This window comes from Salvia splendens, chromosome 17 (genome assembly GCF_004379255.2).
Source record: "Salvia splendens isolate huo1 chromosome 17, SspV2, whole genome shotgun sequence".
NCBI classification, from domain to species: Eukaryota; Viridiplantae; Streptophyta; class Magnoliopsida; order Lamiales; family Lamiaceae; genus Salvia; species Salvia splendens.
The window spans coordinates 10,040,739-10,111,067 of record NC_056048.1 but is presented as its reverse complement, the minus strand read 5'-3'; the positions used below and the strand labels follow the sequence as shown (position 1 = coordinate 10,111,067).

The following is a 70,329-nucleotide window of genomic DNA, read 5'->3' as shown; positions in this document are numbered from 1 at the left end:
TCCGTTAGTTGTTGCGTAACACCTTCCTCACGTGGGGCGAAGATACAATTTACTGTTTTAATTTCATTTTGCTGCTGTGAAATTCATCGAGCTTCGCTGTTCGAAGCTCGGCTCTATTTTCCGTCGAACTATCGTGATCTATGCAATTCCTGTTTTATGCTTTGATGCTGTTGATTTCGAGTATGGATGGTATTGTTTTGAGTTTGTCGTTGTTTACTGATCTGGATGCTTTTCGCGCTGATCTGTAGAGTCGGAGTAGAGCAGTGGTTAGTTGTTGTGATCGAAACAGATTAGTCAAATCGGAGTTTATTGAGTTGATTTTGTTTGTGGTTGGGTTCGGATTGCTTGGATCCGGAGTGGATTAAGCATCCGGCAGGTGGATCTGAAACATAGTTGATTGTAGTGATGTCTCGTTTCTGTGTTTTTGTTTCCCTTCGTCTAGTATATGTAGATCTGTTTTATTTCCGGCTAATCGCAAGTTTCCGACGTCCGAACTTTTACATTCTGTTTGAATCTGAATATTTACTATGTTTGCTTGATGTTCGCGTTTAAATCAGGTAATGAGATGTACGTCGTTGTTAGTTAAATCCTTAGTTTGTTATCTGCAACTTTATTTCCGTACTTGCAGTTTCTGGAAAATGGTCCCCACTGCACGTTGCTTTCTGTTTAGCTAAATTAGGTAGCCGTTTACTAGGTGAAGGAAGTTCGTTTGAGTTATTGCTATTTAAATGATAATCCGTGTCTGCATGATGTTTTTAATTTCCTAGGTCTAGTGTTAGATTTTATCCCTAGGTCTAGTAATAGTTGCCTCAACCCAAATTTGCGTGGCAGGAGCCATTCACCTTTCCAGTGTCTTTTGAATGCATTCTTACACGTCCATCTTTGTGGGATCGATCCCTACTTCCCTGTACTAATTCATAGTATAGCGGGTTGAGGGTTTTTGAACGCGGAATTAGTGTGTCCGACGACCGAGACTTCCAGAATCCTCTGAGTTCCTAGACCTTATGATGTAGCGGATTCTCTGGATTTGAGAGCTTGACCTAGCACAAAAGCACACACTGTTTGCAGGCAAGTTTCACACCACTACTAGTTCTCCACAACCGCTCAACACTACACCACGAATATTTCATCATATTTCAATTATTTTTAATCTCCGAATCTATTCGCTTGTTTTTTGATGGAAAAGCTTATTCTATTCAACAGAGATGACCCATTAGTTTGGTTTCAAAATTCAACGATATTTCATGGTATTTTAGTTATTTTTTAATTCCGAATCTTTTCGTTTGTCTTTGGTGGAAAAACTTATTGAATATCCGGCGTCAAATTAGTTTAATTATTATCGACAAAATAATGTTGTTGGTGGCTCATGGGGGATTTCTTGGTGGTCGTCCATCACCATTTTGCCCTTGAATTAGATACAAAGATTTTACAAGCAGACGATCAAAAGCAACTAGGTGGGAGTCCATCGTGCGATGCTTTTCTCAGCAACATTGTTGTCCACAATGATTATAAGGTTTATATTGATGCACAAGAGACACTAACGTAGGATTCTTCAATTATAGAGTTTGATGGGAGTCTGGATAATAACTCCAACATGGCTAAATCTGTAAATGATATTGTTGGGCTTGTTTCCTTTGAATCTAAGTAGCCAACCGCATCCTTTGCAATGAATGAAATAAATATGTTGATTCCTACATTTGCGTTGACAGTTCCAAGCAATGTTTTAAAAACCGGACAGACAAGCGAACCGGCGAAGCTACTGGTTTATAGTTCAACCGGTCGAACATTGAACTGTTTTACTATTGCAAATATATATAATTAAATATATATAATAAAAAATATTATATTAAATTTAGTAAATGATAAAATACAATTAATAATATATCACAAAACATTAAACCTTATAGATATAAAAATATTAAAATTCAGTAAATATAATCAAATATATAAATTATTAGTTAGTGTAGATAAAAAATCTAATATTTCAAATATTAAAATAGATAGAGTTCATATTAATTCAAAAACATTTTTGTGGTAAAATAATATAACAATTAAATATGAATCATTAATTAGTTTAGATAAGCATAATCATTAATAGTAGTAGTTAGGGTATATAAATTAAATATATACTATAAAAATATTTATTTATAGTAAAGAATGAACCTTATATGAAAATAATAATATTAGTGACAAGTATCATTAAAATTTAGAGGATAATAGTTAAATATATATTATAATTAACAAGTATTAAAGAATATAAAATTAAAATAAATTATTAGTGTATGTAGATAAGAAAATTTAATGTTTAATGTATAAGAATATTTAATGTTCAAATTGTTCAATGAGGCCCTTGTGGTAGAGTGGTAGAGATGCTTGCTTTTATGAGGTCGGTCGAGCGGAGCTTTTCAGTGTGGATTACTTTTTCAACAAATGCTTGTTATACATGTCCGGGAAGGATGTTTGCTTTTATGAGGTCAGTCGAGCGGAACCCCTAGTTAAGCCAGAACAGGATGTTGTCGAAGCTGTTGCCAGTGTTGAGTACAAGGAGATGAAAAAGGAAGTTGGCGTGATGCAAACGGAGCTCAGTGACGTCCGGAAGGAGATGACCGAGATGAGGAAATAACTCGGCGGTGTCAGGGAGGAGATACAGGCCCTCAAAGGGCGCATCACTGTTTTGGTGGGGAAGTCATCTACACAGAACGATCGCATGGAGGAGGCCGTCAACTTCATGATGATGATGACAAAGTGGCTGAAGGAAAAATTTCCCGAGCCCCAAATGAAATTTCCCGCTGGACCCATTGGTGTGTCCAAGCCGCAAGGGCAAGGAAGTTCTTCCATCCAGCAGCCCCCACCAGCGTCCAAGCCCTTGACAACCCCGTCTGCATCGAAGCCCGTGTCAATTTAGAAGCCAGTGTCTAGACCGAGTGAGAAGGAGGAGGATAAGCCGGAGTCGCCGGCCAGGAAGAAAGCAAAAGTGACCCGACCCTACGTACCACCCCAGTTTGGCTCCCGAGGGGGCCATACCCCGAATTGAAACCCCCCCCTTGACCAAGTAACTTTACTTTCGATTTTCTTTTATCTTCTTTTAGTTTTATTATTATGTTTGTTTGCTTGCTGTTTGTGTTATGCGTTTGATTTTTCCTGCATGCGGCGTGTTGTATATTTTTGTCTGCGCCTATATGTGTCTTCTCCCACTTAGCCTAATTTTTGGTCTAAGTGTGAGAAGTTTGAATTTCTTTTGATCATGTTGTGGTTTTTGTTCTGTTGTCTTTTCTCCCACTTAGCACGTTGCCCGGTCTAAGTGTGAGAAGTTTGTATCGTTTGTGCGTGTTTGTTGTTATGTGTTTTGTTGTGTTCTGTTTGTACTTCCCTGTTTCCCCCTTCACTAGGATAGCTTGGGGACAAGCCTGAGTGAAGTGGGAGGGGGAGGGAGTAGTACAGTTGTGTTTAATGTGAATAGGTGTCCTTAGGTCTAGGATTTTGTTTTTGTGTGTCGCATGAGCTAGTGAATACAATACGACAAGATTCCCTTAGTAAGAGTAATTGAAGATAGGATGCATGTCAACTTCGAGGCCTTTTTCCTTAATAAGTTGAAGTCGGTTTGAATGAAGTAAGGACGATAGATGATGCCTTAGATGACCTAGTTGTGAAGCCCCACTATAAATGTGAATTATAAGCCTATACACTTTGAGCTAACTTATATAAAAAGGGGCCACCACTTGATGCTTAGGGAGTAGAGTCACAAGGAGAAAAGAATAAAAAATGGTTTCTGGAGGAATAAGCTGGACGAAGTCCAGGAAATAGAGGTATAAGCTGGACGAAGTCCAAAAAAAAAAAACTCAGAGGTATAAGCTGGACGAAGTCCAGTGAAAATATAAAAAGGGAGAAGAAATAGCAAACTTTCAAGTGCTAGAGGCAATAGTTACCTGACCCAGGAAATAAGAAGGGTCTGTAGGAAGGAGAAACTCTCATAACCCGACGCATCAGTGGTATAACATTGACTGAAGAGTGATTCGATCCTAACATCCCTGGTGAGGAATGAGTGATCGAGTGAATCCAACAATTAGGAAGTCAATTGGTTATCTTGACGAACTGACAGACTGATTAGGTAGAAGAGGGAAAAGGGAGGATTTGGAGACTGTAGACGAATCAGATTGACCTTAAGCTTGTGGGGACGACTTCTTAAAAGTTGAAGCTAGTTCATGCCTTTGTGTTTTCTTTGTGTTTTTCTTTAAGTGTTGTTTTCTCTTTGTGAGTCTGTGTTATGTCTAGGTCTAGGAGTTTATGTTTCGTTTCTGTCTGTGGAGTCGGTCAAGGATAACCATGAATTGAAATTCGCCTTATTTCTATTTTTCTTGTCTTCATACTTGAGGACAAGTATGGTTTAAGTGTGAGCAGTTTGATAAGACTAATTTTAGCATTGGTTAAAGGGTTAAATTTGTGCATTTACGGGGTCTAACACATCTTTTTAAGCCAGCTGTGTAGAGAGTTCGCCAGGTCCAGGAAAAAGAGAAGGACGTTTGCATGGCGCAAGGAAATGGCGATAAAAATGAGCATTGTGGAAAAATGACCAGACGGAGGAGATCAAGAAGCTGAAGGGCAGAACGGAGATTTCTGCAAAAGCTTCTAGAAGATCAAACCCGCACCTATATAAGGAAGAGAGCATGCATTTTAAAAAAAAACCTTTTTTTGGAGGCTGGGGGAGTTCTCGTCTCCCGGCACTTTTGGCTCTCTCAGCTCAATCGCACACTCTACACACTTGTTTCATCGGGAACTTGAGGGGGTTTCGGGTTTCAATTGCTGTTACGTAGTTGGGTAAGACCGTCCTTGAAGGGGGCGAAGATACAATTTATTACTTTCATTTTAGTTTGTCATCTTGAATTTCACCGAGCTTCGCTGTTCGAAGCTCGGCTCTGTTTTCACTCGAATTCTCATTTTCTATGCAAATTTCTGTTTCCGAATTTACTTTGCTGATGTTGATTTCGATCATGGATGCATTTGATTTTGAGTTTGCCGTAGTTACTTTGATTTTTGCATTGGTTTACTGAGTTTGCGCAGAATTGTTGAAAGCTTGTGTTAATCGGGATAGATCGGTTGAATCAGAAGTTATGGAGTTGATTTTGTTGGTTGTTGGGTTCGAAATGCTTGGATCCGGAGTGGATTTAGCATCCGACGTTTGGATCTAAAATAGAGTGATCGGAGTTGATGCCTAGTTTTCATATTTTCATTTCATTCCGTCTAGTACATGTAGATCTGTTTTATTTCCGGCTAATTGCAAGTTTCCGACGTCCGAACTTTACATTCTGTTTGAATATGGAAATATGCTTTGTTTTCTTCATGTTCGTGTGTGATTCAGGTAATGAAATGCAGATAGTTGTTAGTTAAATCCTTATTTTGTTATTTGCAGCTTTTATTCCTTACTTGCTGTTTTTGGAAAATGGTCTCCGCTGTTTACTCACTTTCTGTCTAGCTATATTAGGAAGTTGTTTGCTCGGTCTAAGAAGTTAGTTTAATATCTCGCAGTTATGAGGAAGTTCGATGTCAGCATGATGTTTTCAGTTTCCTAGGTCTAGTGTTTAATTCGTTCCTAGGTCTAGCAGTAGTTATACCTCAACCCAAAATTGCGTGGCAGCAGTCATTCACCATTTCCAAGGTCTTCTAAATGCTTTCTTACGCGTCCATCTTCATGGGATCGATCCCTGCTTCCCTGTACTAATTCATAGTATAGCGGGTTGAGTGTTTTGAACGCGAAATCAGTTTGTCCAACGACTGAGATTTCTGATATCCTCTGAGTTCCTAGACCTCGTGATCTAGCAGATTCTATGGATCTGAGAAGTTTGACCTAGCATTAAAAGCACACACGTTTCCAAAGCGAGCTTCAAATGGCGCCGTTGTCGGGGATGGATGGCGTAGTTTGCGTTTGTGTTTAGAGATTTTGGCGTATATAGTTTGATTTGTTTTTCTTTCTCTTTATTTGCAGTTTATGAGCAGAGGCTCACGGTTTGGACACTGGGATAACTCATCTGGGTGGAGAAACGATCGGTTTACTTGGCAGGTCAAGGACACAGCATCTACGGTCTCCACCAGATCGGGGTTATTTACGGGAGATCCATTTCTGTTTGGTTCAGAAAGTGAAGAGGATTGGAGTTCGTCAGGAAGGGAGGATCCCAAATCATCTTCAGAAACAGATACAGAGGAGGCAGAGATCAGAGACATGGCACACGTAGTCGATCCAGATACGAGGATCGATTCGCTCACTTCCCATCTAGATGGTGAGCCAGCCCAAGCTATAGTGATGAATCCGCGTCAGAGAGCCATAGATATCAAAACAAATGTGTTAGGCATTTTACCAATATTCTCTAGACGGAGGAACGAGTGTCCGTATGAGTTCTTAAATGAGTTCAGCAAGTTGTGCAGTATTCAGAAAAGTCCTAACGACACAACAGAGGAGAATTACCGCCTACGTGCGATTCCGTTTGCTTTGAAGGGAGAGGCTAACAAATGGCTACTGAGGCTACCTCTGGATTCGATTCGTACATGGAGAGACTTCAAGTTGGAATTTCTGGAATACTTTTTCCCTTCAAACAAGACCAACGCTCTCAAAAAGGAAATCGTGGAGTGTAAGCAGAAGTATGATGAGTCTCTGAGTCAATATTGGTCACGATTCAAGGGGTTGCTGGACGCTTGCCTGAATCACAGAATGATCGAGGCAGAGATATACTATCTGTTCTATGAAGGAGCAAACCCCGAGTCAAAGGATTTGATGAATTCCTCGAGCGGGGGAAATTTTACGAAGAAGAGGGGTAGCGAAGCAAGAGAAATTCTTGAAAAGTTGATAGAAGCCAAAAAAACATACGACAGCCCGAGGTATGTTATGAGGAGAGGATCTGTAAACACACTAAGAGAGCAAGAAGACGAAAGGGTCGAGGCAAGAATAAGGCTTGAGAAAGCACTGTTGAATGCAATCGAGAAAACTAACTCACCAGCCTCACAAGAAAAAGAAAAGTCACCGGGTCCAGGAGAAATTTCACCTCAACAATATTACGGTCCTCACAAAGGTGATTACCAGGCCCAGGTGAATGCGATGGGTAGTTGGAATCCAGATGGGAGTTGAAACCCCGGGAGACAGATGGATGCACCGTGGAGAAACCATCCCAATTTTAGATAGTCTGACAACGATCCGAACCAGCCACCCCCACAACAGAACACTCAGTTGACATCTCAACTGGAAAGACAGACTAACTGGTCTGGGAAAAATCAAGAGGGGCAGAACAACTAGGGCAACCGGAATCAGGGAGATCATTCGAATTGGGGAAACAGGAATCAAAACCATCAGGGGAACTCTTATGTACCGCCACACCAAAGGAACTACACCGGAAATTATCAAAATCCCCAACCTACTTACCAGGGGAACCAAGGGCAAGGAAACCAGTACAACAGCTCAGGAGGTCAGGGAAACTTTCGCCAGAATCAAGAGAGCGGATCACATCAGGGTCCAGGATCAAGTGTCGGCCAGTCTAATTCTAAACCACCAAGGAATATTGATGATTTGGTACATGACCTAGTCAGTTCTCAACAGCATATACAAAACAACCTGCAGTCCAACAATGACGTGGTGCATAAGCTCCAGAATGCTCAATTGGAACAGAAGGCAGCAATGGACATGTTGGCGAAGCAAATGTCCCAGATCGCAATCTCCTTGAGCGAGATGCGAGGAAACGAAGGGAAGATTCCTGCCTCAGTAAGGCCGCCAGACAGAGCTAACATCAGTCAAATCAGTTTGAGATCTGGGCGTGGCTATGAAGGTCCAGTGATGAGAAAGAATGAAGAGGCACCGCTCACAGAAGGCAAGGAAGGGAGGAACTCAGCTCCCGAACTTGGAAACTCGAAGGGGGGCAAAGCCGTAAGAAGAGATGAACTTTGGGAAGGAGATCTGGAGAAACTGTTACCTAGTGAAGCCGAACCATTTTTCCTAGACCCGGAGCCAGGAGTAGAGAATGAATTAGCAATGGAGGAAACAGGTAAACTTTCAGCTGGAGATTCTACGGGTACAGCGAAACAAGTGAAACTGTTCCCGCACCGAGGAGAGGCTAAGAAGAAGAAGGAAGAGCCGGTGGATTTCCTGGACATCTTTGGGAAATGGGAGATCAGCCTAACATTTTTGCAAGCTTTGAAATTGCCGGTATTCAGTAAGTTCATCAAGGAATTCATAGCTGGGAAGACCAGACCCAGTGGGAAGATTCTGATTGGCGAGAACGTGTCAGCACTGATTCAGAAACGCAGGATGCCTTCAAAATGCACTGACCCAGGTATGTTCACCTTGCCCATTTCAATTGGCGATGTCAGAATTGAGCATGCTATGTGTGATCTAGGGGCATCGATAAATGTTTTACCGCTTTCCATTTACAACAAACTGGTAGGAGTAGGGATGGTAGATACAAAGGTGGTAATCCAACTGGCGGATAGGTCGTGCATTTGTCCAGAAGGAGTTTTAAAAAATGTTATCGTCAAAGTGCATGATTTTCTATATCCGGCCGATTTCCATGTTATTAAAATGAGTGATAATGAATCTGCTGAGTCTAGTGGTGTGCTCCTAGGAAGACCTTTCCTCTGTACCGCTAAGACCATAATTGATGTTTTTGATGGGACCATATGTCGGGACTATAATGGGGAGAAATATACGTTTAGCATAGATGAGGCAATGAAGAAACCACTAGATGTTGAAAATTTGCATGCTATCGATGTTATTAACCCCCTGGTCCAGGAATATCTTGAGACTGAGTTGATGCATGAGCATGTGGTTAATTCAGAACTAAATCACTCTATTGACAGAGAGGTAGTTGGATGGTGCGAAGCAATGCACACAAGGGAATTATCGGATGAAGAGCTGGCCGAAGCTATTTCAGAGTTCTGCACGAATCTGGAGTCTGCTAGGTCAAGAGGATCAGCTCATGTGGCTAGTATGGAAAATTCTCCCAGGTCTGGGAAGGGAATGAAAACTGATGAAGAAAATAATCCCTTGCCCCAGGAGACAAGCACCCCCAAGAAGGAATTGAAAACACTTCCACCATGACTCAAATATGCTTATCTAGAAGAAAATGAGACTTTCCCGGTCATCATCAACAGCAACTTGACCAAGGAACAGGAAAGAGATCTACTTGAGGTAATCAGAAGGAATAAAAAGGCGATAGGATGGACTCTCTCAGACCTAGTTGGAATCAGTCCTGATCTTTGCATGCACCACATTAGGCTGGAGGAAGGTGCAAAGGCCTGTAGAGACCCCTAACGTAAGCAGAATCCGAACATGAGAAAGGAAGTTCTGAAGGAAGTTTTGAAACTGCTTTCGCTGGGTATCATTTACTCTATCCCAGATAGTGAATGGGTCAGCCCGGTTCATATGGTACCTAAAAAGTCAGGGATACAGGTAGTTAAGAATGATAAGAATGAATTGGTGCCCACTCGACTTGTCACTGGGTGGAGGATGTGCATCGATTATAGGAAACTGAACCATTACCTTTCATTGATCAGATGCTAGAGAGGTTGGCTCGAAAATAATATTTTTGTTTCCTTGACGGATATAGTGGATACTTCCAGATCTATGTAGATCCCGAAGATCAAGAGAAGACTTCATTTACTTGCCCTTTTGGCACGTACGCTTATAGAAGGATGTCGTTTGGGCTGTGCAATGACCCAGGCACTTTTCTACGCTGCATGATGAGCATTTTCTTGGATCTGCTGGAGGATTGTATCGAGATTTTCATGGATGATTTCACCGTATATGGGAACTCTTTCGATTCCTGTTTAGCAAGTCTGGACGTAGTATTGAGGAGATGTCGGGAAAAGAATTTAGTCCTTAACTTCGAAAAATGTCACTTCATGGTACCCAAGGGAATCGTCCTAGGGTATGTAGTCTCAGAAAAGGGCATACAGGTGGACCCAGCAAAGGTCGATGTGATTTCGAAATTGCCATACCCTACGAATCAGAAGGAAGTTAGGGGATTCCTAGGGCATGCAGGGTTTTATAGAAGATTCTAAAAGGATTTCGCAAAGATTGCTCAGCCGCTCACCCATCTGTTGCATAATGATGTTGATTTCGTTTTTGGCGAAGAGTGTAAGAAGGCTTTTCAACTATTGAAAGATAAATTATTATCTGCCCCTATTATCAGAGCACCTGACTGGAGTCTGCCGTTTGAAATAATGTGTGATGCAAGCGACTACGCAGTAGGGGCGGTGCTAGGTCAAAAAGTTGATGGAAAAAGTTACGTGATATTCTATGCCTCAAAGACACTCAATCAAGCTCAGAAAAACTATGACACCACGGAAAAAGAAATGCTGGCAGTCGTATACTCATTTGAGAAGTTTCGCCCATACATGCTGGGGTCGAGAGTGATAGTCTTCACCGACCACGCGGCTATCAAGTACTTATTAGCGAAGAAAGAATTCAAGCCAAGGTTAATTCGTTGGGTGTTACTTTTGCAGGAATTTGATTGGGAAGTCAGAGACAAAAAAAGGGACATAAAATAAAGTGGCCGATCATCTGAGTAGGATTTTCTAGGGGGAAACAGACGAAGCTATACCTGATGCATTCCATGAGGAGCATCTGTACTACATAGGGAAATTTCCTAGGCCTATCAGCTGGGAAGCGATAATGGCGATAACAGGTCCAAGATATACTGAGAGAGGAAAATATCAATTGAACGTTGAACCATGGTTCGCGGACCTGGCAAATTACTTGGTCACAGGAGAGGTGCCCAGTTCACAAGAAATCTCCCGGCCGAGAAGATGAAGCTCAAGAGCGAGGCCAAGTATTACTACTGGGACGACCCTTACTTGTGGAGAATGGGAGCTGATCAGGTAATTCGGAGATGTATCCCCGAATGGGAACAGAGAGACTTGCTTAATCATTGCCATGCAGTGGCGTGTGGAGGTCATTTTGGACCGAGGAAGACTGCGAGGAAAGTCCTAGACAGTGGATTTTATTGGCCTACGCTGCACAAGGATGCTTTTGAGTTCTGTCAGAATTGTGAGAGATGCCAGCACACGGGGGGAATTTCGAGGCGAGATGAGATGCCGCACGTCCCTGTGATCGTCTGTGAAATTTTTGATGTCTGGGGGATGGATTTCATGGGTCCATTTCCATCTTCATATGGGAATACATACATACTTGTGGCAGTTGACTATGTTTCAAAATGGATAGAAGCCAAGGCTACCACATCTTGTGAAGCCAAGGAGGTGGCCAAGTTTCTTAGGGCTAGCATTTTTAACAAATACGGAGTGCCGCGTGCGATTATTTCTGACCAAGGGACGCACTTCCGTAACAAAATAATAGAAGCTCTGATGAGGAAATATGGGGTCCACCATAGGCTTTCTACCCCGTATCATCCTCAGTCTAATGGACAGGCCGAGATCTCCAACAGAGAGATAAAGGCGATATTGGAGAAGACGGTGAATCCGTCAAAGAAGGACTGGAGTAAGAGACTTGGAGATGCATTGTGGGCCTACCGGACATCATACAAAACTCCTATTGGAATGTCACCCTACAGGTTGGTTTTTGGCAAGATGTGTCATCTGCCCGTAGGAGTGGAGCACAGAGCATACTGGGCGGTCAAGGAGATTAATATGAGACCCTAGTCTTGAGAGGAAGAGAGAAAATTGCAACTTCAAAAGCTGGAAGAGTTGAGACTGGAGTCATATGAGTCCGCGATGTGGTGCAAAGAGAAGACAAGGCTCTGGCACGATAAAAACATCCGGGTCAAGGAACTCCAAGTAGGTCAGAGGGTGCTCTTTTTCCAATCCAGGCTCAAGCTGATGCCTGGGAAGCTAAAGTCTAAATGGATCGGGCCATACACAATTGTTGGCCTTCGAGCAAACGGAGCTGTGGAAATTCAGGGCAGTTCCTCAAACTCTACTCCTTTCCTTGTTAATGGACATCGGGTAAAGGTTTTTAGGGATAATTATGAGTTGTGCGTAGTGGAGGAAGTGCCACTACGCGCACTCCCTGTTGTCGCCTAATCGGTCTAATGAGTAAGTGCTTTCGACGAATTCCTGGGTCAGGTAAATGGAAATGCATTTTCAACCTATAACTGACCCAGGGGATCTCGAGAGCACTCATTTGAAAGTGTAAATAGTTTAATTGCTTTCTTAAATAAAATAAAAAAATGACAAACAAAGAAAAAATTCTAATCTTTCAAAAAAATATTTTCGAAACACCAGACTTCTGAGGGAAATTGTTGTGTCGCATTTTGAATCCTTGACCTGGGAGTCTGGCGCTTCATTTTTGTTGTTTTTATCTAAGTATGGTATTGGCGAGAAGAGCGTTTACATGGGGCAGAGAGTTTTAGTTTGGGAGGGAAGTGGTTAAGTTTCGAATTTTAAATTTCACTTTATGGGAAGGCGTACGGATTGCTGACCTCATGCCTGCAACCGCCTGCTGCAACTGTTCCCATTCCTATCTAAAAAACCTATTTTCCCTCCTTATTCTTTATTTCTTAAACCAAATTCTCTCTCACTCTAAAAAATCCCCAAAACTCTCTCTTGCAATACCCACCTTTCTTTAACCCTAATTGGAATTTTTCTTCCAAGTTCTTTGTGTAATTTTCAGATTTAAATCATGGAGAACACACCAAATGCAGGGAATCCCACCGCATCGACCGATTCAAGTGCAACAACATTCATGTCAGAATTAATGCAGAAATTCGGCAGTCCAGAAGAGACGATGAAAGCCTTCGCTATGTTCACGACGATAAGGAAAGCAACACCTACCGCGTCGACAACCACTGCACAACCACCACCGGAAGATTCGACCGTCCAACTCGCTGCTGTACATATAGTAGCCGAACCGTCCACCAGTGCTTCCGAGAAAGACGCCACAGTAGGCGAAGAACAGAGAAAGGAGGCGGATCTGGTTGCGGGGTTGGAACAAATGGCGGTTGGTGATCAAAGGTTAGCACCTGTCGGGGAAACCCCTGTTATTTCTGCAAGTGTTTGTGAGGGGGAAGCCCCTGTTATTTCTGTAAGTATGGGTGAGGGGAAACCCCTGTTTCTATTGATGGTGTGATCGAGGGGGACAACCCTGCTGTTTCTGATGGTGTTTCGGAGGGGGAAATCCCTGTTATTTCTGAGAAGGTTGTTGAGGGGGAAACCCCTGAAAGGTTAGTGGGCGGTGAAGCCCTAATTTCTGACAGTTTGGTTATTGAGGGGGAAACCCCTGTTTACATTGAGGGGGCGACCCCTAGTTTGTGTGAGGGGGTACAGACCCCTGTTCTTAATGAAGTTTCGGAGCCTAAGGAGAGCAGGCTCGAGTTGGTGATCGATCTGGAATAAAATCCGGTGGGCGCAGACTCACCGGTGGATAAGAGAGAGGCCAGGCGTAAAGCCCGACGAAACTTGCGGGACGAAATCGAGGATCTCACTATACCCGCGGAGGGGGAAGCCTAGCCCCGCGAACTAAGGGCGTGCAAGCAAAGGATACCCCTAGGTCTGGAGGGGAAGAAGACGAAGCAGAGGAGCGTCGCCTGGTAGCAGAGCGAAAAAGGAAGGGCAAACATTCTGCTACTTCCCGGGTCAAGAAGTCCAAGCGGACTAAGGAAGACAAAGCTGTGGAAGCTCAACTCCCAGCCCCTACTAAAGGGCCATTCGCCAAGGAACCAGTCGTGCATCCTTCGTCTAGTGAATCCGAGGAGGAAAAAGTGGATGAGCCTGAGGAAGAGTTGAACTTTGAGCCAGCGGAAGTCTGGATAACGAAAGGGTTGTTGGAAGCCATTGGAAGGTTTGAGGATCCCAAGAGAACGGTGACTTATAAGGAACGACGTAGTTCGGGAAAGCTAGCAAAGTCCGGAAAACGGTATGTTCGGGAGGAATTGGTGGAGATAGACTCCGACAAGAAGTTTCGTCAGTACATCGGCGCGATAGGGTTTGAGTGGCTGTTAAAGCATAGCGATGCGGAGGTGCCAACAGTCCTTGCCCGGGAGTTTTTCTCCAATTTCCGCTTGAAGCCCACCACTGATTTGGATGCGAATGCTATCACTTTTCGCCTTTTTACAGAAGAACATGAAATGAGTATCCGAGAATGGTCCCTCAGGTTGGGCCTGTTTACCCGCGCCGAAGACGACAATGGAATTTGGAATGATCGCGTGGTGGGACCACTGAAGTACATGCCCGGATTCAAGCCGCAATCTGCTTGGGAGTTTGTTACGCATCCGAAAGTGGGACAGTTCAAGACTAGCTACTCGAAAGCCTTCCATATCGACAACCGAATCCTACGCTTTGCTCAGACGTTCATTAGCTACAACTTGATGGGGACCGCCAATTCTGCTTTGACTACAGCCGACCTATACTTCACATGGTGCATGAACAAGGGCGTGAAAGTGCATCTGGGTTATTGGTTAGCCCAGGCCTGCCATCAGATGGCAGCAAATCCCTCCCGTCACATGTACACATGTCACCTTCTAGGTGCCTACCTCCAGCGCAACTCGATTATGAAGATTGCCAAGTCTGCGCCTGAGGTAGTGATGTGCGAGCCTCCGAGCTTTTCAGTGTGGATTACTTTTTCAACAAAGGCTTGTTATACATGTCCGGGAAGGATGTTTGCTTTTATGAGGTCAGTCGAGCGGAACCCCTAGTTAAGCCAGAACAGGATGTTGTCGAAGTTGTTGCCAGTGTTGAGTACGAGGAGATGAAAAAAGGAAGTGGGTGTGATGCAAACGGAGCTCAGTGACGTCCGGAAGGAAATGACCGAGATGAGGAAAGAACTCGGCGGTGTCAGGGAGGAGATGCAGGCCCTCAAAGGGCGCATCACTGTTTTGGTGGGGAAGTCATCTACACAGAACGATCGTATGGCGGAGGCCGTCAACTTGATGATGATGATGACAAAGTGGCTGAAGGAGAAATTTCCCGAGCCCCAAATGAAATTTCCCGCTGGACCCATTGGTGTATCCAAGCCGCAAGGGCAAGGAAGTTCTTCCATCCAGCAGCCCCCACCAGCGTCCAAGCCCTTGACAACCCCGTCTGCATCGAAGCCCATGTCAGTTAAGAAGCCAGTGTCTAGACCGAGTGAGAAGGAGGAGGATAAGCCGGAGTCGCCGGCCAGGAAGAAAGCAAAAGTGACCCGACCCTATGTACCACCCCAGTTTGGCTCCCAAGGGGGCCATACCCCGAATTGAAACCCCTCCCCTTGACCAAGTAACTTTACTTTCGGTTTTCTTTTATCTTCTTTCAGTTTTATTATTATGTTTGTTTGCTTGCTATTTGTGTTATGCGTTTGTTTTTTCCAGCATGCGGCGTGTTGTATATATTTGTCTGCGCCTATATGTGTCTTCTCCCACTTAGCCCAATTTTTGGTCTAAGTGTGAGAAGTTTGAATTTCTTTTGGGTATGTTGTGGTTTTTGTTCTGTTGTCTTTTCTCCCACTTAGCCCGTTGCTCGGTCTAAGTGTGAGAAGTTTGTATCGTTTGTGTGTGTTTGTTGTTATGTGTTTTGTTGTGTTCTGTTTGTACTTCCCTGTTTTCCCCCTTCACTAGGATAGCTTGGGGACAAGCCTGAGTGAAGTGGGAGGGGGAGAGAGTAGTACAGTTGTGTTTAATGTGAATAGGTGTCCTTAGGTCTAGGATTTTGTTTTTGTGTGTCACATGAGCTAGTGAATACAATACGGCAAGATTCCCTTAGTAAGAGCAATTGAAGATAGGATGCATGTCAACTTTGAGGCCTTTTTCCTTAATAAGTTGAAGTCTGTTTGAATGAAGTAAGAACGATAGAGGATGCCTTAGATGACCTAGTTGTGAAGCCCCACTATAAATGTGATTTATAAGACTATACACTTTGAGCTAACTTGTATAAAAATGGGCCACCACTTGATGCTTAGGGAGTAGAGTCAGAAGGAGAAAAGAATAAAAAATGGGTTCTGGAGGTATAAGCTGGACGAAGTCCAGGAAATGGAGGTATAAGCTGGATGAAGTCCAAAAAAAAAAAAACTCGGAGGTATAAGCTGGACGAAGTCCATGGAAAATATAAAAAGGGAGAAGAAATAGCAAACTTCCAAGTGCGGGAGGCAATAGTTACCTGACCCAGGAAATAAAAAGGGCCTGTAGGAAAGAGAAACTCTCATAACCCGACGCATCAGTGGTATAACATTGACTGAAGAGTGATTCGATCCTAACATCCCTGGTGAAGAATGAGTGATCGAGTGAATTCAACAATTAGGAAGTCAATAGGCTATCTTGACGAACTGACAGACCGATTAGGTAGAAGAGGGAAAAGGGAGGATTTGGAGGGGACGACTACTTAAAAGTTGAAGCTAGTTCATGCCTTTGTGTTTTCTTTGTGTTTTTCTTTAAGTGTTGTTTTCTCTTTGTGAGTTTGTTTTATGTCTAGGTCTAGGAGTTTATGTTTCGTTTGTGTCTGTGGAGTCGGTCAAGGATAACCATGCATTGAAATTCGCCTTATTTCTATTTTTCTTGTCTTCATACTTGAGGACAAGTATGGTTTAAGTGTGAGCAGTTTGATAAGGTTAATTTCATGCATTGGTTAAAGGGTTAAATTTGTGCAGTTACGGGGTCTAACACATCTTTTTAAGCCAGATGTGTAGAGAGTTCGCCAGGTCCAGGAAAAAGAGAAGGACGTTTGCATGGCGCAAGGAAATGACGATAAAAGTGAGCATTGTGGAAAACTGACCAGACGGAGGAGATCAAGAAGCTGAAGGGCAGAACGGAGATTTCTGCGAAAGCTTCTAGAAGATCAAACCCGCACCTATATAAGGAAGAGAGCATGCATTTAAAAAAAACCTTTTTTTGGAGGCTGGGGGAGTTCTCGTCTCTCGGCACTTTTGGCTCTCTTAGCTCACTCGCACACTCTACACACTTGTTTCATCGGGAACTTGAGGGGGTTTCGGGTTTCAATTGCTGTTACGTAGTTGGGCAACACCGTCCTTGAAGAGGGCGAAGATACAATTTATTGCTTTCGTTTTAGTTTGTCATCGTGAATTTCACCGAGCTTCGCTGTTCGAAGCTCGGCTCTGTTTTCTGTCAAATTCTCATTTTCTATGCAAATTTCTGTTTCCGAATTTACTTTACTGATGTTGATTTCGATCATGGATGCATTTGGTTTTGAGTTTACCGTAGTTACTGTGATTTTTGTGTTGGTTTACTGAGTTTGCGCAGAATTGTTGAAAGCTTGTGTTGATCGGGATAGATCGGTTGAATCAGAAGTTATGGAGTTGATTTTGTTGGTTGTTGGGTTCAGAATGCTTGGATCCGGAGTGGATTAAGCATCCGACGTTTGGATCTGAAACAGAGTGATCGGAGTTGATGCCTACTTTTCGTGTTTTCGTTTCATTCCGTCTAGTACATGTAGATTTGTTTTATTTCCGGCTAATTGCAAGTTTTCGACATCCAAACTTTTACATTCTGTTTGAATCTGGAAATATGCTCTGTTTTCTTCATGTTCGTGTGTGATTCAGGTAATGAAATGCAGATAGTTGTTAGTTAAATCCTTAGTTTGTTATTTGCAGCTTTTATTCCGTACTTGTTGTTTCTGGAAAATGGTCCCCGTTGTTTACTCACTTTCTGTCTAGCTATATTAGGAAGTTGTTTGCTCGGTCTAAGAAGTTAGTTTAATATCTCGCAGTTATGAGGAAGTTCGATGTCAGCATGATGTTTTCAGTTTCCTAGGTCTAGTGTTTAATTCGTTCCTAGGTCTAGCTGTAGTTATACCTCAACCCAAAATTGTGTGGCAGCAGCCATTCACCATATCCAAGGTCTTCTAAATGCTTTCTTACGCGTCCATCTTTGTGGGATCGATCCCTGCTTCTCTGTACAAATTCATAGTATAGCGGGTTGAGGGTTTTGAACGCAGAATCAGTGTGTCCAACGACTGAGATTTCTGATATCCTCTGAGTTCCAAGACCTCGTGATCTAGCGGATTCTCTAGATCTGAGAAGCTTGACCTAGCATTAAAAGCACACACGTTTCCAAAGCGAGCTTCACAACTCCCAAATTGCGAAGAGGGCAATGGTAGTTTGATGTATAAGGCACTTCATAGTCAATGGATTTCAGGTGATACAGAAACGCTCCTCGATCTATACGGTGATGCTCGCACTATCCTCCACGCAATGCATTTCCCATTATGGGCATTTCGAGATTGAATTTAATAGAGTTCATCTAGAACTCTCTCGGATTCAACACATGTGAATAGCTAGTTATAGATGGGTTCGACTGTCATCCCCAACTTCTCCAGCAAGACCAACTTTTGTTTTTTTGATCCGTTAATGGATCAAGTTTTAAAAAAAACAGGGCATCCTTAAGAAGGGATATACTCCAAAATTGATAATATTTTTAATGCGGGGTTTAAGCGAGTAGTCGAAGAGTAACAATGACTATTCTACCCAAGCTTCATTGCTTCATATGTGCACTAGTTATCATGGCTTTTGCTGAGAAGATTGCTTGATTACTTCCATTGTTTCTCTTCAAACATCTCTTTGTGTATTAATTTTTACTCCACCATTACCTGCGTCAGATTTGAGAAACTGACCGTGGACCTACTAGGGAAGTGCTTGACGACAAGGTGTTTTTCATCCGTGAGGAAGTTGATAGGAGCCTCGAGCTAGCAAATTTCATCCAAGATCGCATCACAATACTCTCCAACATATCTTCTTAATTTAATTTGATTTAGCATATCTTTTATTTTAGTTAGCTATATCAAATATTTATATCTATTGCGAATACCAAATTTATATTTAATAGTAAAAAAGGGTAGAAAGAAATTAAGGGCATAAAATACCAAATTTGAAGTCGGAATTGCGAATTTGACAAGAGTGAAGTCAGAGGTCAACCAGAATGGTCGATGGAGGACATGTCAGATCCAATGGTCCGCTGTATTGGTTTTGTCCCGAAAATGCAAATTTTACCAAATTTATTTTCTTTTATAGAGTTGTATATCTCCCGGCTAAAAATATACTCCTAAGGATCAATTCAGTTATATTCATACCATTCCATAGCATCTAAGACCCATCCATTCACTCTTTTAACACCCACTACACAACATATATCTTATTTCGCTATTGTCTTTTTAAGCAGTACAAAAGAGTATAATCCTAAGGCTCAATTCAATTATATTCATACCATCCAAGACCATTCATTCACTTCTTTTATCATCCATTACAACATGGAGTATATTTTATTCACAATTTGTGAGCTTTGAGATTTTGACTCTTCTATTATTTTGCACAAGCTATACCTGCAAATATGCATGGCTAATGTAGCCTAATGGCAAGCGAAGAATATTGTATCCACAAGAACTAGTCTACTACACTTGAGCACCGCTAATCCATTTCAATTACTATTTAGAAAATCTACATTGGTGTCATTTCATCACTTCTAAGACTAATTACCATAAAAAAATTTAAAAATAAGATTAAATTTTTTTTATACAAACATAACAGTAGATTCTCTATGGATTAATAAACTACACACACATCAATCTCTTAGAGCTCTACTTCTCTTTTTTTGATACATTAAGCAGTCATCTATAGAATGTGGCTGTCTTAACTGTTGCCTAGTCCAAGGAAAATGCACCATTGCAGTACCTGCAAATTTATGGTGGATAATTCAAATATCAACAACTTCTTTTTTGATCTGACGTGAACAGAAATATATTCTCTCTCTATATCAAACTTGATTTTTCAGAAAGCAATCGTAGGTAGAAATTAGAATTGTTGAATATCAGCAAAAATGTTACCTTTCACTGAACTTCTCAGTAGCATCAGCAGCAAACAGAAGGGTCTCACTCCCTTTCTCCAGAACCATATAAAGTTCCTTTCCTCTAACGAGTCGGGCAATGAGCCAAGAATTGTTTTTGGCTCTAATGCATATCTCTATATCCTTTTCACGACCTGAGTTGTCCCATTTAGCTCTAGCTTTCTCTAAGTCGACCTCTTCACGGAGCTTACTTAGTGCAACTAATGATTCCTATCCATTATGACAAAGATAACTAATGAGATATGACCAATATAAGATCACAAATATCACGGTTTGGAAAACGTGTCTCTCCTATATGCAAATCAGCATGAAAACACATCCAACAGTACTCCGAGCACAAGGGAAAAATTTGTTATACAACTTTATCATTAATGTGCCACCATTGTAGTGGCACGCAAATATTCTCTACAGAACTAACTTTAACAGAATTCAAATTTTCTGCAGCGAGACAAAATAGTTCAATATGGGAAATTAAACTCAAAGCAACTAAAAACATGCACCTAATAGCCTTTGAAAGTATATCTATGTAAGACCCAGATGAAATCAGAATCACTGATAGGAATCATACTAAAGGAGCAGCCTAACCTTTGTCAAAGTTGTTACTTTTCCAGGTGGAGACGCCCTAGATACATATCTATCACCATCCACCAACAGATAACGATACCCACTCACATGATATGCATTCTCACCACCCCATCCTCTTGATAGCTTCTCTTCAACCTTCAGCATCTTCAGTGATGCCTAGTATTAGCAGAAAATAGCATATTATCTTAGCCAATGAATAATAACACCAACATCCCAATATCAATTTCATACTATAAGGAGCAGTAAACATCTCCAACGAATATATCTTGAATGTAACCAACAAAATCATTAATCATGCTGATGTAACCATCCAAGATAAGCACACATCCAAGACAGAAGAATCTCTTCAAGCAAAAAAAAAAACAATTCGTAGAACATTAGAGGAACAAGCTCTTACATTTTCAATAATTTGCTGCTTCAGCATAGATATTCCTTGATCTCCACTGACAGATGAAACTGGAACCAGAAGTATAACGGTGAGGCCTCTATGTTGATAAGCTAATAAAAACATTTTCTCCTCCGTTAGATGAAGCCAAATTGTTGGGCACATAGGCAGTAAACTATTTACTTCTGTTCCCCAAATATCAGTGGTAAGAAAACCATCCTTCCCCTTAGACCACTTGGAATGCTGCAAAGGCCTCACTAAAGGGTAATTGTGCCTTCTTAGAGAGGGTGGATCATGGGAATTGTAATATTGGTCTATGGCAGAGATAGAAGTAACTTGTAAAGCTCCAGCATAAGTACTGCATGCAGTGTCTGTTTTACGCAAAGAGGACCATGCACTTGCTCCACGGAATAGAGCAATAGGAGTTAGCCTTAGGACAGCATAAGTAAATAGGTTCAGAGTGTCGATCTGAAAAAGAAAAAGGAATGAACATAACAGATCGAAATGAAATTAGATGCTCCAAAAGGGGAACATTAAGATAACAAACAAGAATTAAAACAAGTATACAAAGATCAAACCATACAGGTGAAAGATTTGTGGAGACAAGTAGATCCTGGAACATGGTCATTGAGTAGCATTGTTTGTTCCCCACACAAGATTCCAACAATGTCACGAGAGACTGAAAGAAACCGAATGTAAGGGAACACAATTTACAAAAATAGACTGCTATTAGCACCAAAATTAGGGAAATTATAAGACATACATTGAAATTATTATATTGAACAAGTAAAAGATGGATAGCTAGCTGGTCGACCTTTGCATACCCATGGTCATCCCCCATACAATAAAAGCATTATTTGATGTGTTAGTTAATATTATTTATTTAGTTGTTAGAGATAAGTTCAAATCTAGTTTGATTTGATTTATGATTCTAGTATTATCTTTTAGAGTTTTATTCAAGTTGGAGTCTTTTACAAAGTCTTATAAGTAGGCTTTGCTCCCTACTTTTACAGTGTACAAATATAAAGTTTAGTTCCACTATTTTGTTGTGGCCTTTCTGGAGGATGGCCTATTAGTCATAGAATTGAGTATTTATCTTTTATTTTATGTATTTTTGTTTATTTCCTATCTCAGTTTTCTTCATTGTTATTTTGTCAATTCTGCAATATGCTCTCTATGATGATATATTAGTGAATGCTTATGGTATGCCCACCTATCACTCCATATCATTATATGCCTTTTATTATCAAGGTTAATCGTCAAATAACGCATGACATTTTGAGTTGTAAGAATTAAGACCCTTAATTATCTCCCATGATTTAGGACTTCCCCTTTTTCCCCGGTATTTTTTTTGTCCGTTTTTAGTTTAAGACAGACTGGGTTCTGAACTGGTTGCGGGTCTTATACCAAGTATGCTAAATTCGTTGACTGACAAGAGTACCATTCACCAATTATATACATTGAACAATATTCCGCATAAACATCCTTCCTCATCAATGAGGAATTACTCTAGCTACACATTAGAAAAAAGGCATAGAATACCTAGAAACTAACCTGAACTTCTATAGCAGCCTCACGCCCCACAGTTAACATCTGCAACGTTCCCTGCTCTTTTAGAGAGTCACGAAAATTTGGCAATTGAAGTTTCTTCCCGATGGAAAAATCTGACCCAAAGAGAAAATGCAAGGTGTGAAAATGTCAACTTCAGATTGCTCCATGTGCACAAATGAAACGTGAATCATTTGATACAGCAACTGCAGCATTACCCCAGCAGCAATATTCCAATGGATATCGGTTTTCAAATGCTGGAAATTAGTAACTTAAGTTGAAATAATAGCAAATGAGAGAAAAACATCATATAGTTTATCTACAAGGAGCTTAGCATATAAGTAACACTCACCACTTAAAAAGTCCATGATAAAATAGTACAAATGGCTTCTAACAAGTCCTCCACTCGGTTCTTTATCAACCAGTGCCCTAATATATCCATGAAACATCACAAAAAGAGAATGGATTTCTTTAAGAACACTCCGTAAAGCATCAACCCGCCAAATGGATTCTGGATTCTCTTTTTCTACTACCTACTCAAGGAGGAGAGAATTAAGTCAGGAACTGCAAATATTGAATTAGACGGTCAATATATAGAATATAAGTATTTTGCAGATAACATTATAGTGCTTCAATTGTACTACTTCATAAGCCTCTTAAATCACTTCAATAGGATTTAAAATGTATAGGTTTTATAGTAAGTTGTATGATGTGAGTCATGTTAATCTGATCAAAAGAGATAGGTAAGATGCACTTCTTAAACTGAAAGGTAAACGATCGCTGAACTGCTTGAAAATCAATTCATGCAAGGCAAACAAAATAAACAAACATCTTCTGGTCTCATTAGTACATTAGCGGAACTAAAGGAACAAAAAACACTATAATCTCCTGACATTGTTCCTATATTAGCCAATACGAAATGCTTTTCAATAAACGAGAAATAAGAAAACATTATCATACCATCACCATCCATATATCGGCCTCTACTTCATAGAAAACATGACAATGCTTCTCAGCTTCAATAACCTCACATGGAGCATCTGGAGAGAAAATCCTACAGGAAACAAAAAGTAAGGCGCCTAATAACCAACCAGCAAAGAAATCAAAGGTGAGTCAATAATTAATTAACTAGTTGCTCCATTTCAAACTGAAAATGAATCATTCATTACTTGTAAAAACATAACAAGAAAAGGCAAGCATTTAAAAGGCTATATACTTTCTGATACCAAATTAAACAGGTAATGATAGATAAATTGGCAAAGATCAACCTGGTAAAAGTAATCAATCCTTCGCTGAGGCCAATAACCGAGAGTTGATTCGTAATAGGCAAATCAGCAGGATAAAAGAAGAGAATCTTATCCAACTCCTGCCCTTCCGTTTGGCCCCTCCTCAAATCAAACATACATAATTTCATTGCTTCCTTCGCATCACTCTCAGATGTTAGTCCCATTAACACCCTTTCCCCTCAAAATTCTCCTACCAATACACATCATATCAGTACATTAGCACAAAGAGTAATAACCAACATAAACCAGATTCGCAGTTCAAAACGTGTATGCTTCTATCATGACGGCAATCGATTGACATGTGCAAATGAAATTTCTAATTCATAGTGACAATAATAATATCATCTCCACCAATCAGTATAATGATAGTCCATATTTGACCAAATCAGAGATTTATTCGTAGAAGTGATTAATACCTAATCCACCATAACTGGCGGTGTAGATTGATCAGCACAGGGGAAACTGAAAACAAAATGAAAATGAAAAACTTACCGGACAGAGGTGGTCGCGATGCAGCCGATCGGAGGCGGCGCGGCCGGGAATCCGTCAAAATGACGATGCAAATAAGTAGCTCGGGCGGTAGCTGGGCTTGGAGATTAACGGCTGTTACACTAAAAGTATATCAAAAATATTTTTAAAATTTTGATTTATTGTGTTCAAGTTCAAATCAATTTATATTATTAAAATAGAAAAAGGAAAGTATTTTGATTTATTGCGTTCAAATTAAAATCAATTTATATTATTAAAATAAAAAAAGGAAAGGAAGAGAAAGTAAAATAAATACAGAAAAACTTGAGGAAAAAGAGCTGCGGTGTGAAAGAAGAAGCACACGTAGGAGTAATAACCTAATTTAATTCTACTAGTAATATTTAAATACTCCCTCTATCCCTAAATATAAAACATATAGTGGTCTAAAATTTTTCACGTATAATTTTCATTTTTATTAATTAAATCGAAAAAGATAAAAAAAAACTATTAAATTAGGGTTTGGGATGAAAATGTCAATATAACATTTTGAAAATATCAACACAATGCTTTGAGAATGTCAATACATTGCTTTAAGAATGACATTCTACATGTATTATATTGACATATTTTATATATTATGTTGACATTTGTTGTTGTACGAACAAAGTGAAATTGTTTGAATTTTTTTTTCAAATTTTGACATTGGAACAAATGCAAGTGAGATCTTGTTAGAATCTTTATGAAATTATCTTTAATTTGATATATGTTGTGCGAAAAATTAATTTAAATCAAGAAAGTTATATGCGTTTTAAAGTTATGAGATATTTTTCAAAAGTTAGTTACAACTAATTTGTTCATAAATTGACCTTAATATCCCTTATTGACGTTTATTGTTGATCGTATTAACATTTCGTGGCTGATGATCTAGGCTCTTGATTTGAATATCTAATGACTATTATTTAATTGTAGTTAGTAATTAAGCATTGAGTTAGCAATATAACACTCCCTTAATGAAGAGAGAGTAAAGTAAGTGGAAGGAAAAAAAGTAGATATAGAGATAATGTTCATTTATTTTTAATGGGACAATTTAAAAAGAAAAATATTTCTTTTCTAATGGAACAGAGGAAGAGGAAGTAGTTTTTAATTAATGGGCCCATATTAATATAATAGTATTAAAAATTATTAGTTAAATTAATATTAATAATATTAATAACAATACACACATAATTGACAAAAAGTTAGTAAATTAAGTAGTAGTACTGTACTACTCTACTACTACACGTACATAATTATTCTTAACTAGTATGCCCGTGATCGCACGACATATTGTATTTCATTTCAATGTATATAATATCAAATTATTATGTATTAAAAGAAATTTATAAAATCAATCATTAACGAAGTCTTCTAACAATTTTCAATATAATGCAAAAAATTACACAAAAATTTTAGTAGGTAAAAATAGAATGAAATGATTGCAACATACATACTTTCATACATTTTTACAATAATATAAGTAAATAGGTTAAATTTTTGCATTTTTAGATGATTATCACAAAGTTAAATAACAATAACAATAACAATAACAATAATAATAATAATAATAATAATAATAATAATAATAATAATAATAATAATAATCATCAAAGCATATTAACAATAGTTTGTCGTAGGAGTCTGAACTCTATTTCTCACAAAAAAAAAGCAAATAGAAACGATTGATCATTCTTAATTTGATCACTTAACTTCTTTTGTAAAATGCAGGGAATGTTCCTTGAATCCTATTTTCCTACATAATTTTTTTAATAATTAATAGTTTAGATAAATAACTAAAAAATGTACTAAGATACGAAACTAACACTTCTACCGTACAACCATGGAAAACACATTCCAAGGAAATTACATTAGGCTCCACGTTTAGTCATCTCAAAAACATGCACATATTGGACTTTGATGACTGGTTAAGTATTGTTAGGCTTAAGATCACTGAAGAATGTTAACACAAAAGAGTGCTTAAAATAGATGAATATTAATATACTGAAAATAAAGTCTTCTTTGGTAGAAAATTCGTGATGCAACGGAGGAAATATAAGTTAGCAAATACGTATAAAGAATATCAAATCATTATTATATGGAGTAATTAATTTGGCAATTTAAACACGTATATCGCACGACATGGACAACCTATTCATATTCACTAAATTGCGAAGTCTTAGAGAAATTAATAGTATAATCAAATACATTTTTTCAGTACATGACCTAATTATTAGTTATAACAAATACATTTTTTCAGTTATCTATTAGTTTTGGAAAAATTTACAAGATTGCTATTTAATTTAAAAAATTATATTAAATAAAAAATGCATAATTAAAGGGTAACTAAAATCGTGTGAACTATGAATGCCTAAGTGGAGTGAGTGGGAGGTTTTACAATGAAGGTGTAAACGTGGGAATCAAAATTAAGTTGAGATCCTTTGTCAATTGTCATATTTAATGAAAATATTTTAAAATGACTGTTCTACAGATTTCCATGAATGAAGCTGCGAAAAGTTGGGGATTACAATGCCTTCGTTATGAAATAAGTGGGTAGATTTTATCAGAAGAAATATTTGTGTTTGCATTTGAAAAAAATGATTAAAGTTTCTGCTCCATCTAATGTGTTTTGTGGGGTACTTCTTTTACCAAATCAGGGGATAGTTAAGGCCGCCATGGAGATGCAAGCTGAAGCAAGCTCAAGTTTTAGAATCTGAAGGTAATAATTTTTCTTAAACTTAAGCCAGCTCTTGTCTTACAATTAATTCTTCTGTCTGCGAAAGCATCTTGCATCCACAAGTTTCATCAATATGACTCACAGAAATATGAATTAATTGATTTGCAATTTTTCTTGAGCATAGGCTAAATTCATTTATTCCAAAAAAAATATTTGTCGAAAAGTGAAGGTATGTATTAACTCTTAATAATGAAAAAATTACTACATGCTGCTTGTGGTGTTAGCATGTAAAATAGTATAAGATGATGCATATTTATGCTTCTTTTCATTCACGAAATTAATTGTCTGACCTTAAAACAGGAGGCAAATATTAATATCGCAGATGGAAAGAAAACCTGTGTGATCCTTCAATCTGAAGCTGCGAAGATGGACGAGGTCAACACAGCTTTAGGTCAGTTATCTCATTTGTATTTATTGTTTCATGCTGGTGATACAATTTCCAATGGTTAATTCATATTTTATGCCTAAAAAGTTTAAGTTGGGAGTAAGCTTGGTTGACCTTTTGTATTCCTTAAAAAGGATTTTAGCGGTTAAGTTTTTTATTTTTGTATCAAAAATTGGGTTCTCCAATTATGCTTATCCCTTAATTTTTTGCTATATCAGGAGAAGGAGAAGCAGAAGCAGAAGCAGAAGCTATCCGTGCTAGAGTACAAGCAACTGCAGAAGGGATAGCTGTGGTATCAAAAGCCCTCAAGGAACATGGTGGTGTTGATGTGAATCTCTTTTCTTTATTCATTACTATTTATCTACTGCAGAAGGGATAGCTATGTAAGTTTGAGACACTCACATACACACATCATCTGGATCGCAAAGTATTGTGTAATGCACTAAGTATGCAGACAGCAAGTTTAAGAGTTGTCGAGCAATATATTCAGGCCTTCACTCATCTTGCAAAGAAGGTAAAACTCAAAATGTCTAGCTTAGTGTCACCATTTTCTTTCTTTTTTCTTTTTAATAATTATAATATTTTTTCAATACTGATGATTACATTTTTAGTCCATCTGACTATGTTACTTTATAGTTGATCCATGTTAAAAAATCTATGTTGAAATTATAATTGGCTAATTTTTTTTATACACATATCTATAAGTAGGTTTAATCATATGAAAGGATTATTTTGTTGGTAAATTTAATGTATAATTTAATTTGTCTTTAATTCTATAGAAAACTATACAAATTGTTAGACAAAAGTAGCTATACATATTTATTATTGATTTCGTGCATTGCAAATTGATTTTGTTCCTTATTTTATTGTAGTTTTAGGTGAGGCGGGTGGCTTTAAAGATGCCAAACGAGTTATTTTACCTATGAGCTCTGTTGAAGAGTAATTATCCATTGTTTTTAATTCTTTATTGTGATAGATTTTTATCTTCCTACTCCATGATTTAATGCTTAAACATTATATTATGTGACTTGTTTCAAATTTATTATGCTTCAATGTTGATTTGTATAGATTTTTGATTCTCATATAACTAAAATTGTTACTCATATTGTTCATTGTTAATATTGATTCTAATTTTATTTAATTAATTTAAAATTGAAAATTAATATTTTAAAAATATATTAATTTGTGCATAGCATAGGCGTGATACTAGTTGCATTAAAAGTTGACACACAAATTAAATAAATAATTGCATCCAAATTTTATAAATATTCAACATCCTGCTCAAAACTTATAAATATTTAAATTCATACCCAAAATTCAATAATATTCAAATTAAGGTCAAAACTCGCCTTTTATATATGTATAGATACTATTACAAATACATAATTTTCATTTTTCAATAATTGTTATTAGTTTAAAAATTGGCATAATCTTAATTTAAAAAAAAAATCTTATTACACTATATTATTTAATTTAATTTAATTTAAATTATTGACAAAGGGTCATGGGTTAGTGTGTAATTTAGATCAATTTATAGGTGTGATTGAAAAGTATAAAAAATAAATGAATGATGAATATTCTCTTGAATTTGAGTTTAATGTAAATGGTTGGAGTAAAATCAATATTTAGTGTGACATTTACACTAAAACGGGTTTGAGTTTAGTATAATGGTTGGAGATGCTCTTAGATTGCGATAACGGTAAATTATACACGGGCTAGTGGGTCAAACGATCCGAACCGGAGGGTATTATCCGGGTTTGCCTTTGTTTCACAAAAATACTTTATTTTTGTTATTTTGATACACTCGACAAGAATTGATTTTTTACATTTAATGACACTACTTCATAATATATTATTATTAATATATATTTATTTTTATTATATGCATCAAACACTTTCTTTACTATTAATACATTCATTACTCATTAATATGACTATCAACAATGGATAAAAGAAGACGCACAAACCATCGTAGAGGGTAGGCACACTTCATCGCGTATTATTTTACACGGCACATTTATTTATTTATTTAAAAAAAAAAAAACTCCTACATTTAGTGGCGACAAATCTTGCAGATTGAGTCGTTATCGAGTCAACCTGATAATGATCAATTCAATAAGGTCTAACCCGAACCCGATATATTAAGAAAACTATCAACCCGTATACAAACCCAATCTGCTACTTTCAAATCTGAACACGACCTGCACCCGACACGAACCCGTTAACGACATGATATAATATGGGTTGACACGATACAATAACAACATGATAACGACCCAAACCTGACATGACATGATTAAAACCTGATATTACATGATTTAACCTAATTTTAAACCCGATTTACACAATAAAAATTCGTTTTGCATGATTTAAACCTGATTAACATGAAATTAAAGAATTAAAATATAGCATTATTTTTAAAAAAAAATTGATATTAATTTCTTAATGGGTTATCCGTATCCAATTAGAACATAATCCAAAATTATTGGATTCTTAACTGGTCAACCCGATAAAGATCCTTACAAATCCAATAAGACTTCACCCAAATCAATTGCCAACCATAAACACACTTCATCCCTATTGCAAGTATTAAATAATTTATTAAATTTGTTAATAATGCATATAGGCTTGTACTTTCTCATTATTTTCATGATTGTTTTTCAAAAATTACAATTTATGAACTAAAATATTAAAATATACGCTTTTTGTTTCATAAAAATAGTACTCTTTGTCATGACACGTTGTAACGTGCAGTTTATAAAGTAAGAGAGAAATAAAAAATGTAGTGTTAGCTGATTATAAAGTTTATACTATAGAGCATCCACAATAGCACAGACTAGCCAATAGGCTAGCATTAGGACTAGCCAAAAACACCTCATGCCACATCATCAAGGACTTCCCACATTTTTTCACATCATCAGGACTTCCCACAGCTCAGTAATAGGTTAGCAATAGGCTAGCCGACGCCTTAGCCCTCCCGAGAAAAAATAACACCAAAAATAACAACAACGAAATGAATTGAAAAAAAAACATAGAAAAAAAATGAAATGAGATTAGGATATTTTAGAAAAATAAAATAAAAAATCGGCTAGCCGCTCTTGTTCGCGCCCTAGCTCTAGGGCGTTGGTTTTTCATCCGTCGGGCTAGCCTAACGCAATAGCGGACTAGTCGAACGCCCTAGCCGCACGCCGGTGGCTAGAGCGTCAGCTAGTCCGCTATTGTGGATGCTCTTAAGTAGTGTTAAGTAAAAGTTTTCTTATGTAGAACTAGTCTAAGTTTAAGGAATAACAAAAAATTATAAAGTTAGTCTATTTTAATGGAACAGAGAGAATATTATAAATATTATAAATGGTCGAAGCCTGTTCTACATGAACCCAAATCCCTAGTCTATAATATCTAATCCCATTCCTTCAAACAAAGAACCGAAGCACTATCCCAATCCCTCAAAACACAATTCTCTTTCCTTTATCTTCTTTTCTAGATTTGTACCTTCGATTTTATTTTTTTATTGAAAAGGATTTCTTTGGCTTTGGGAACAAAAGTGAATGAGGCGAGAGTCTGATTCTTGTTGTTTTTTATTTAAAAAATTAGAGTTGGAATTTAATGGTATTTTGTTTCTTATTGGTAGAATTATTTTCTTAACCAAGAATTATTTTCTTAACCAACAACCAGTGTCAATATATGCTCAATTTTGTTGTAGAGATTTTGTTGGCTTATTTATCTCCAGCCAAGAAAAAAAAATAGATTTTTCCCTTTTATCATATTTTTTATGGAGGGGTAAAGATACATCTTAAAGTGAGAAAAAGTATAACACTCTCATTTACCTCTTTCCTTAGAAATTAATTTCCATCTAAAAAGTAAATTTAGCCGTTATCATATTTTACCTCTCTATTTACCTCTCCTCTTGGAGATACTTTAACAGCATGGGCAGTGGACACTTCCCTTCATGTTATTACTCCCTTATTTCATGCATAGGCCTCAACACTTACATTAGACATTTCTCGCCACACCCCTTCCCACACTTCTCACATAAATATACATTACTATTTACTACTCCTCATTCCAGCACAAGTGATGAATTTCTTTTGGGTACAAGATTTAAAGAAATGGTATTTATTAAGTTAAAATGAAGTGAATAAAATATGAGAGAGAAAAAGTCGGAGAGATAAAGAGAGAATAAAATAAGAAAGATGAAATAAAGTAAAGGAGATAGAATAAAGTAAAAGAAGGAAAATATTTAGATTTTTTGCTTTAAGAGGAGATCAATTGTAGCATCCCGGAAAATTTTGACTTTTTATTATTATTATTATTATTATTATTATTATTTTTATTTGATGGCTTATTTTTTTTAATTAATGTGGATGTTGAATGAGAATTTCTTTTGTGGAAATTGAATCTCTATGTGTTTGAGTTAATTATGTGAAATTTGAGTTAATGTGATTAAGCTTCCAATGTGTGAATTAACTTAAATGAGATAATGCATAATCATTCTAGCCATTTTATTTGAAATTTTCGGCCCTCCTATTTATTGGAAATAATACTTTCTTTCTTGGATTTAATTAATTGCTTTGGGATATTTATCCAAATTAAATCCAAACCAAATTATCCCTATGCTATTCTAAATGATTTTCGACCCCTTGGCCATCCCTTGAGATTTTTGAAATCTCCTATTAATTAGGAGAGAGAATTATTTTTGTAGATTTAATTGGTATCTTGTTTATCTCTTTTCTTGAATTAAAGTCCAATTAAATCTTACAACATCTTGCCAAATCTCTCCATATCCTATTTTAATTAGGATTTGATTCTTTTTTTTCTCTAAAACCTCATAATTTTCGCACATACGCCTTTCAATTATTTGTGAGATTATTTTATTTGTTACCTATTTTGTGGGAGTCTTTTCCTACAAGAAATTACCAAATTTAAATCCTATTCCTATTTGATTTGAGGATTTAAGTATTTTTCCTTGATTTTCCCATTATACACGCCCTTTTTTAATTCCCCACTTGAAGATGCTCGAATTATTTTGTTACCTTATTTATGAGATACTCAATATATTTTTACCTATTTTGTGAGTATCTTTCTCTCCAAGTAAATACCAAATAAATATCTATGCAAATTAAATAGCAATTTTCGAAAATTACTCCCCCACATACTACACGCCTATCTTCCTTTTAATGGTGGGATTTATTCATTGACCTCTATTTTATTCTTCCACAGTTTTAATTGCTTTATTTAATTGTGGGATTTATCATAGACTATAAATTAAAAGAACTCTAACCCTAGCCCTCATATTTTCGCCTCTCTCTTCTCTCCATACCACACGTCTCTCTCTTCCTATCCTTCTCCACCAATCCTTCACCAATTCCTTGTTCTTGCATCATCGTGGAGTTGGAAATTCAAGATTCATCGAAGAATCGCATCATTCGTCATTCCTACCGATTGTTTTTCAATAGAAAGGTATACTTTGATTCATCTTTCTCCTTCTTACCATTGAATCCATGTTTCTTGATCCCCCATGCATATAGTGAGTGTAGAAATCGTAGATCTAAAAATTAATCGATTGGGAATGATGTTTGTATGAGAAAGTATGTGTATGTGCGTGTATGTATGTGTGTGTGTGAGTTTGTGAATGATTCATTGGTGAATGCTATGTGTAAATAGGAGAACATGGTTGTGATGTCGTTTTTGAAGCGGGAATATGTGTTGAAAGCATGAATATGTATGTGTGGATGAATGATAGACAAACCTTAGTTTGTAAATGTTGAGCATGAAAACTGTGGTGTTCGGACAGTAGGTTCCGACGAGTGTTTGGCTGACCAAACGATCTTATTTGGCACAAATTTTTATCTGAGTGAAATTTTAATTGTCTTCTGTGTTGTGTCAAAAATTTCAGCCTCTTTTGACGAAAGATGAATTTTTAACGAATTTTTCAATTGAACTGCGCAGTCCTGTCAGAATTTATATTCTCGTCCAGTGAGTTTCATTTTTGTTTTTGGCCGACCTAAAGATGTGATTTTGGTGTGGATTTTTAACTGGATGAACCTTGATGTGTCTACTGTGTGGTGACCAAAATTTAGCTTCAAATGATATCGGATGGATTTTTAATGATTTTTACAAAACGACTGCGCTGTTCTGCCAGATTCATATCTTGATTGAAATAGTCTTGTTGGCAGGTTTTCAATGAAATACATGATACATGTGTGAGTAAGAACTTATCCTATGATGTGATTATGCGTTGCACGTTGATGTATGCCAAAGGGTTCGTATCGTTTATGATGGTGAACGTTGGGATGGGCAATATGAGAAAACGATGAAAGGAACGATATGGCATGCATGAGTAATGTGTTGATAGAAAACTAATTGTGTTGTATTATGTGGTTATGATGTTGATAAGGGTTGTTGTGTGTACGTGGGTACAAAGAGCAAGGATTTCAATAAAGTTGTGAACCGTGTTTGTAAGCAATCGAGGTGGACTTTCTTTACTAAAACTCTTTTACGTTTCAAAATTATGATATTGGAGATATAGGGGTGGTTTAAAGTGTTATGTCATGCCATGATTGTTTTGATGTTGAGATTGTTTTGACTAGCCAGTCTACGAAAATGTTTTGTGATACTCGATGATATTCTTTTCTAAAATGTTAAAACTCGAGTTCACTATGGTATGGATGACATAACTTTTATCAAATATTTTGGCGTGTGTCCACTGAGTATGTCAAGTACTCAGCTCTGCATATGTTTTCTTTATGTGCAGGTTGAGCGGTGATGTTGCGGCGAATGTTGAGTCGAGCCTTAAGAAATTCCGGATGCGTCGTGTCTTCATACACAGGCGTCTCCCTATGACTCTCTAGACACCTTTATCCCGCTGTCTTGTTTCGAATCGTTCTTGATAAAGTCTTTCGTTTTGCTCTACACTACTTTATGACATTAATTACCTTGAGATATTAACCCGCTGCTTAATTGTTTAATCGATTAAAACTTTTCTTTTGAAACTTTGTTTAAGATGTTGTCTTTCATTGTTTTCCCCTTCTTTTTCCCCGCTCCTTAGTCCCTTCCCTAGTCACGATTTCTCCGTCTTTACTATCCTTAATAAGGGCGGTCGTGACATCAATCACTTAATAGTGTGGGACAACCCAAATAGAAAGTTGATCACTTGTAGTGGAACGGAGAGAGTATTTTAATTATAAAACTGAACTCATGTTAAGAAATACTACTATACTATTAATACTAACTAAATTCATTCATTAATTACGAAAAAAACTAAAACACCAAAACATTAGAAATTAAAAATTCTAAAAAATTAAAAACTTACTTCCTCCATCCGACAAAGTTTGTCTCATTTTACCATTTTTATTCGTCCCATAAGATTTGTCGCACTTAGAATCTTACCAAAAATAGATATTAAATACACCTCAGAATCTCCTCAATGTAAGATCCTTATTCCACTACTCACCTCCACTTAATACAAGGTCAAACAATTTCTTAAAATCCATGTCGGGTCAAACTGGGACAAACTTTGTGGGACGGAGGGAGTACTATCTTCTACTCCATCCGTTCCATAGTAGTGAATGCATTTCTTTTCGACGCACGATTTAAGAAAAACTGTGTCGAGTGAATTAAGTAAAGGAAGAATAAAGTAGAAAATAAAAAAGGTAGAGAGACGAAGAGAGAATAAAGTAAGAGAGAGTAAAGTAAGTGAAAAGAAATGTGTTGGCTTTTACTAAAAAGAGAAATGACTCTACTATGGAACATATCGAAATGCAAAAATGACTCCACTACTATAGAACGGAGGGAGTAATTTATATTCACGTTATATACAAATATCACAAATAATTTGTTTAAACTGATAATTTCACTAAAAATATACATCTTCCTAAAATTCATAATAAAATTAAGAGTGAATTACCCTAATAGTCCCTAATCTTGTTGAAAAATGCACTAATGATCCCTAAAAAAATTCTATAGCCTTTTTGGTACCTGTTCGTCTTTTATACCCCTCTGCATTTGAAAAATCCCCTAAATGTCATGAAGGGCATTTTTGGTATTTGGAAATCACAGTTTTGGTACCTCTTCAGTCTTGCAATTTTTTTGGACATATATAAAAGCACCATTTCGGACAGGAAAAATTTACATTTCTAGTACTACTTAATTTATATTTTTACAACATAAAACATTTTCTTCTGAATTATAATTCACTTAAATTTTTCAACAATTACTTGAATAACGTATAAATTGAGCTTTATAATAAAAGTCACTTGCAAGAGTTCACTTCAATTTAGGTTAGATATAATTTCACTTAAATTTTAATTATTATACTTAAAATTTTTTTTTTCAAAATACTATATTTTATTTAATGTAATTAAAATATTTATTTTTCACTTAAGTATAGTAAAATTTAAATATTTAAGTAATATTTTTAAAGCAAAAAATTACTATAGTTGACTATAATATTTTTACTTCTCAAATTTTAAAAATTTAATTAAATTTTTAATTAAAAATAAATCCCACATGCAAAAAGAATTTTTTATAATTCACTTTAATATTTTTATTAAAAAAAAGTTACTTTTAGATTTAATATTTTTTTCATAGACTGAGTTTTATAATAAATAATATTTAATTTTAAAATTAAGTAAAGTATAATTAAACTATTTTAAGGCTGTATTTATTTTTAAACATATAATGACAATAAACTATTTTAAATAACTAAAATTACAAAAATAGTATACTACTCCGTATTTGTAACATCCTTGACCCAAAATGTATATTAATGTATATCTTATATAGTAATCAATTAAAGTGATCCAAATATATGTATGAATGTAATTAGCAAATGTATAAATATTTTATTATTCACATGTTAACTTCGTTTAATTGGTAATAGAATTAAATAGTTGTAGTTCATTTACGTATGTGAATGTGTGCATGGAAGTACAACTTTGTGCATGTAAATATATGTAGTTTGATTGAAATAATTTAATATAATTATATAGGTTATATGCTCTTAGTATATTATATTTGTGTATGCACGTGTATTTGCATGGAGTAGATTAGTCACCAATTTCTATAGAGGTTGTATAATATAATTATACGTGTACATTACATAATGACTATGTGTACACAATGTTGGCTATTTCATGTAAATCATGTAAAATGTATTAAGCCAACAAATCGGTTAAATATATATTGTATATAATTATGTCTCAGAGATGGCAAGAGGAAGGAGAGAGAAGTGTCATACGAGAGTACGATTAGCTATCAATTGCGGATCCAAAAATTTTGATTTCGGGATACGATATTTAACAATAGAGACATAGGGCTTTAAAGTTTAAAATCGATAAGTTTTCTTCTACTACTAATTTTAAATATTTTATACCAATAGTTTGTGAGTTGTAACCCGGATGGCTCACCTAACATTAGAGGTCGGATACCACTGCACCAATTCGGTGTTAGTATGAAACATGTCTACCTATATAATTAAATAGAAAATATTTGGTCACGACCGCCCTTACTAAGGATAGTGATTAGTGAAGACGGGGAAAACGTGACTAGGGGGACTAAGGAGCGGGGAAGAAAAGGGGGACGCAATGAAAGACAACAATAAAGGACGAGATTGAATATGAAAACCCAATTAACTTCAAAAAGAAATATTTTGGTCTATCGAATAGTTAAACAACGGATTAATGTCTCAAGGTAAATAATGTCATAACGTAGTGTGGGAAAAAATGAAAGACTTTATCATGAACGATTCGAAACAAGGCAGCGGAAAAACAAGCATCAAAGGAGAGTCATAGGATGACGCCCATGTATGAAGACACGACGCATCCGGGAATTTCTAAAGCTCACTCAACATCCATCGCAACATCCCGCTCAACCTGTAAAATTTTAAAAAGATGTGCAGGGCTGAGTACTTGTTGTACTCAATGGGCTCATGCCGAAAACATTTTATAACAGTTATGTCATCCATACCAGTGAACTCGAGTTTTACATGTAGTTAAGAAATATCATCGAGAACACAAAAATATTTTCATAGTCTGGCCAGACAAAACAATCTCCCCACTTTCTCGTCAATCAATTAATCACATCCTCTTACCATAGTGCGATGAAAGTGTGGCCACACTATTCGCCCACGAGACCGGCCGACTAGCAAGGACGGCTCACGATCCCCTCTGTGTACACAGCCTGATAGGGTTTGCGGCCCTACTCAGACCCGAATTCGTTTATCATAGCCCTATAGCCTAATGGAGCGAACTCACAAACTAGGCATCAAGCACAATCTCAACATAGCCCTATAGCCTAACGGAGCAAGCTCAAACGAACTAGGCATCAGACAACAATCTCAACATCAAAACAATCATGGCATGACATAATACTTTAAACCACCCTTATAGCTCCACATTCATATTTCGAAACATAAAAGAATTTTAGTAAAAGGAAGCCCACCTCGATTGCCTACAAACACGGTTCACAACTTTATTGAAATCCATGCTCTTCGTACCCACGTACGCACAACAACCCTTATCAACATCATAACCACATAATACAACACAATCAGCCTTCCATCAATACAATTTATCATGCATGTCCTATCGTTCCTTTCATTGTTTTCTTAAATTACACATCCCAAACGTTCACCAACATAAGGAAACACCCCATAGTATACCTCAACGTATAACACATAACCATGCCATAAGATACGTTCCTTAATCACACATGTATCATTTATTCACTCAAAACTTGACAACAAGTATTATTTTAACATGACAGAAATCTGGCAGAACTGCGCGGTCGTTTTGTAAAAATCATTAAAAATCCATCCGACCTCCGTTGGGGCTGAAATTTTACCACAATACAGTAGACACATCAACGATTATACAATTAAAATTGCACATCAAAATCACATCTTTAGGTCGGTCAAATCAAAAATGAAACTCACTGGACGAGAATATAATTTCTGACAGAACTGCGCAGTTAACTTTAAAAATTCATTTAAAATTCATCTTTCGTCAAGTGAGGCTGAAATTTATACACAACACAGAAGACATCTCAAATGTTTCTCAGTTAAAAATTCGTGCCAAAATAAGATCGTTTGGTTGGTCAAACACACGTCGGAATCTACTGTCCGAACACCACAGTTTTCATGCTTCACAAATTCGAATTAGGGTTTATCTATCATTCATCCAAACACATATATTCATGCTTCCAACACATAACCATGCTTTAAAAAGATCTCACCACCATGTTCTCATATATTCACATATCATTCACCAACGTATCATCCACAAGTTCATTCATCCACATCAATAAACGCATACACATATATTTTCTCATGTAACCCTCAATCCCAACCGATTAACTTTGAGATCTATGATCTCTACACTCACTATATGCATGAGAGGTTCAAAATTTATGGATTCAATGATAAGAATGAGAAGGATGATTCAAAGTATACCTTTCTCTTGAAAAACAATCGGTAGAAACGACGAGTGGTTCGATTCCTCAACGAATCTTGAGTTTCAAACTCCAAATCGAAGCAAGAATGAAGAATTGATTTGGAGCACTTGAGAGAGATGGGATGGGAGGAGAAAAACGTGTGGGGGAGGAGAGGAAGAGTGGGAGGCGTGTGAATGAGGGATTAGGGTTAGGGTTTTCTATTTATATTCAAGGATTTATTCCCCCACTTAAATAAAACAATAAAAATTTGTGGAAGAAAAAGAATAGGGAATAGGCGTGTACTTTTGAAGGAAATTGAGGTTGTGGGATTTTTTTGACTAATTAAATAGAGAGATGGTTCAAATCAAATTTATTTGGAGAGAAAGAATCCCACAAAATAGGAACAAAATAATTCAAGAATCTCCAAGTAGGAAAGAAGGGAGGGGGCGAAAATTATAAGTATTTCCACAAGGAAATAATTTAAATCCCAATTTAAATAGGCTAAGGAAAGATTTGTCAAGGTATGGTAGGATTTAATTTGGATAAATATCCCAAAACAATTAATTAAATCCAAGAAAGAGTATATTTCTTCCAATAAATAGAAAGGGCCGAAAATTTCAAATAAAATGGCTAGAATGATTATGCATTATCCCATTTAATTTAATTCACACACTGGAAGCTTAATCACATTAACTCACATAACTCACAACAACTAATTTCACATAATTAACTCAAACACATAGAGACTCAATTTCCACAAAAGAAATTCTCATTCACATCCACATCCACATCCACATTAATTAAAATAAAATAAGCCATCAAATAAAAAAAAAATAATAATATAAGTCACAATTTTCCGGGTGCTACAATTTGGGGTACAGTTGTACCCCCTTGTTATACATTGGATCTGCCACTGTTAGCTATTCTTAAGAGATAAGACTTTTTCTTCGGCAGATATAAACATAGATATGATAAATGAGAAAGAAGATAATTTTGGAGGGAGACTAAATAGGGAGTAGAGATTAGAACCAGAAGCTCGGCTCAATTATCTGTCGGATTAATGTGGGTATAAATTGTACTTTTAATTTTATATGTAGTATATAATTAATTACTATATGTTGGATTGAAATGAATAAATATATTATATGAAACATGATATAGATGTGTGAGTGGTAACAATGGATATGTTTTATATATTGTGTTGGAATCATTTGGTGGAAATACGAAATGGATATGTGAGTGGTACAATGAATATGTTTTATATATTGTGTTGAAATTATTTGGTGGAATACGAAATGGATATGTGAGTGGTGCAATGGACATATTTTCATATACCATTAGAATTATCTGCATCATTGGATTAAAGAGGATATGTGACGGTCTTGGCCTGGATCTGATATACAATGGCAATGGACCTACGTGGCATATATACAATGACAATAGACCTATGGCTCAATACAAAGAGCAAAGAGGGGCCTTCGTGGAAAGGTCAATATAGAGAGGAGCCTTCGTGGAAAGGTCGAATATGAAAGAGGGGCCTTCGTGGAAAGGTCAAATAAATAAAAAGGATCTACGGGTCGTATACAATAGAAATCCCGGGCAGATACTAGACTTGATTTGTCACATAATAATAAATTGAACATAGAGGCATATGCATATAGATATGAAATTATTGATAATATTTAATATTTGTGGTTATATGTTGTGATTTGGAATTTTTTTAAAATAATCCTAATAAATGATGGATTTTATAATTATAGTATTTGTATGGTGATATAATTAATATGTAATTTCTTTACTTGTATTTGTATTTATCTATTATAAGCATATACGTTAGAGTGGTTAAAGTGTGACAGTATTTAAAGTCTAAAATGCCCTTAAACATAAAAAATTCACATTTTTAGTGTCTGGGTTATTTTAGTCTTATCTTATCAAAATGTTAGTATAAAATTTTTTGAAGGACCATTTATGCATTTTCGACAAGATCAGAGACTATTATGGTAGTTCACTTTAGAATTAAATTAAATATAAAGCAAAGTAAAATTATTAGAGGCCAATATTACAACATCATGACACCTAATTTTCTTATTATTACCGCCTACCAATCACGTATGCTTTCCTTCCATCGCGTTTCCCTCTCTCCCTTTCGTCGCATTCCGCCATTCCCCATCTAAATCGTTTTTCAAAAAAAAAATTCTTCAAGATTTCTTCTTCAAACCAAGATAATCAGGTATGCTTTTTTCACATTCATAAATCATCACCCACCCCTAACCCCGCACGCAATAGGCGGCTTCTCCTGCCCATGACAACCCTCCAGCGTCCAGGGGCGGATGCAGAAATAAATAATGATAAGTTTTTCACATTAATAAATCACCCACCCCTAACCCCGCACGCAATAGGTGGCTTCTCCTGCCCGTGACAACCCTCCAGCGCCCAGGGGCGGATGCAGAAATAAATAATGATAAGGGCTTAAATTTCTAAATTTTATTTCAAAATATATTTTTGGGTAGTTTAGAATATTTTTATCGGGGCTTTTACATAATAATTTGTGTTAAACTTGGATAAATTTAAAAAATTTACACAAGAAAAAAAGTTTAGAAAAAAAGTTTATTAAGGGCTTTAGCCCCACCCTTATTATACATGTGTTCGCCCCTGCCAGCGCCCCCCTACCCCGCACAACTTGGCGTGACATGCGATACACCCCTCTCCTTCTATGCTTCATGAATGCTCTAAATGACACATTTTTTTAACTCAAATATCATGAAACTTTCAAAAAGTTGAATATTTCCCATGAACTTTAAACTTGACAAATGATATCATGAACTTTACCCGAGTTTGTTATTTTCCATCGATGAAAAATAATATCGAGATACGGATTTTTTCCGTAATTTCTCGACAACAACTTTGAGAGTTTCAAGTTCTTCAATCTTTGACGATGATTTTTCTTGAAGTACATCCTCTTAAATTATTCTTCAATATATTAATATACGCAAAAAAATTTTATTTGTGGAAAATAACAAACTCAGGTAAACATCATGATATTATTTGTCAAATTAAAAGTTCATGAAAAAAACTCATTTTTAAAAAATTCCATAATATTAACTATCAATATCCCTTTATTAAAATATAAACATCACTTTCTCTATTTTACTATTATCTATTATACTTTATTATTTCTCATATTTGCATTTAACTCATAAATTTGGCACCGAATAACACGTGTTTCATTTGGAACAGATGGAATAATATTGAATCTGTATAAATTTATGATTCAAAATTTAAAACATTTATAAATCAAAACTGAACTTAGTAATTTTAGGTAGCTGATTAAAAACTAAACTTCCCAGTTCCAATTTTAGAAGAAGAGAAGCTGCTACCAAAGAGAGAGAGAGAGGGAGAGGGGAAAGAGAAATAGAAATGTCGAGAGCAACACCTGTTCGGAAGTCTCACACTTCCACTTCAGATCTGCTCATTTGGTCAGAAGCTCCGTCGCCCGCACCTTCCTCCACCGCTCGTGCTAACCAGGTACCTCCTATAAATCACCTATTCTTTCCGCGCCACAATGCCTCACTCTCTCTATATCATTTTCAGCCGCCGGATCGAGTTGGTAAGGTGCTGTTTGGCGGTCACATTACTGATGAAGAAGCTGATAATCTTAATAAGAGGTAATTCTCCAATAATTATGGATTTGATTTTGTCTATTTGCCTTGCCTAGCTAGTGATTATTGAATTACTTACTGAGATTTGCTTTTGATAATTTCGCCAGCCAAGTTTTAAAGTTTCCTTGAATTGTCGAAGAAGATGCATTAGTCTATTTGAAAAGCTACTAGCTAAAGAAATAATTTACATTGCAATCTTGCAGATTCTAACTTTTACGATGAATCTGTTGGCAAATATGAATGATATATCTCAGATTTATATTTGAAAGTTTTGGATAGGTTTAAGAAATAGCAACTCGGAGTGATCTCGACCTGACCTGCTGCACCTAGTGAACAAAATGAAATTCTGATCTTCAACCATCAAGAACATCTAACATTTATGTATGATCTTGTCATCGGTTAATCAAGTGATCTACTACTATTTTGTTATGTCTCAGAGTTGATACACTTCAACTATCAAGTTATCTATTTTGATAGGACTTTGTTTGGATAGGTTTTAGAGGACTTGGCTATAAATAATATATGTATGAAGTTGCTGTAATAGTTGAACTATAGTTAAATATGTTCTTTCTGTCTCTTGAGATTTTCCGCAGTGTATGCCTTTCTTCGATAAGTTACTAAAAATTCCAATTTTGTTGTTGATTAGCTAACCTCACTATTCGCATTGCTGCTTCTAGGAAGCCTTGCTCCGGCTATAAACTGAAGGAGATGAATGGTAGTAAAATATTTTCCGATGACAGTGAAGATGGTTCAACAGAATCTGGAGTATCTGATGGTAATTTCAATAACCGAACATCTGTTCGCATTGTGCAGGTATTCGAATTTCGAAGCTCTTATAGTAATAGTATTAGCAATTTTTTCAGAGCATGCATCAGGAGATTGAGTTGGCTTGTTTTTCTTGATATGTTTTCTTGTTTAAATACTAGCAAGCTGCAATAGGGATAAGTCAGATTTCCTTCAGCACAGAAGAGAAGATTTCACCTAAAAAGCCAAGCACTGTCCCTGGGGTGGCAAAGCAGCTTGAGCTGAGTGGGACGATAGAAAGTGACTCGGAGAGCCAGACTAGGAAGATAATCTCGGATGCCAAATCGAAGGAACTGAGTGGTACTGACATCTTTGGCCCTCCTTGCGAAGCTCCAGCTCGATCATCTGCACGGGCTACTGGAATAAAGGAAAACAAAGATATAGGAGAACCTGCACCGCGAGCTCTACGCACTTCTGTCAAAGTTTGTAACGTGAGTTTTGTATTCCATCATCAAAATCTTTGTATCTGCTCTAAAATTTCACTTGTCTGCATACTGGCAGCCTGCAGGGGGTCAGAGCAACATACTATTCGGAGACGAACAAGTGGTGAAGTCGTCAAAGAAAATTCACGACCAAAAGTTTGCAGAGATGACAGGAAACAACATTTTCAAGGGAGACGTTCCTCCGGGATCAGCTGAGAAGCCGTTGAGCGTGGCCAAGTTGAAAGAAATGAGGGGAAATGATATCTTTTGGGATGGCAAGGCTGAGTCTAGAGACTATTTTGGTGGTGTCAGGAAACCACCTGGTGGTGAGAGCAGCATCGCTTTAGTCTGATATAACTTATGGGTTTCGTTCTCGTTTCTGCTGGCCATTGCCTTGGTGTACAAAGCCAGATCTGATCTCAATGTCAGGTAACTTGATGTTGTAGCAAGTGTTGTCTTAGGAATTAGGATTACGTTTGACTTGTGTTTCTCTAATTATGGGATGTTAATGATGCATTCCATGTAACGTTGAAGAGAGTTACTATATAGTATATTTTACGTTATTTCGTAATGGTTCGCGAAGTTTGTTAATTATAGGGTTTTTTCTATTTTTATTCTAAACCACAACTATCATTCCTCGTTTGTACTAGACTTTTTTTTTTTGTTCCGGATTTGGGAGAGACGCATAACCCTCATGCGTCTCCTTTTAATGAGACGCATGACAATTATGCGTCTTTCATAAAGACGCATGAGGGTCATGCGTCTCTATTTTTTTTCGTTATTTTTTAACGACGCATGAGGGTCATGCGTCTTTTACAGAAAGAGGGGAAGACAAAACTTGCGATTTCCTTGGCGATTTCTTGGCGATTCCCTTCATATTTAGGTAAGTTTCCTTCAATCTTTCAACATTGCTCCCGTATTTGTTGTTTATTTGCATATTATTAGGGTCTGTGATAAATTTATTGTATACTTACTATATTAGGGTTTATTGAAAAAAATTGTCTTTAATTGTTGTTGGTTTGTATATATATTTTTGCAGAAATCATGCAAGTATTCGTGAGTTTATATTGGGGTGGTAGAATATATCAACTTCCTCAAGTGGGCATTTGTTATGATCCTCCTCGTGCGAGAGCTTCTATCGTATTGGATTCATGTGTTTCATTATCTGAATTAGTTGCAATAATATGTGCTAAGATAAGAATAGATTCAAACCAACACTTCATCGAAATATCTTGGAGGCATTGTTTCTTGGGTACCGGTACGAGTTATGTATGTACTGCGGTTGATAGTGATCAAAGTGTGTTTTTTATGTTCAATGCGGCTCTAAATTCTACTCGGCATATTGAATTATTTGTTGAGTATTCGTCTGTTGGAAATGCCTTCATCCCACCAATTGTTGATCATGGTGTTGGATCATCTACGAGGTTTGAACCTTTGAGCATGGATTGCGGTATGAATGAGCAAACAGATGTTGCAGATGCTACTGATGTTGGATTGAATACTCAAGAGACTGTAGAAGAGCATGCTGATGTTCATGTTGTGCGAGGAGACCTTGATGATCCAGAATTGTTGTCATCATCGTCTGATGATATTTTAAGTGATGATTCCGGTGCTGACTCTAGTGATGAGGAGGTAGTGTATAACCCGTCGTGCAAGGTGAACAACCACTTCCAGAATACGTGCACACTGGGTTGAACTATTTTAGCAAACTGCCGAGTGGTCCTTCTGTGGCACCTGAAGTTGGTAATGAACGCAGTACCATGTACTGGGATGAAAAACACCCATATCGGATTAATGGGGGAACAAAATTTGATAGCAAGCTGCATGTGAAGACTGCTATTACTATGTGGAGTCTGAGGCAACACCGACAATTTAGGGTGGTTGAGAGCAAATTAAGAAGGTGGCATGCCGTGTGCAAATATCCAGCAGGGAGGACAGAAGATGGGACAGCTATTATCAGCGAGACCGACACTGAAAAAGCGAATGAATGTCGATGGGAAGTTTCTGTTACACACATTGCCCATGATGATATGTGGGAGATTAGGAAGTGGCGGGGACGCCATAGTTGTGAAGGCCATCGTAATGATAGAGGACAAGCTAACTTTTCATCACCAATGATTGCTTTGTGTATTCGCCATCAGTTGCTAAAAAATGCCGAGTTCAGTGCCGCAGCTGTAAGAAATTTTGTTCATGACAAAATTCATGTGGTAATCAGTTATAAGAAGGCATGGTATGCACGGAGAAGGGCTTTAGAGATTGTGTTTGGTGGATGGGAGGAGTCATTTAGGGATTTGCCAAGCTACATGCTTGAACTGCAGTATAGGAATCCAGGCACAATCGTTGAGTGGAGGCATAACGAGTTGTTGAGCCAGGGTCGTACTAAAGTCTTCTATTACGTGTTCTGGGCACTTGGGCCTGCTATACATGCTTTCCTGGAGTGCCAACCTGTTTTAACAATAGACGGGACTCACCTTCGAGGAAGATTTAAAGGTAAGCTGCTTGTTGCTTGTGGTGTTGATGCTAACAAGAAATGTCTGCCTATTGCATATGCCGTTGTTGATGAAGAAACTGGCGACAACTGGGAGTGGTTTTTGGATCATGTCAGGATTCATGTGGTGAAGTACGAAAGGGAGGTGTGCATAATTTCGGATAGGCATAAAGGAATCCTTAAGGCTATGCGTTCTGATGAATGGAAAAAGCCGCCGATATGTCACCACAAATTTTGTTTGATCCATGTGAGGAAAAATATCTTGACAAAACTTAAGGGTAAGGGCGGTAAAGCGAAAGGCATGATATGGGCATTGGGTGTGACAACTCAAGTACGCAAGTACATGCGAAGGCGACGTGCACTACGGGAGGAAAGTCTTGTTGCGATACACGAGCTCAACAAAGCCAAAAAAGAGAATTGGTCTCTTTGTTACGATGATGAACTGAGATGGGGGGTGCCCTCAACAAACATGTCAGAGAGCTACAACAACGTGTTGAGAGGTATAAGAGAGCTGCCAATTAGAGCTTTGGTTGATCTGACATTTTGGAGAACAGTGGAATGGTGGGCAGATAGAAAGACGGAAATACAACATACCGAAGGTCGGTTGACCCCGTGGGCGAGGGACAAACTTGATGCGAATGATGCGAAGGGGCAAATGCATTACTGTTCAGTACTTGACCAAGAAATAGGTCATTACCAAATTCGAAGTCGTCCACGCGTTGAAAAGGGACAGGCAAAGGGCAATAATAGACAAGACGTCGAGTTCATGGATTCAAAGTGCAGTTGTGGGAAGTGGCAGATGTGGAGAGTTCCTTGTTCCCATGCGTGCACCGTTGCCAGAGATCGAGGTAACTCTATGTTTGAACTCATTGATAAACACAACCACAAAGCTACATGGGAAGCACAGTACTATGGTGTCTCCTTTCAAGCGCCAAGACACGAAGACTATTGGGCAAATCCTGGATGGAAATTGCGTATCACACCTGAGCAGTTGCTTCCTCGAAAGCGCGGACGAGGCAGAACAAGGAGGATTCCTAATCAAATGGATGTCCGCGAGGAAGATGAACCGAGAGCTCCCCGCAAGTGCAGGAATTGCGGCGTAGAGGGGCATGACCGTAGAAATTGCACAGTCGGTCGTGTTATGTAGGTATTTTGACATCTGCAGTGCAGGTATTTTGATTTTATATATTTAATTTACCTTTGTATGAATGACCGTAGAGGGACATGGATGCTCTGAACAACGTCTTCTTCCTCATGTGCCTCGACAATGTTGTCATCTTCTTCTTCTTCTCCTTCATCATCGTCCTCTTCTTCAGCTTGTACAGGAGGCATGATCTGATAATTCTGGAAGAATGAATCGATCGACGCTCGGGCACCACTCCATTGCGGCACGTCATGGCTTTGTGAATATGGGCAACGATTCCAATCGGGCTCAGGCTGGCTTGGAGAATACAGTGGACGGTCCCACTGTGACTGAGACTCATGCGCCGGGTGTGAATACCACTGGGGTGGGTCATGCTCTTGATACTGCGGCTCTGGTGCTACATAATCGGGATGCGGCTGGGACATCCTAAACTGCTTTGTGTAGCCATGTCCCCCAGTCCGAACACCAGGCGCTCCACGACGCCGTGGAACTACTTCTTCTTGATACGGCATGACCACAGCCTGATGTTGAGAAGCGGGGTACTCCATGACATCACCGTTGTTCGTAGATTCGAGGACAGTCCTAACAATTTCTCGAATCTGGTGCACTCGTGGGTCCATTTCGTCTTCCGTAGTTAAATGGAAAACCCGTTGAAAACCCTCAACCTAGACAAAAATATGATACAAATATCAATAAGAAACAATCTATATCACATGAAAGCATATAGTTTAATATAACAAACTTACAAATAGTCTCATCGAAGCAGCCGACTCGTTCATCCCAGCAGTTGCCCGTGCCCCAGGCTGAGCCATGTACGTCACGGTAATCCTGTTATACCACGCCATATAACCCGGGCTCATGGGAATATTCAAGGACATCGGTGCGGTGTATTCGGCAGCTTGGAACCTTTCGTACCTCATGTCCCATTCCCCAATGAAGAACTGATGCGTGTTTGCCCAGTTGTTGCCCTTCTTACCACGCCGATCATTTTTGCCTAAATGATCGGCGTTTCTTAGCATCCTGTCTACATTCTGCGGTATATCCTGATACCGATTGAACTGTCGGCGCACTCGTCCAGGCTCATGGGCCTCGACATAGGCCCAACATACCAAGTAGGTCTCGCACAGAGAGCATCCAGTCACATCATTGCAGTAGTCAGGCAGTAGGGCTCGTGCGTATGGCGTCCAGATAAACTACAAAACAGCAATGCAAATGCCAAATTAATTTCATAATAAGTTCATAAATGAAGTCTAAACCGAAATAATATTCACCTGGCTAGGTCTAATCAGAGAAATTTGGTCACGGTAATGCTCAACCGAGTGTCTAGGAGCATTTCCTATCTGCGTTGTTCCTTTCCACCTATACATAAAATTTATGTAAGAAAATAACCTAATATGCATTAATAAATAAATATTTAGATATATACCTGGCGCCACATGGTGTATATGGCTCGTGCACAACTGGTCCTATGAACGCAAGCCTCAATGTGGGCATTCTTTCCCACGCCCATAGCTGCAGAAGGATCATAGGCCCGCCCAACTCTTTTCTCTTATCCATGGAAGCCTCGCACAGATAATGATAAAGGTAAGCCAATGCCGCACTTCCCCAACTGATAGTCTTCACCTCTTCCGGATCCCCAAGCCCATTCAACCACATAAATGGCACCTTACACCCCGTGGTGTCCGGTAGAATGAGACCTCCTAATAAAATTAGGGCGTGGATACGTGCCCTTTGGATGTATACGTACGTAGGTAGGTCATCACCCAGAGGCATCCTTGTCTGGTTGATCAGGGCGGTCATCAGCAAATCGCCTTGCTTTGTCTCTGTGGAAGTATCTGGTATCCATCCTAACAGATCGCGGCACTTGTTGGTCCAATCAGGAAAGTTGTCATGATAGTCACGCCCTGTGAAGACGCGACCCTCCGCTCTCAAGCCCCAAATGGCTTGCACATCTTCCAAGGTGATCGTCGCCTCACCGATTGGTAGATGGAAAGTGTGCGTCTCCGGCCTCCAACGCTCAATCAACGCCGTGATCAGCTCATTGTCCACCTTCATGGGCTTCCCACAATCGATCACGCCTTTGAAACCAAAGACGTCAAGCCAATATCTAACATTCTCGTGAATTTCGATGTCCCAAGTCTTACTTTCAGTCCTTCGGACTTTAAATACTTGGGTTGTTCCCTCTTTCATGAGTTTATTTGAAATGTGATTTTTTTGCATATTTAAGACCGACGGGTCTTCGGGTCCATACAATAAATGTCCGCTAGAACTTGAAGTCTCCATCTAATCTAAGTACATATTCACAAAACAACAATTACAAACTCACAATGGCATGTACAAATAACATAACATAACAAGAGAACAACAAGTGATAGAGGGTTGCAAGTGCAATGTGTTAGGTTATAGAACCGTTTTTAGAAGACCTGATAATTCACTTGTACACACCTAATCTTATTTTTTTGTTCCGGTTAGTCTTCACTTATTTTAACCAAATTACAACCAAAATCACAACACAATGAATTTACCCACTAAAATCCATTACAATTAAACCCTAATTGGAGCTATTACAACACAATTAAAATTACAAAATCACTTATTTTAACCAAATTACATTACAAAATCACTTATTTTAACCAAATTACAACACAATTAAAATCACAACACAACCAATAATATACAATACAATGAATTTACCCATTAAAATCCATTACAATTAACTAAACAACAAAAAAATCGACCAAAATGGAGCTATTTGTTATAAACCTTAATTTACAAACATTAGGGGAAATCTAAACAAACTATGCAAATTAACAACAATTAAGGAAGGAAGGTTGAAGGATTGAACGAAAATTACCGGAACACGAGTGGAAATCGTCTTCTTCGCCGAATCACAGAGGAAAAATCGCCAAATTCGGCCAAATCGTCTTCTTTGCGTGAATGAGGAGGCTACGGCCTTCGCTGCTGCCTTAATTCGAAATTGGAGACGCATGAGCCTCATGTGTCTCTCCCTAAGACGCATGACGCTCATGCGTCGTTGGTGAATTTTTTTAAAAAAAGAAGACGCATGAGGGAGATGCGTCTTTCCCTAAGACGCATGACCCTCATGCGTCGTTAAAAAATAACGAAAAAAAATAGAGACGCATGACCCTCATGCGTCTTTATAAAAGACGCATAATTGTCATGCATCTCATTAAAAGGAGACACATGAGGGTCATGCGTCTCTCCCAAATCCGGAACAACAAAAAAGTCCAGTACAAACGAGGAATGATAGTTGTGGTTTAGAACAAAAATAGAAAAAACCCGTTAATTATGTGAAGGAAGAGTCCACGTAAACTTCCGACACCTCGACCTGCTTATTTATTTTACTTTCTACTGAAACAAAACGATTTCATGCCGGCCGTAATGTGTTTTTTATAACAAAGAGAAATAAAGTAAAAATTGTAAAATATTTAAAGAACTTAGTTCGACCCTGCTGGGGATCGACCCAAAATCTCTGGCTCTGCAGAGCCGCGCCTTATCCATTGGGCCACAGAGACAAGTTGTTGTTTTGATACTAGTACAATATATGTTTTAAGAATTTTATGATATAAGCACACTGAAAGCCTCTAACAACCATGCAAATTATTGCACTTGTTAATTTTTTATCAAGTAAAGTGGATAAAAAATATTTGCGGTATTGATTTATAATAAAATGTGAGTGGAATGAATTAGTTCACTCGCTAAATATAGTAAAAGTGAAATGAGATATTTAAGGGCGGATAAAGGGAGAATAATGTTTCCAGATAAAATAAGTTGTGTATAGAATACATGGTTGTTTTTTATAATTAAACTGCAATATTTTGCATAATTGTGCTATATTTTTGGTGTTTCTTGACTTCTTACAACTAAATTTAGCGTTAAAATTGGTGTGAGACTGTTTTCTGGAAACAAATAGACATGGAAGGAAGCATGTACTATATTAATTGTGAGATCCCCAGCTTCCTTGGATTTTGGGATGAAGAAATTTCCCCGTTGTTGAAGTTTCCATAGAGTAACTATTTGTTAGTATGACTTAAATCTGTATAGGATTATATTTCCTAATTGAGATAAGATTATGTTTTCTAGGCTCAGTCTGTCTCATGTGTGCCTATTTATATGAGAGTAGAGATGTAATCTGTAATATGAAATCTAAAATCTGTAGCCATAATCTGAAAACACCCTGAATAAAATATGTTCTCCGTTTCCGCCCGTGGACGTAGCCAACAACGTTGGTGAACCACGTAAATCTGTGTCTTCTTTCCGTTTCTGTTTGTCTCGATTACACAAATGCTCTATTCTGTCACAACAAACTGTATCTAGAGACTGGTTTTCAAACTAGGGTTTTGAATTCCGCATCTGTTAGGGTTTCTGTGTTAATCGATCAAGATGTCCGCTCTGAACGTGAAGGTCGACAAATTTACTGGGAGAAATAGTTTCGGTCTATGGAAGATCAAGATGCGATCTTTGCTGAAGTAGCAAGGGTTGTAGGCGCCGCTAACTGCAAAAGGAAAGGCGAAAAAGGCAGACAAGAAGGATGGCGAGTGGGTAACCCTAGATGAAAAGGCTCACTCGACAATCATGTTGTGCCAGTCTGACGATGTTATCATCGAAGTCGCTGATTAGGAAACTGCAGCTGCCCTCTGGACGAAGTTGGAGAGTTTATACATAACGAAGTCTCTAACCAATAAGTTGCTCCTGAAGCAACGTCTGTTCCGATTACGCATGCAGGAAGGTACGCCCCTTCGGGATCATCTGGAAAATCTGAACAAAATTTTGGTAGATTTGCGTAATGTTGAAGTTAAATTAGAAGATGAGGATGCTACTTAAATTCTGATAGTTTCTATGCTTGAGTCGTATGAGAATTTCATTGAGTCTTTTATGACTGAGAAAGAAACTCTGTCTCTGGAAGATGTTCGATCTGCTCTCCACATCAGAGAAGATCGGCAACAGGCAGCTAGTTCAGCCACAGAAAGTCATGCGTCGGGATTATCTGCTACGGGTACGAGTAAGAAGAAACTCGATGACATCTGCATATATTGTAAAGAACCAGGGCACTGGAAGTATGATTGTCCGATTAAGAAAAAGAAAGAGGGCAAGAAAGGGGATGCCAATGGTTCAGCAACGGTGGCAGAAGCTGATGACTCAAATTCTGAAGTAAGCCTGGCACTAGTTGCAGATGACCAGCCACACAACAACGATGTGTGGATTTTTGACTCGAGAGCATCGTACCATCTATGTCCGCACATGGAGTATTTCACCACTTACGAGCAGATAGACGGAGACAATATTATCATGGCCAACAGTGCTATCTGCAAGGTGGTTGGCATTGGCTCTATCAAAATAAGGACGCATGATGAGGTGCTCTGCACCTTGAACGATGTCAAGCATGTTCCACAGATGACGAAAAATCTGATATCTCTGAGTACCTTTGACAGTAAGGGATTCAACTTCAAAGGTGAAGGTGGAATAATGCATATTATGAAAGGTTCGAAGGTGGTTCTGACAGCCTTGAAACGGGGTACCTTGTATATTCTGAAGGTTCCATCGTGACAGGCTCTGCTGATACTGCATCATCCGAGATTCCGCCCGAGAGTATGACAAAGCTATGGCATATGAGGTTTGGTCACATGGGGGAACGAGGGATGCAAATTCTGTCAAAGCGTGATTTTCTCTCTAGGAGTAAAGTGAAGAATCTGGATTTCTGCGAACACTGTGTTTTTGGGAAGCTTCATCGCAACAAGTTCCCAAAGAAGGTTGTTCATTGGACCAAGGGGACACTCGACTACATTCACATGGATTGTTGGGGTCCATCACGTGTTGAATCTATTGGAGGTCACAAGTATTTTGTGCCGATGATTGATGACTACTCGAGGATGACTTGGGTGTTCATGATGAAGCATAAAGGTAACGCTTTCAAGAAGTTCAGACAGTGGAAAACCTTGGTGGAAAATCAGACAGGGAAGATCAAGCGACTGAGAACTGATAATGGTTTGGAATTATGTTCGTCTGAGTTCAATGAGTTTTGTAAGAACGAGAGGATTGTTCGCCACCACACTATTAGACATTCACCGCAGCAGAATGGTGTGGCAGAACGCATGAATCAGACATTGCTGGAAAGAGCGCGATGTATTCTTTTCCAGGCTTGGTTGACTAGGAAGTTTTGGGCAGAAGCAGTAAACACGGCATGTTACCTGATCAACCGTGGACCTCACACTGACTGCAAGACACCTTATGAGGTATGGTCTGATACACCTGCAGATTACTCGCTGCTGAGAGTTTTTGGAAGTACTGTTTACTATCATGTGAGTGAGGGTAAACTGGAACCAAGAGCTAAGAAGAGGGTATTTGTTGGTTTTGGAGAAGGAGTCAAGGTGGATATTTGTTAGTATGTCTTGAATCTGTATATGATTATGTTTCCTAATTGAGATATGATTATGTTTCCTAGGCCCAGTCTGCCTCATGTGTGCCTATTTATATGGGAGTAGAGCACATAATTCTGTAATCTGAAATCTAAAATCTGTAGCCATAATCCGAAAACACTTTGAATAAAATATGTTCTCCGTTTCCACCCGTGGACGTAGCCAACAACGTTGGTGAACCACGTTAAACTGTGTCTTCTTCACATTTATGTTTGTCTCGATTACACAATTGCTCTATTCTATCACAACACTATTGCTTCTGCCGGCGCAAGAATTCTTTCATCTGCGTGAAGATTTCTCCCTTGACGACGAGCCGCATCTTCTTCGAGTTTTCCCACAGTAAACACCCGTATTCTCGGGCAAAGTCACAGGCGGCTTCGAAGACGTCCTGGAAGATGAAGGCCGTGAATAGTAGTAGTAGTAGTAGTAAGGGTAGGATAAATGTATGAGAGTGCCTGTTCGTGTGCGTGTTTGTGCAAAAAGCTATTACATACCCTTGATGGGAATTCATCATAGAGATGCGCAGGCGTCATCTCCACTCTATTCAAATCTGCTTCCCATAACCTAATCTGTTTCGCAAAATAATGTTAAAAATTTCATGAATAATATAGGTGAACATGATACAAGGAAAATCAAATACCTGATCAGTGACGTTTTCGGGCACAGTAGGTATCTTCTCCGCGACTCGAGGATGAGCATTCTGCTGAAGAAACGACACTATCTGCATTCACCATGCAACAAAAATGAGAGACGAAAATGGTAGAACACACGGAATAAGATTCTCAAGTCATCGAAAAATTTAAGTTGATCCAAAGATTAGTGACAAAGAGGCACAAGTAAATGACTAATTACTAATATGATCTGTTTGAGTTTCTTCTGTACTTATTAAGGATGCATGGCCTATCATCTTTCGTATAGTATTGGTATATAATATTATCAAAGAATTATTGGGATTCAACCCTTTCTGTGAATCGTTTCGAATGACAACATAAGCAGGCAAGATATATCTACTGATTATCTAAACATGAAAACTCAATAATATAAGAAAGAAACGATATGAGAGCTTGAATTGTACATAGCAAGATGACTAAATAGCATATTAGAAGGTGATACTTACCTGCTCCGCGGTAATGCCATTTAGAAATGCTTTATACAAGCTCTCTTTGTTGATAGAGCCAACAATAAGGTTAGGTAGCTGGTATTCGACCCTGTAAATTAAGACTACTATCAATTGAAAGTGAAAGACACCAGCATTTTGCAAGGATGGATTTGATCGTTTCAAACAATATCTATGAGACAATATTAAAAAAAAAAGAAATGAAATTCACTTTTCAGAAAATCAAGGTGAAGACGGGAGCACTAAAGCAAATTATTTGCAAAAAGAAAACTTGGCCTGGTGGTAAGCTTTACTAATATGAAAGAAGGATAAGAGGATGGCACACCTTGCAAACAAGCGCAAGATCTCAACATGCAATCTAGATGTTGAATATGCGTACAGCCGAAAGTTCGTTTCCACGACAACAAAGCCCTGATAAAATTAAAAAAGAACAAGGGGAAGGAAAATGTTACAGCAACTTCAGCACTGTAAAGTAAGATTTTGATCTGTATCACTCCTTGAAAAATATAAGAAGACAAAATCAGAATAGGATATCTTCTGAATTCAAAGATGGTCAATTGTATCAAACAGCAAATCCTCAGAAACACACCTGTTTTCTGGTTGCCGTATCCGCTAGGCTAATGGAGAGATTGGTAGCTAGTTTAGTAGGAATAAACCAACTCTCCTTCCTGCCCTGAACCAACAGAATTACGGAAGATCAGTGGGAGCTAAACTCTGACAAAAACAACAAAATAAGCTGAAGGTACAACCTGCTGGAGCTTTACCAATCCCAAATCAACAAGATCCTTTACTATGGTCCTCTGTATATCTGACAAAGTGTTTAGGTTATACGCCTACAAAAACGCAAACATTTATTCAGAACCTGCTGCATCTCTGTAGCATTTACTTTCGGTTGTAGGGAATTGGATGATCAACTGATTTCACATATACCTTAGAGAATCCTTGAATTTTAAAAAAATGATAAAAGTAAACTACTATCTGGCATATATAGGTTATGTTTGAAGTACTAGACATGTTTGTAGCACTAGTATAATTACGAATAACAGCATAAACAATCTCAACCTATTACCTTTCCCATAACATGAAAGCTGAGCTCCAACAGGAATGATATAAGGTCAGCTGTATCCACACCTTGTTCCTGCAGAAATTGATAACATTCAAACAACTTTTTATAAGAACTACTGGAATTATATCACAAGTTGGTGAATTATGCAGGTCCAAAGACAAAAAAAGAGAATATAACCCACATACCTCACAGTTAGTTATATATTCTCTAATTATGTACCAAAGTTGTGCATTCGTGTCCATCAGCTGTTACATGCATTTGTCAATTATAGCTTCACCAAGTAACTCCACATAATCTATTTAGCTCGTACCAGAAACTGGAAGCCGCTCTCCGTCAATCTTGAAGGTTCCTTATCATCTCTGAAATCCAATGCTAACGTTTCACACAATATGATGTAAAATATGAAGACAAATGAAAAACGTGAGTATTGAGTACTTTTGACTGAGAAGACCATGCTGGAACACTTTCATCATCGAGGAGCTTATGTTCATCGACCTTTCCACTTCGGTAGAGTTTATTAGGTGCAGCAAAAACAACTGGTTTTCCACAAATTTGTTAGTCATAATATGAGTTGTCAACAGATTGACATAGAATGGAAAAATCGTCTAAATGGACCCCATGCAATGCATTCAACAAAGCTATCAAGTAACATAAAATACATAACAAGAATGAATGCCATCTATGAGGTTATGATAATTTAGCAGTAAGTTACCACATAATCCACTGAGCATTAGCGCATGACAACAGAGACAACTGTCAAGACATAAGCAAAAACCCACACCTCCCACTGTTCGACAGCATAGGCATCTAATTCCTCTGTACTGGGAAGCCTCACAGTGACGTTTGACGGCATTGGTTCCCTAGGTGAAACTCCACTGTGGATCCAAAGAGTCTACCATGTTCAGAATTTATCTAAGCATAAAACAAAGGCAGTTCGTTTAAAACTTAAAAGCTTACCCATGCAGTATGTGCTTCTGGAGATTCCGCTGAAATGGCGGATTAAATTGGTAAGTAGCTTCTTTCTTCCTGCCACAGGACCGGAAAAAAGGAAATCCAAATAATGGTTGAGGATGATCGAAGCTAAGTTAAATACATATGATCTGAAGCCAAGGCACTTCTAGAATCTAACTAGTTAAGTATAAAATTGAAAATAACAATGAGAACATATCTACATTACCGTTCAACAGTTTCAGTCAGGACTCTCAGCTGAATGAGCCTGTCTATAGCTACTTTATGCTTCGAGGCACCGTCAGCAAGAATCCATTCTTCCAGCCACTTTGCTGATACTGGACCCTCTATATACAGAAGCAGCAGCACATACTTTTTTGCTAGTGGAGGCAAAGATCTGAGTGGAAGAGTAGGAAAAATCAATATCAATAGCAATGTTATTAAAAAGCGGCCATGGCACCGCCATGGCGCCATTGCGTGGCGGGTTTCGGAAAAAACGCCATCGCCACGAGCTGCCACAAACTTTTTTATGGCGACCGCCATTTGCCGCCATGAGTGAGGCGCCATGGCGGTGCCATGGCAGTTTTGGCGTCACTTTTGGTTGGGCTGCCCCAAACCTCAGCCCAATTACCAAATAACACGGCCCAAATGATTTTTAACCCTTAACCCGGCCCAAATAATGAAATAAAATGCCAATTAAGTCAAAATCTAAGGTTTTTTCATAGTATCTCTTTCCCTCTCAAACAAACCCAACCTGCTACGCCCTTAGTTCCACTGCGCAATTGGAGTGGTTTTGAGCAGGTAATTGACAAATCTTTTATTATATTTTGGTTTTCAATTTTAAACTTCTAATATAATATTATAATTACAAACCTATTATTATATTTATGTGACAGATTCATTCGAAAAAGAAAAATAGGCTCGAGCATCAAAAGATGCATGATTTGGTTTACGTAAAATATAACCAAAAATTGAATGAGAGGTACGACAAAAGACATACACTCGATCCTATTTCACTCGATTACATTGATCACTGTAATGAGTGGTTGGTTGGAGAGTTGGATGGTGCTGATGGTGAAGGCAGTGATAGAGTTTTTGATGGAGATTCACTTGATTGGGATACTGTCTACGAGTCGTCTTGGATTGGAGAGCCTATCACATATACTAGGTCTAAGAAAAGAAAAGAAGCTTCTACATCATCAAGTTCTAGGAAAGCCTCAAGAACCACAGCCACATCTAGAAAAGGGAAAGGCCAATTAGGGAAAGGCAGATTGGCGACAGTGGTTGAAGAAAGAGAGCTTGTGGATGAAGAATTGGAAGATGAAGAAGTTGGGGATGAAGAAGAAGGATCTACTTCGTTGGAGGACGATGATATCGATCAGGATGAGGATGAGGATGAGGATAACTATGTTGTGGAGGATGACTATGTTGGGGATGGTGATGATTGAGGATGGTTTTAATTTAGATTTGATATGTATTATGAATTTGTGATGATGACTTTATATTTTGATTGTTGAACTAAGACTTATTATGGTAGGCATATTATATAATTGCTTATGACTTTATGCTTTATTCATTGTTTTAATAGTTGATAACTTGATATATTATAATTTTTTATTATTTTCTAATTTTTTTGAATTTATATATACATATATTACTAATATTTTATTAATTTATTTATCGACCGCCATATCCCGCCATACTGATACGCCATATCCCTGTGGCGGTTTTTGGGCTCACCGCCGTAAGCCGCCATACGCCATCCATAACATTGATCAATAGTAAAATCCGCAGAACCATGACATCTTAAGAAATAATTAATAACAGAATGAATATAGCTAATCACATCAAAATCTGCTGCTGCACAATGTTGCAACACAGCCACAATAATAACAAATCTTATACTAAAACAAAAACCTCTATTGTTGGCATTATTAAACCTTTATAGACCAAAACCCATGGAAAATGAAAATTTTAAATCTGTTGTCACTATTACTTACAAGGAGAATTAACAGACTGAAAAAGTTAATCAATGAGCTCAAACATAAAAGACTCAATCAACAGCAGTCACAAATAATTCCAGGAAAAAGACATGCAAGTTGGGCATGCATGTGACACAACCTATGTATAGAAATGAATTTGGGATCTCATGGAACAACAGCAAGGCTTTAGACCAAAGGTGGTAGACATGTCACATTGGAAATAGTCTTTGAAAGTTCAATGGTTAAAAATGTTCAAACAAGATTTAAAATCAGAAAACAACCTTGATTCTTTTTGAAGGCTAGTAGAGTTTGCAAGGGATTGAAAAGTTTTCAGAAAAGGTTAGATTTGCATCCTCTCTCCACCCCTCCCTCTCTTACCCATGCTCTATTCTCCATTAAAAGCATTAGTATCAACTTCACTATGGTCATCTATCAAACATATTTGAATGGCACCAACAATTCTAGTTGGGAAAGACTTTAGGTGGCATGCTAAGGGGTTCTGGTATTTGGGCTTGTTGGGAAAGGATGTCAAGAGGGGTTTTTGTGTTCAGGATTTTGGATACATTAGGGAATGTACAATTCAACTCTCTTGTCACATGACTAACTGACATTAGTCTTTGAGACAACCTAGGAACAAATAAACAATTTGACAGTCGGAGGTTAGGGGAAATTTCTATGGTTCCAGCCCCGACTACCGTAATTAATTCCCCATTTGTGGTTCTAATGTAGGTTTTAGTCACTTCCCCAAAATCACTAAAATCAAATTTTTCTGGAGTCATAGTATCTGTAGCATCACAATTAAAGATCCAACCCTTCCTATCAATATTATCGGTATTTTGCACAGAAAAAACAGTGGAAATATTCATCGAAGGTGCAAAACGGTTTTGAGTTAAAATCTGGGGGTGTAATTCGGATTTTCGGATGTCCTGTGGGGCAATTTCACAATTATGCATATCTGGGGGTTTCATTTTAGGAGGACGGGGTATCAAGTTTAAATCATGCATATCTGGGGGACCATTCTGCAAAATGTGAAATAACTTAGGATTTGATCCAAGATCAAACCCTTTACCTCCCGAGTGAACGTCGCCGCCATTCCATTTCTGCGGCTCCGTCGCTCCAGCCCTCTCCATGAAATTTCTGACTCGAACCCCTCTGATACCGCCGCCACCACCACTCCCACCGTTGACATCTGGGTAAAAGGCGTTCAACTGGTTTGCCCCTCCGTCTCGGTGTTGATTTTGGGCGCTGTTCTGTTTCTGCCTTATCTCTCCGATCCCGACGGCGGCAAGCTTTGATTGAGCTCTCGCTTTCTGCCGTTCATCCCACCATTCTGGATATCCCACCCGAAGAAAGCAGGTCTCCCTCGTGTGTTTGTTCTTGCCGCAGTGAGAACACCACAGCTTGCTTTTGTCGATTTTGCCTCCGGTTTGGTGACTGCTTCCGGTAGGCGGCGGTCGCGGTGGTCCGTTCCTGTTGCTTGGTCGGTCTTCCTACGCCGGAGTCTTCGGAGGCTTTAGGGGATGCCGGTGGCATGATTTTTAATTGAGCCGCCTCCCTCTGGACCCTCCCGTAAGCCTCTTCGACTGAGGGATATGGCTTCTCCTTGAGGATATCCCTTCGGATTGTGTCATACTCTGGATTCAGCCCGGTAAGGAAGTTGAATAGCCTGGTCGTGTTTGAGAATTCCCTGAATTGCTTAACTCCCTTGTCACAGCAGTCGACGGGCTGTTTTGGGCATCGATCCACATTAATCCATAGTCCGTGGATTCGCCGATAGTAAGTTTCAAGATCCAGGCTTCCTTGCCCGAGTGCAATCGCCTTATCCTCCAGATCGTATATGAGGTATGGGTCCCTCTTGCCTTCAAAGGTTCCGTCGAGATTATCCCATATGGCTTTCGAGCTTTGGTGATGGGCGAAGTCGGCGATGATGTCGTTTTCGATGTTGTCGACGATCTACGAGAACACCACGAGATCAGTTTCCTCCCAATCGGCATATCTGTGACTCTCTGGTTACGGTGGCTGATCTTTGATGTGCGAGTATCCTCCTCTGCTCCCTATTGCGACTTTCATTAGTCGCGCCCACAAAGGATAGTTTTTTCCATTCAATTTGAATGCAACAGTAACATTCTTGCTTGTCTTCAACTTTGAAGGCTTAATTTTTGGTTTGGTATCTCCTTCTGAATCTGACATGTTTCTTGTGCAGGGATTGGTTTTTCTGATAGGGTTGGTTTTTCTGATTTGGTTTTGGTCTCTTGACCGAGATATGGTATGAGCACGACTATGATGAAATTTTTCTAAGCGGGATCTTTCTCTGCTCTGACGCCATGAAGAAACGATTGGGAGAAGATTTCATATATTTACTTTATGAATATCACACAATATGTTACATTGTTATATAGGCATAGAATATGCATATATGGTAAACCTAGATTATGGAGATCCTATTCTATCTTTGGTAATAGATCAATTTACAATCAATCCCATTATTCTCGGTATCTTCCAACACATATGGATCTCAAAAAACAACATCGTCTTAAGATTCAACAAATATGAAATCGAACATATTAAGCAGATATAGTGTGTAAGAATATAACCTCAAGATAGCTTCGCATATGAATGAATTTTCATACAGCTTGTCAAGTTTCACCGGAGGCAAGGATGCCACCATATCCATAAAGTTTCTAGCCACAATCCTCACTTGCGGCATCTTGTCTGACCAATGTAATTCTCCTACTTGAGCTTATATATCTGTATATGTAGATGACAAAGAGAATTGCTTGCAACGATTTCTCTACTTCTTCAAATTCAATCCAACAATGACTGTCTTCCGGAATCACAGTCTATGTCCAATTGATGTATTTTTTAATCAAAAGCTGAACAATGACCACAAAACCACTCAACCTTTATATACTGCTGCATAACAGTCTATTTTGATAAGAGATTCATCAAAATAAACCTAATTGAGAGCAAGCTGTTTACCATTAAAACATGTCATTTTTAATTAAAAATACTTTTATGGAAATTAATTTCACATTTATAACACCAGTCAAAAACGCTAAACATCTACTGATAAGTAGGAATTGTAGGTTAGTGAACGAAAACAATTCATGAAGCTTGTACAATAGATTGAGAAAGCACCTGATAACTTGAGAAATTAGAAAAGACATTTGACAGAGGGAAAATAGTCGGTGGCCGGAGGCGGAGATGGCGGCGAGGCAGATTAGGTGGGGGTGGAGTTGCAGAGACGGGAGTGTATAATACGGTTTCTTTCTTTTGCTCGATTTAAAGTATAAACGCGTAAGCATAATGCGTTTTTCAAAAGCGTGTAAACGGCCCAATCACAAGTAACATAAAAAGCCCAGTATAAAACCCTTCCACTCTCATTTCATTTCGCGAAGCAGAAATCCGCCATTGCTGAAAGACCTAAAGCTTCTCTGCTGAAGAACGTCTCAGCTGAAAAAAATGGGAAGCCGACTGGGGAGAAGAGTTGTGAACTTCGCGAATCTTCCAATCAAACTTCTCATGCCCTCATCTTTTACTAACATTACTGAAATTGCGCTGAAGACAATCCCCTCAGCTTCTAAGGTATCTAATTCCAACTCTAAACAATGGGAAAATCGTTTCTCAAACTGATATTTCTATCAATTTTTCGCAGATCGAGATTAAGAGGGTCCTGGAGTCGTTGTACGGATTCGAGGTGGAGAAAGTGCAGACGCTTAATATGGAGGGGAAAAAGAAGAAATACGGCGGGATAGTGATCGCGAGGCCTGATTACAAGAAGGCTTACGTCACGCTTCGGAGCCCCCTATCGATCAATCCGGAACTTTTCCCAATTCCGGTTGTCGAGGAGGAGAGGAAGAGGAAGACGAAGCAGTCGAAATTGAGCATTGTTGAAGATCCGGAAGCTGTGAAGAAGTCGCACTGGCTCGACTCTGCGCGGGATAATCGGAGGTATAAGACGCCGGAAGGGCAGACGTTTGGGCGTCGCGGGAAGGGCGCCGATCAGAAGGCGGCTGACGGAGCTCAGGTGAAGTTTCCATGGAGCAGCATGACTTCTTTTGGGAGGAGGTAATGTGTTTTATTTGCTCTCGAGGTTTAGTGTAAGGAGAAATATAGGATGCTACTTGTCTTTGGCACAATGTAGCATAGGGCTTCTGGTTTCTTCTATTGTTTGTCAGAATTTCTATATGGGGTTTTTAAATTGCGCTGGATTGAATTTTCCCCTTTTGTTTTCCTTCAATTTCTTACGAATATGAACGACTGGATTCTGTTTTGATATGTAATAGTGTTCATGAAATAAGTTTCATTTTCCTCAAATGTTTTCGGGATAATTAGTACTGGAATGTTTTGATGTTAAATTTTTATGATTTACCTGCAACAAGCTAGAACATTGATCTTCAAAATTCAAGTGATGGCTGTTCTATGTCATTTTCCAACATTTGAAAGTGTAGCCAAACATATTCCATTCAAGACCTTTATACCAGATGCAGTTCTAACTTAAATTAGACAAGAACAGGTAATTACACATTTTTCTGTGTCTGGAATTTAAGTGGCTTTTACATTGTTGGTTCATACTACAAGCAACACTACTGGCACTTGTAAAATCTGGAAGACTGCTGATCCAGATTATCAAAACTAAATAGTGGTAAAAATGAGGTATTAGAAATGTATCAACTTTTGGACTTCCATTGTTACATTGTCTCTGATTTTAGTGTTCATCAAATATGAAGAAAATGTACAGTAAAGTGTCTATGAAAATTATGATGTAGTTTAACTTGGAAGTTTGGTTTCTGAATCTGCCCTTCTGAAGAGCTATTAAGAAACTCATGCGAACTCATGCAAATTATATAGGGCACTAGATGCTAGAGATCTTGTTTAACTTTCTTTTATGTTTTACTCAGTTATTCAACTTTACTTTATTCCCTCACGTTTTCAGTCAAAGTGTAAATGGACTTGGAATGCCATATTTTATGTTACAGGCCAGTAAGTTTGAATTAGTTGTGTGATGTGCTTGGGTTTAAACATTATCAAGCAACTAATTTTTAATGAAATGTGTTGATGTGAACATGTTAAGGTGAAATTTGTTGTTGTGAACATGTTAACAAGCATGTTAAGATGAAGTGTGTTGAATATATGAGGAACAAGCATCAGTATCATGTGGGTGTGGTTATAGACTTAGATGTAGTTTTAGGGTCATGTAGGGTGCTTTGTTCGCCTCTTTAACTCTTCTCTAGACACAACACAATTAGGAACTTATATTTGAGTCAAAACATGAAATACTGAAAGTATCTTGCGTTACTGTTTAAGACTTAACATTATCTAGTTATTAGCGAACCTAATAACTAAACCCGGTTGGCTATAAATGCATTGCCATTTCTAGTGGTGAGTGTTTTGGAGGTTTTAGGAAAATATATTTAATGAATTCATGATACTGATTGCCTGCGCCTGCGGAGTAAGCCACTTCTGCGACTTTGGTTTGGTCTGTTTCGGCTTTCATCAGTTTCTTCCTCTTCTGCTTTCAAACTGAAAAGAGCAGACTTCCTGATTTTCCGCCACCCAACTTTCCAAGCTGATGAGTTCCTTTGTTTGGGTTTCTGCTTTTTATATTGTTGTTGTAACTCTGAGTGATCACTTTGCAGTTCATTCATTTGCAATTTCACTTTCTCAAGTTCTATTTTGAGGGTGTTGACTTCTTTGTTTGTTGCTGAGGCATTACTCTCCAGATCCGATTTATCAGCAGTTTCTGTCTGACCACTTCCTTGTATGGCCGCTCTTATTTTCATTTGCTCTGCGAATATGACCTGGGTGCCATCTCTTTGTCCGTCATACATACAAATATTGAGGTGCAAATGATGTATAGTGGACTTCAATATGGTTTTGATTGCTATATCTGATGAGCTTTAGTACTTATCAAAAGTGTTTGTAGCTGAAGTAACTTATGTAAATTTACCTCAATCACGGTCCTCAGTGGCAGCCTATCATTTTGTGCCGCATGTGCACATGCATCTAGTGAAAGCTTCCCACAATTCATGACTTTACATAGCCTCCTTCGTTCGTGATCTGGTAGTGATGGGTGAGTCTGTAAAGAAAATACTGATTCTCAATTTATTTGATGACAGTATTAACATGGGGAGTAATTGTATGATAGATAACCTTGAGATAGGTGTCAATGGCTCTGTAGAGGCCGTCATCACTTGTCCGAGCATTTTCAGGTAAGGACTGAGCTAAAAACAGAAACTTGGTAACTGGAAGCTTAGGATCTCTTGCAATTTCTGCTAGGTAGCTGTCTAGAAGTTTGCTTATTGGCAACGGTCCAGAATGCTGTTGTTGCAGCTGCTGCTGTTCATACATCAAAAAATATTCCAAAATCCTCTGCACAATCTCTGTGTTGTGCATGGTTTTTTCTTCAGTGGAACTGTAGCAAGCCGATAATTGCAGGAGCCAAGATGTCAAAAGATAAATCATAATTAACCTGTTTACTAGGCTCAGTTGCTACCAATACTTGGTAAAAGATAGCATTTAGCCTGTTATATTTGAAAATTTAATGAGAATTGTAGCAGGCGGTGACTTACTCTACCAGCTTCCCTTGATCACCTGCTGCATAACTTGGTATTAGAAGATCATTCACATCTGCACCTTCTAACACCAGACCAGCTCGTTTTTCAAGTTCTGAAACTATTGCTGGGGATGCCGAGTAGAGTAATGCCATCTTTAGCATCTTTAGAAGGAACTTACAAGGGACTGCTTCTTTCTCCGGAGGTAGTAAGCTTACTAGGCTCTCCACCATCAACCGCTGCTCCTTTGTTGGTCCAATGTACTCTTCCTGCTTTCTTCCACTTATGATTTTCCATTGCATCTCGCGTCTTCCATAGTTATTGCTCCCAGCTGCTTCTCTCTCAGGCTCCGTACTTGGCAACCAGTATTCCTTGTATTGGATGATGCATGAACCTATAATCTCAGGTTTCATCCCTTTTGCCTTGAGTCCTGTTATGATCCTTGTGAAGTAATCTATTCGTAAAGTGCTCACATCATTGAACCACCACTTTTCCCCATTTGCTAGCCCTCCTACTGTTGAAGTTTCTCCGGTAATCTTCCAAGCTATTGTGTCGCAGCATCTTCGGACAATTTGAAGGTTGTCTGTCCACGGGGACAGTGTTTCACATGATTTGAGGACGGCGATGGAGTCTCCCCATGAAGAGAGGACTACAAATGTAAAGAAAGCTTCGGTCTTGGAGATCAGGTTCCCATCTTCCAGTGCCTCGGTCATTTCAAGAAACTCTGATGCACATCTTAGGGCTGCTACGTTACTTACATTCAAACTAATTGGGAGGCCGTAGCAGAATTTCAATATGATTTCAAATGTTTCAGCACCACCAGGAAAGTTATCAAGCTTGACATCGCAGCATGCATCTGAAATCTGGGGCCGGAGCTCTATTCGGCTGAAGTAGCCACACTTGGAGATCAGTGGATACTGTTTCAGGAAGATATTGATGAGGTAACATTTAATCAAGAAAATACTTATTTCCATTGTAATTCTATTCTTTTGGTGACATCTTCATGATTTTTCGCTTTCATTACTTGCAATATACCATATTTGCTTGAGTTATGGAGTTTTGTTATTTAAAAAAAAAACCTTTGAAGCGTTGTTTTTTTTTTCTATTATCTACTTGTCTAGTAGCAAATATGTTGTCTGTGTAAAGTACCTTGTGAACGTAGAAGGTGATTTCTTGAACTTGAATTGACAGATCTGTTGGAATCTGAGACATGGCAAGCCTGCGCAAGTATAACCACGTTGGTGAGTTAGAGCTATGGATGAAACATGTTGAGCAGCAATAGATCTAACCACAATTATATTCATGATGTTTCTGTGTCTGATAAGAATAATGGGATCACAGAGAGGTTACCATGAATGTTCTTTCTTCTCAAAACCGCAGTCTGCTTCTGCTGCAATGAATTTTGAGGGAACTATTACCCGTCGATCCTCTTCTGAGGTGATACCATCCGAGTTGCTTGCTAGGGTCTGTTCCATAGAAATTTCCATCTTCTTTCGGCCGTTGCTGCATACTAGTGATGATGCTTATCGTGTTTTATCGACAAAGGGGTGAGTAAATTGAAGGAGTGGGGCAAGGAGTGAGTTAATGTGTGAGAAGGAAGTTTGTGGATGAAGGAAGTTGTGCCATTAAAGGAGGTTGTTGAGGTGGGATTTCTTGAACAGCTTCATAAGATTCAGTGTCACTTAGATTTTGGACTAAAAGGGTCCAAAATGTGTTTGTATGGACACAAGGAATGTTGCTTCAGAGTTGTGACGAGTCTCATTCACATTTGGGTGGCTTAGTGGATACTATAGTATTGCTCCATTTAGTCCTATTAAATGTCTCATATTTGACCTATGAGAGTTTTAAGAAATTGTTTGACTTTGTAAAGGTGTATGGGTGAAAAAGTAAGTGAAATTTGGACCTCACTTTTAGTATATTAGTTTTATAATAATTGCGAGTAGAATGAGTTAGTGGAATTTGAAGTCCATTTACCAAGAATAGCAAAAACGAAATGAGACATTTATTGGACTGTCCAAATAAGGAATTATTGGACATTTAATGGGGATCATAGGGAAAAGTTTTCCTACTAGCTATAGTGATTTGTGTCCTCATCTTTCAGTTAGTAGGAAATGGGATGCTCACAATTTTTGACCACTTATAACCAAAGAATGCATACACTAAAAAAAGAATCTATATTTTGGAAATAAATTTAGGAAAAGCAATGTTAAGCCATGGTTTGAGTGATAGACCTAATAACATATTAGTGCTTAAGACTAGCTTGAGCATCTTATACATGAGTTTCTTTTAAAAAAAATTTAAATAAAGTATTTATTCTCTTTCTTCCATATGTGCAATCACAACCCCATACAATCTCTATCACCTTACAGCGATACATTTTTTGTTTGACAAGAAATTTTATGCAAAATGTTGTTTAGTACTGTATCAAATGGAGAGAGAATAAAATATGGAGTAGTTTTTTCTTTTTTTGGAAATATGCCACTTTATGGAAATATTCTAAAAGGAAAAGATGTCACTTTTGGTGTACCGCAAGGAATATAGTTTCTACTTCTATAGAAACTAGTTTTCCACCCACGTTATGCGCGGTTCCATATATATAAAGTAAAAGAGATGATTTTTTGCTAAAAAAGAAATGGCTCATGTATAATGGGACATTCTAAAAAGGAATATGGCTCGCTTATCTTGAGATGAAGGGAGTATATTAATTCGAAACACATTAATTATAAGGGCCTCATAGTAGGAATACATCGTTGAGAGTAAGGGTTCTCATAACTTGAATTCTTGAATGAAGATAGAGAACTTAGAACATAGAATTAATAAAAAATTAATTTGAATTCTCATAACTTTTGTTCATATAAAATGATAAGGGTTCTGGCTCATCTCCAAAATTTAAGAATTACGAAGTAGTAGCATTTTATGCTAGGTCTTAGATTGCTATTAATATATTATTTAATTTTATTATATCAAATCAATCAAATCAAATTAAATCAGATTGAGTTTCAATACCATAAGAGAATTTTCTTTTACCTATTAGGTAAATACTACTACTACATCATTTATTCTAACTTGCATTTTACTCACCTTTTTTTAGGAATATAGCCTACATAAGAGCACCCGTAATGCGTCGCGCAGGTATCGTATCTCGTCCCTCTGAGACGAGACGGCAGCGAGACGCGTTGCAGCATCCCATCTCGTCCCGGTCTCGCCGAGACGCCCGTCCCACCGACACGGCTGGCACGCGCTGGCGCTAGGCGTGACGCCTACTCGTCGGCCCGCGAGTGGGCTTCGTCACGCTGACGCAATAATTCATTTATTTTTAAAATTTAAATTTAATAAAAAAATTAAAATTAAAAATTCAAACGGTAATGTTACCGTTTTCGCCCCGTTTTTTTTATTTTTATTTATTTTTTTCTTTTTTTACTCTATAAATACTCATATTTCATCCTCATTATACATACAAACACACATCTATTCTTCTCAAATCATCTCCAATTTTCATCTAACCGCTCCAATTTTCATCTAACCTCTCCAATTTTCATCACAAAATGTCCGGTGACGGAAACTCTGGCGGCTCCGGCGGGTTTGACATCAACGCGTTTGGCGACTGGGGGCATGTACAATGTCTTGGGTGGTTCCGGTTCCGATTCGTCGACGCCGGGCACCCAAGGCTCGTCGACACAGGCGGGGTACCAACCACCTCATTTTGATGTGGATGCATACGCTCGTCCCTCCGCCCCGAGGTATTCGCAGGGATTATCCCAAATTAGGGAGGATTATCCGGATGAACCCAATCCGGAAGGAGGACGAGGCGGTGGAAGCTCCAGGGCATTCGACGCCGTGGAGGAAGGGGATGAGGAGGATGTAGGCCGTCATCCGTACCGCCGCAAGGACACGATGGCTCTGTACAACGCCTGGATCAGCATCTCGTACGATCCCATCGTCGGAAATCAACAATCCCGGAAGTGCTTTTGGGAAAAGGTCACCGAGGCCTACAACGAGATTAAGCCGAAGGGGTCCCGCCGCCGCACATTGAAGATGCTCCGAAGTCATTTTGACCTAGTCGACAGAGAGGTTAAAAAATTCTGCGGCATCTACAAGAATGAAGCGGCTCATTACCAAAGTGGAGCCACAGGAGCCGACATTCTGAGATCGGCTTTGTGAGTCTATTTCGACGACAACGACAAAGAATTCAAACATATCGATGTTTGGGAGGCCGTTAAAGACGTCGAAATGTGGGCCGGCGGTGTCCAGTCCAACACAGGTTAGACCTCGAAACACACGAAGCACACGGCGGGTGGCCAATACTCGTCTAGTGAGGGCGGTTCAGGCAGCGCCGCACAAGAGGTTGCCTCACAGGAGGTTGAGGGCACGGCAGACGATGCAGGGGGGTCCTCCCGTGTGCGCTGTCAGCCGCAAGGGACCAAGACGGCGAAGGCGGCTAGAGAGGAGGGGCCGAGACGAATCAAGCCAGGCGGGTTCCCAAGGGCCGCCCCCCTCCCTAATGTCCATGTACTTCACCGCCACGATGGCGTACACTACCCGGATTACGCCCTCCCAATATCAAGCCCATCATGCCGGCATTGTGTATCTGGCGGGACAACTTGGTATTCCGCCTCCATTCGGTGCACCGCCAATGCCTTCGGGGGATGATTCGTCGGTGGAGTAGTTTTTATAATGTCTATAAATTTGTATATTTTAAATTATGTCTTTTTTTATTTATTTTGCTACAAATTTAATTATGTATTTTTTTAGGATTTTAAGTTGTAGTTTTATTTTATTTAATGAAGTGTGCTTTTATTAATTGAATTTGTTGGAAATAAAAATAAAAAATGAAATTGAATGAATAGTTAAGGGATGAGATGGTTAAGGGACGGATAAGAGATGGAGTGAAAAGTACAGTATGGCCCATGAATAGTTAAGAGATGAGACGGTTAACAAACGGATAAGAGGTAGCATTGCGGATGACCTAACCTTTTTAACCCATGAGAAGCTGATAGCATTTCACGTACCTTTTTGTAATTTGTCAGTTACACACTACTCCAATCTTCATTTGAAGTGATTCTTTTATAATTTATGATATAAGTACTTCGTTTCAAGTTTTATAGT

The 70,329-nt window shown here is 38.4% G+C and overlaps 6 protein-coding genes and 1 long non-coding RNA gene across 10 annotated transcripts; 4 read left to right on the top strand and 3 right to left on the bottom strand.

The window, feature by feature from the left end:
• Positions 1–19,302: 19,302 nt before the first annotated feature.
• LOC121774929 (vacuolar fusion protein CCZ1 homolog B-like) lies at positions 19,303–24,199 on the bottom strand. Of its 3 annotated transcripts, none has more exons than XM_042171841.1 (11): positions 24,045–24,199; positions 23,535–23,742; positions 23,227–23,320; positions 22,619–22,799; positions 22,485–22,523; positions 22,273–22,382; positions 21,302–21,397; positions 20,731–21,186; positions 20,334–20,489; positions 19,729–19,958; positions 19,303–19,576 (listed from the first exon to the last, which is right to left on the bottom strand). In XM_042171841.1, exons 2-11 carry the CDS (start codon positions 23,714–23,716, stop codon positions 19,546–19,548), a joined length of 1,575 nt encoding a protein of 524 aa, XP_042027775.1. In that variant the 5' UTR covers positions 23,717–23,742; positions 24,045–24,199; the 3' UTR covers positions 19,303–19,545. The 3 variants fall into 3 exon arrangements, with proteins under 3 accessions (XP_042027775.1, XP_042027776.1, XP_042027774.1); XM_042171842.1 differs by having other exon boundaries at positions 23,535–23,739; positions 24,045–24,197; XM_042171840.1 differs by lacking the exon at positions 22,485–22,523.
• A 17,726-nt stretch (positions 24,200–41,925) lies between these two features.
• On the top strand, positions 41,926–44,078 carry LOC121773662. 2 transcript variants are annotated; one of them, XM_042170560.1, is made up of 5 exons: positions 41,926–42,127; positions 42,194–42,267; positions 42,939–43,074; positions 43,188–43,487; positions 43,567–44,078. In XM_042170560.1, exons 1-5 carry the CDS (start codon positions 42,020–42,022, stop codon positions 43,837–43,839), a joined length of 891 nt encoding a protein of 296 aa, XP_042026494.1. In that variant the 5' UTR covers positions 41,926–42,019; the 3' UTR covers positions 43,840–44,078. The 2 variants fall into 2 exon arrangements, with proteins under 2 accessions (XP_042026494.1, XP_042026493.1); XM_042170559.1 differs by having other exon boundaries at positions 41,928–42,127; positions 43,188–43,496.
• An 849-nt stretch (positions 44,079–44,927) lies between these two features.
• On the top strand, positions 44,928–47,122 carry LOC121774290. Its single transcript, XM_042171189.1, has 3 exons — positions 44,928–45,143; positions 45,629–45,977; positions 46,053–47,122. Exons 1-3 carry the CDS (start codon positions 44,928–44,930, stop codon positions 47,120–47,122), a joined length of 1,635 nt encoding a protein of 544 aa, XP_042027123.1.
• Positions 47,123–53,663: 6,541 nt separating this feature from the next.
• Positions 53,664–61,529, bottom strand: LOC121775314 (general transcription and DNA repair factor IIH subunit TFB2-like). The gene is made up of 15 exons (XM_042172389.1): positions 61,264–61,529; positions 56,917–57,084; positions 56,697–56,765; positions 56,521–56,614; positions 56,175–56,275; positions 56,050–56,098; positions 55,925–55,984; positions 55,743–55,811; positions 55,423–55,506; positions 55,263–55,346; positions 54,999–55,084; positions 54,674–54,764; positions 54,197–54,277; positions 54,051–54,125; positions 53,664–53,944 (listed from the first exon to the last, which is right to left on the bottom strand). Exons 1-15 carry the CDS (start codon positions 61,374–61,376, stop codon positions 53,807–53,809), a joined length of 1,362 nt encoding a protein of 453 aa, XP_042028323.1. The 5' UTR covers positions 61,377–61,529; the 3' UTR covers positions 53,664–53,806.
• A 519-nt stretch (positions 61,530–62,048) lies between these two features.
• On the top strand, positions 62,049–63,047 carry LOC121774675. The gene is made up of 2 exons (XM_042171530.1): positions 62,049–62,254; positions 62,325–63,047. Exons 1-2 carry the CDS (start codon positions 62,132–62,134, stop codon positions 62,739–62,741), a joined length of 540 nt encoding a protein of 179 aa, XP_042027464.1. The 5' UTR covers positions 62,049–62,131; the 3' UTR covers positions 62,742–63,047.
• An 878-nt stretch (positions 63,048–63,925) lies between these two features.
• LOC121774674 (BTB/POZ domain-containing protein DOT3-like) lies at positions 63,926–66,710 on the bottom strand. The gene is made up of 6 exons (XM_042171529.1): positions 66,574–66,710; positions 66,373–66,442; positions 65,242–66,140; positions 64,823–65,084; positions 64,620–64,748; positions 63,926–64,470 (listed from the first exon to the last, which is right to left on the bottom strand). The coding sequence occupies exons 1-6, from the start codon at positions 66,708–66,710 to the stop codon at positions 64,093–64,095; spliced, it is 1,875 nt and encodes a 624-aa protein (XP_042027463.1). The 3' UTR covers positions 63,926–64,092.
• On the top strand, positions 66,023–67,168 carry LOC121774677. The gene is made up of 2 exons (XR_006044978.1): positions 66,023–66,164; positions 66,415–67,168. It is a non-coding gene; the product is annotated as an uncharacterized LOC121774677 (long non-coding RNA).
• The last annotated feature ends 3,161 nt before the right edge of the window (positions 67,169–70,329 follow it).

What these genes read in the sequence shown, in the direction of transcription:
- LOC121774929 (XM_042171841.1), bottom strand. Translation starts at nt 23,716, where the DNA reads ATGGGACTAACATCTGAGAGTGATGCGAAGGAAGCAATGAAATTATGT. An exon ending in CCGATATATGGATGGTGATG is followed by an intron (nt 22,800 to 23,226) that starts GTATGATAATGT and finishes CTCCTTGAGTAG; the next exon opens with GTAGTAGAAAAAGAGAATCC. An exon ending in AGCAGCAAATTATTGAAAAT is followed by an intron (nt 20,490 to 20,730) that starts GTAAGAGCTTGT and finishes TGCTAATACTAG; the next exon opens with GCATCACTGAAGATGCTGAA.
- LOC121773662 (XM_042170559.1), top strand. Translation starts at nt 42,020, where the DNA reads ATGTCGAGAGCAACACCTGTTCGGAAGTCTCACACTTCCACTTCAGAT. An exon ending in CCACCGCTCGTGCTAACCAG is followed by an intron (nt 42,128 to 42,193) that starts GTACCTCCTATA and finishes TATCATTTTCAG; the next exon opens with CCGCCGGATCGAGTTGGTAA. An exon ending in GCTGATAATCTTAATAAGAG is followed by an intron (nt 42,268 to 42,938) that starts GTAATTCTCCAA and finishes TGCTGCTTCTAG; the next exon opens with GAAGCCTTGCTCCGGCTATA.
- LOC121774290 (XM_042171189.1), top strand. Translation starts at nt 44,928, where the DNA reads ATGGATTGCGGTATGAATGAGCAAACAGATGTTGCAGATGCTACTGAT. An exon ending in TGTATAACCCGTCGTGCAAG is followed by an intron (nt 45,144 to 45,628) that starts GTGAACAACCAC and finishes ATTCGCCATCAG; the next exon opens with TTGCTAAAAAATGCCGAGTT. An exon ending in CCTTCGAGGAAGATTTAAAG is followed by an intron (nt 45,978 to 46,052) that starts GTAAGCTGCTTG and finishes TTGTTGATGAAG; the next exon opens with AAACTGGCGACAACTGGGAG.
- LOC121775314 (XM_042172389.1), bottom strand. Translation starts at nt 61,376, where the DNA reads ATGCCGCAAGTGAGGATTGTGGCTAGAAACTTTATGGATATGGTGGCA. An exon ending in ATATGCGAAGCTATCTTGAG is followed by an intron (nt 57,085 to 61,263) that starts GTTATATTCTTA and finishes TCTTCCACTCAG; the next exon opens with ATCTTTGCCTCCACTAGCAA. An exon ending in ATGCTGTCGAACAGTGGGAG is followed by an intron (nt 56,276 to 56,520) that starts GTGTGGGTTTTT and finishes GTGGAAAACCAG; the next exon opens with TTGTTTTTGCTGCACCTAAT.
- LOC121774675 (XM_042171530.1), top strand. Translation starts at nt 62,132, where the DNA reads ATGGGAAGCCGACTGGGGAGAAGAGTTGTGAACTTCGCGAATCTTCCA. An exon ending in CAATCCCCTCAGCTTCTAAG is followed by an intron (nt 62,255 to 62,324) that starts GTATCTAATTCC and finishes AATTTTTCGCAG; the next exon opens with ATCGAGATTAAGAGGGTCCT.
- LOC121774674 (XM_042171529.1), bottom strand. Translation starts at nt 66,710, where the DNA reads ATGGAAATTTCTATGGAACAGACCCTAGCAAGCAACTCGGATGGTATC. An exon ending in CCATTGACACCTATCTCAAG is followed by an intron (nt 64,749 to 64,822) that starts GTTATCTATCAT and finishes TTTTCTTTACAG; the next exon opens with ACTCACCCATCACTACCAGA. An exon ending in CACTGAGGACCGTGATTGAG is followed by an intron (nt 64,471 to 64,619) that starts GTAAATTTACAT and finishes GATGGCACCCAG; the next exon opens with GTCATATTCGCAGAGCAAAT.